Source organism: Pipistrellus hanaki (assembly GCF_964339955.1).
Source record: "Pipistrellus hanaki genome assembly, chromosome: 4".
Taxonomy (NCBI): Eukaryota; Metazoa; Chordata; class Mammalia; order Chiroptera; family Vespertilionidae; genus Pipistrellus; species Pipistrellus hanaki.
The window spans coordinates 25,449,853-25,516,002 of NC_140506.1; the positions used below are offsets into that span (position 1 = coordinate 25,449,853).

Below are 66,150 nucleotides of genomic sequence, written 5' to 3' on the forward strand. Positions count from 1 at the left end.
CTATTAAATCAGTAAAGGATTTATAAATAGAGGTAAAGCAGATAGAACTGTTGTATTACAATCCCAAACACTGCGTGAGAACATCGAGGGTGTGTGACCACTGGCTCAGCTCAGGTAACACTCAGAGGTTTCTTCACAGAAGTGAGTGGGGAGCCACCGCTAGGAGTGACGGGAGGAGGACACTCAGGGACCACATTCACACAGCAGCCACTGTTACTTTGTGCTTGTGAGCTCTTTTAACATAACAAATGACTCTTCTTTGAAATTGGTTTAATTAATTTATTTTAAGTAAAGGAAAGGGATAAAGTAAGGACAGGATCTGGACATTTTACATCCAGAGATGGATACAGCTTTTCATCTAAACGAAAGCACCACAGCCGTGGGCTTTGGGTGGCTGAAGGTGGATGGGAATGCCTACCGGGAGCTTGCCTGTCTTGGGACCCACCTGCACATGGGCTGGTCCAGTACTGACAACAGGGCCCATCTCTGCTATTTTAATATTGTCAAGAGCTGGTCAGGTTCTGATTAATTCCCTTCCATGTAATAAAAGCGTAAGAATCCAAAATTTTTCTTCCAATCAAAATGAAGGAACAGATTGGATCCACCCTCCTTCCCGGTGGAAAACTGACGGGCTTTTTTCTCAGTAATGAGGAAATCAGCAAAACACTGCCCTGGTCCCACTGAACACAGCTGCAAAGCAACACCTAAAAGAACGGCCAGGCTGTATATCAGTAACTCACCTGCAGCCTCAAAGTCCCAGGATATTCACAGGAATGCAAAATTATTCAGCACCCTGCAAAGTAGAAGTCGCGATCCCTGGCATTCAATCCTTGGATGCTTCAACAACAAAGGCAGGAAACGATGAACTATAATCAGTAGAAAAAGACTCAGAAATGACTCAGATGATGGAGTTAGGTGAGGTTCGTTTGTTATACAATGTTACTGTATTACCTTGTTTATTAGAAAGCCAGCGAGAGACAAATATTGAATATCTTCAGTAGAGACACGCTAGGTCTTTTATGGTATCAATATGAATTTTAGAATGAAAACTACAATGTTTGGAATTCCAGCATGAAAACGACAATGTTTAGAATTCCAACATGAAAACTACAATGTTTGAAATTCCAGCATGGAAACTACAATGCTTGAAATGCCAATTATGCAGGCTAAGAGTAGGGGTGGGTTTGACATCACAAGAGACTGTGAGTGGACTTAAAGCTACAGCAGTACAAACCATTTAGAACAAAATAAAGAAAAGACAAAAGTGTGAATCAAGCATCAGTTAGCTGTGGAACTTTCTCCAAGGAAAGGGGCAAACAGGAAAAAATATTTAGAGAAGTACTTTTCCAAACTTGGTGCAAACTGTGAATCCCCAGATCCAAAGAGCTCAGTGAACTCCAAGCACAGGAACCATGATGGAAACCACAGCAGGCAAATCAATAAACAAAGGTTAAGAGAAAATAAACCACAAGGAGACCAGTCCACACTCTTTTACCAGCACCTCTCTCCCAATAACAGAACAAGTATGAAAGGTTTGTAAGGACACAGAAGACTGAAAACAATATGAGCTAAACTGACCTATTTGATGTCATACAATTGTTCACCCAAGAATAGCAGAACACGCGTTCTTTTTGATTGCATGTGATGTGATAAATGTCCTTTCTTGGGAGAGATCATCAGATACAGCAACTTGCCTTCCATGTGGACGGGTATCTCTACTGGCCACAAACCAGTGCACCCACCGAAGCCTCACCAATGGCAAGCCTTGGCCTTTTATCTTTCCTTTTCTCAGTCTTTAGCAAGCACGTGTCTTACCAATTATCTTCTTTTATTAATATATTTTATTGATTTTTTACAGAGAAGAAGGGAGAAGGAGAGAGAGACAGTTAGAAACATAAATGAGAAACAACAATCCGCTGCCTCCTGCACACCCCCTACTGGGGATGGGCCCGCAATCAAGGTACATGGCCCTTGACCGGAATTGAACCTGGGACCCTTGAGTCTATAGGACGATGCTCTATCTGCTGAGCCAAACCGGCTAGGGCTTACCAATTATCTTGATGTTTTGTACTTCTTTCCCACCAGCTTGGTGCAGCAGCATGTCCACACAGTGGGCAGATGGGATCCGAGGTGGGTGGCAGGATGACAGAGGTTTCTGGGACAAGAAATGGCAGCAGGGTGGTTGATGCAGTGCTGAGATAAGACCGCAAATGTGTGCTGCTGTCCCTGTCCGTTGAAGGGAAAGCGTCTCTTCTTGTCTTTCGAAACACCTGGGTGTGGGCAAGGGTGGTGGGAAAGTGGGTGTTGACTGCATCAGCCATGGCATAGATTAGGGTTCATGCTGATTTTCTCCAGTCAGAAAACCAGCAATTGAACCAGGAGCTGAGGGCTGCCCAGCCATGCCTCAGGCCGAGTGAGTGGTTCTGAAGAGCTCACCAGGAGGTTGTTAGGACTGGCAGTCACCAACACACAGGACTTGGAACCTCCGGAGACTAAAGGCTCCCCTCCTCCTTCACCTTCCTAACCCCATGTGACTGTCGTAGGCAAACTCTAACAGAGGAACACAGGGAAGGGGCTCTAGGAGACAGAACCCTCGGCCTCTCCCTCAGGGTGCAGGGATCTGAGAAGTGGTGTTGGTGCTGCCAAGACAAAATATAACGCAACCCACATTGGTCCCAGAAAAGAGGAAGGAAAGCATTTGAGCGAGTCCCAGAGGTGCGGGGATGGGAGACACAAGGACACCATCTGGGCAGCAAGACCAGAGGGCGAGCTGTTCACATTGGAGTGGGGAGGCAGAGGCTCAAATAATAACAGTAAAAGCGAGCAGAGTGCCGCCTATGCTGCAGTACATCCAGAGGAGATAAACACTTCTGTTCAGAGTTTGGAGATGAATGGATGATTAGAACATGGAAAATTAACCAATGGAAAAAACAGGCAATTATTAACTCAAAACAAAAAAATGTCCAAGTAAGAGAATGAAATCCTAGGGCACTATAGCTCATTTTGAATAACAGAAACATTATGGTCTGGGACTGCTGTGCATTGAGTGTTTGTGCTCCCCCCAGGGTCCCACCGAGGGAGGATGTATTAGGAGGTGGAGCTTAGGGAGGTGACTCCATTTAGAGGTCAAGAGAGTGCCCCTCCCCCATGGGATCAGTGTCCTTATAAGGAGAGATCAGAAGTGTGCTGACTCCCTCTCCTCCCCTACCCCCCATTTTTCTCACCTTCCCCCCACCCTCACCCTCACCCCAGGGTCTTCACTGGAACCCCAGCACGGCAGCACTCTCTTGGACTTCCAGCCTCCAGAGTGAGAAAAATAAACGTCTATGGTTCGAGCTGCCCAGCCTGGGGCATTCTGTTACAGCAGCCCAAGCTGACTAAGGAACACCAGCCACTGTACAAATTATAAACAGAAAGGGATTTCATGCAGAGAATTAGGTTAACAATTGTTAGATGGTTTGGAGGGACAAAGGTGGGAGGCGTGTGGGTCTCAGCGTTGAGGAGCTTTAGTGAACCCAATCCGCCGCCTGGGCCGCTTCCCCCTCAGATGCAGCAGGTGCGCCCACTAGTGGCAGACCCTGACCTGAGCACTGCTGGCCAGGGCATTTGGGAAATGCAGCTTCGGGCCTCCAGCTGCCCTCTGGTCAGGGATGCAGTGCTGTAGAACCCAGCCACCGACGGGAAGGCCCTAAGATGCACTGGACGTGGCAGTGAGGGTTGCACTGGACTCCAAGAGCAAGACAGCAGCTGGCCTCTTGCTCACTGAGGAGCACCAGAGATGTGCCTGGTCTGCTGGTGGCTTTCCTTCACAGAGGCCCTCCTGCTGAGGGCCCGCTGCGCACCGCACCACCTCACTTCCTCCCTCATGAGGAGGGGCTGCCAAGCAGCAGAGCATGGGTTGGGGCATGTCATGTTCTGAGCTGCGCTGCTCCCTCCAGAACAGGCCTGCTAAGGTTCCTCTTTAGAGTGGCATGTATTGTGCACCCCCTCCCTCCATTCATAGGTTGAAATCCTAGCCCAGGACCTCAGAATGTGGCCTCATTTGGAGATACTTACAGAAGTGACCAAGTTAAAATGAGGGCATCAGCATGGGCCCTGATCCAATAGGACTAGGGACACTTGGAGACACACAGTTGCACCCCTGCCTGGCTTGCATTCCTGCCTGATGTTTTCTGTTCTCTCTTCGTGTTTGTGTGTTTAATACATATCTGAACTCATGAGTTCTACTCTGTGTCCCCTATTTAAAGGACAATGGTTTCCTCGATGGCCGTTTGTTTCCTGGACACTGGATGAAGGCCCTAACACTGATTACTCCTGTCCCAGGAAGCCTGTGCTGTTGAGCACGTGTGGGGGAGAAACAGCCTGTGTGAGGGTCACGGATGTGTACAGACAAGGTGACACATCACTATCTCCTGAAACCCCTAGTGCCATGAACTGCACTGGGTACACCACCCCCCAGTCCATATGTTGAATTTTAACACCCAATGCAATGGTGCTAAGAGGTGGGCCTGTGGGAGGTGACTGGATCATGAAGATTGAGTCCTCACGATGGAACTTATAAACGAGGCCCCAAAGAGCCCCCTGGCCCCTGGCCCTCTGAGGTTACAGCAAGGAGATGCCTGTGAGCCAGGTGGTGGGTCCTCTCCAGAGATTGAGTATGCCCCTACCTTGATCTTGGACTTCCAACCCCCAGGACTGTGACAAAGAAATGTCCGTTGTTTATAAGTCACACTATCTGGGAATCCAATCCAGCTGCCTGGGCCTCCTCCCCCTCAGATGCAGCTGGTGTACCCACTAATGGCAGAGGGCATTTGGGAAATGCAGCGTTTTTGTTACAGCAGCTGGAGAAGACTGATACAAGTTACCAGTTCTAATGGCTTGATTCTAATCAGCCTGGAAGAGCAGTTCCTGGCACTGCAGCTGGATACCAGCCCTGTTTTTATCACCAGCTTGAGGCTGTGGGTAAGGCAGTGATGCTGGTTTTCAGATGAAAACCGAGAGCGAGTGGAGGAAATGGTACTGAGGATGTGACAGGGTGTGGCAAAGGGACACTGCTTCCATGACAATTCTGAGCAGCAACTTGCAGTCCAGACAGAATGTAGACATACACCTACAGTGGGGTCAATCAAAGGACACACGCCAGGGCTGGTAATGCCTGGAACTTGGGTCACCAGCCAGCTGCCATACCAGAAGCCACCGCTCAACTTGGAGCCATTCCACACCTGGGGCATCTAAACCTGGCTTGGTGGCCTGGGGTCTCCATTCCTCTGCATCATGATGTGAAATCTTGCAGAGGGCATCTGGGCTAGGAAGAGACCGACTCTGTTCGGTTCTGGAACTAGTACTGACCACCCGGCCTTTGGGGGAAATCAGTTTTCAAGGAAAGCAGGAGTCGAGCCCCTTGGTGCTAATGGATGGCTGCAGGCACAAACAACCAAGACCTCCTGCTGCTCGCCCCATGCTGCCTGCCCAGATAGTGCGGCCACAGAGAGACCAGGTCTCCACAACTTGGTACCTCATACCTCCAGACTGGGAGACCAGGGCGCTCAGCTGCAGGTCAGGGCGAGGGAGAGGTCGCTGGGGCCGTGCTGGGGTGCAGACGGGGCATCACCCACGTGGCCTCAAAGGGAGAGGTCCCCTTGGCGCTGGATCTTGGAAGGGACCCGCCACAGGAGAGGAGTCTGTGGAGCTGGGTGTTGGGGAGAAGTGTAGCATCAGGTGGGGTTTGGGCCACGGAGAGCTGGGGGGAGGGAGAGCACAGTCTCCCTCCCCCACCCCCACCCCCACCCCGTTGGCCTGGACCCACAGGTGTCCCCGCTCCCAAGCATCTGAGGCTCAGGGACACGCAGGATCTGGAGCAGAGTTTTCTGCGTGTCTAGGGGCGGGTTGAAGGTGCGGCCGCGCTCGTCCCCCGCCCACACGGGGCGGTGGAAAAGGGAGCCCGGCCGGCGTGCGCCCCCGACAGCGGGCGGGGCGGGGCGGCGACTAGATAAAAGCCTGGAGCCTGAGACCGCCCAGCGCAGCGGGACCCGAACCAGAGCTTCCGCGGGCGCCAGGCGGCTGGACCCCAGAGCAGAGCCGAGGCCGGGAGGGCAGGTAAGGCCTGGGCACCCCGAGGTGACTTCCCACACAGGCGCCCCCACGCATCCTCCGGCTCGTCGTTCGCTCCCTGGAACCCGAAGGTACAGCCGAGGGGAACTGGGCTGGGACGGGCACCGTCCGGAGGCGCCGCGTTCCTCCGACGACACACGCCAGGGCTGGTAATGTGTCTCCAAAAGTGGCTCAGAGCCCGGGTGCAGAGCGCGCCTAGCGCCTCTGGAGACCTTAAGGCGGCCGGTGGCTGAGAGGTGTGTGCACGAGGGAGCATGCGGGCTGGTGCGCGTCCCGTGGCCCCGGGCCCTGGACCCGCAGGTGGAGCGCCCAGAACCACTGCCGCGCCGGCTCCGGGGATAGCGGGAAGGGGCGGCTTCCCCAGGCGCCGGCTCCGGGCGTCGGCTGTTTGGCTGTTTGTAACTGACTCCTGCCTGTTGACCGGACGCAGGGCAGGACCAATCGGACTGGGCGGAGCGCCCTGGATCCCATCAGGGTGATATCGCAGCCGATGCTCCATCGCGCAGGGTTTTGTCTTTGATTGTAAAGCTGAGAGGAGGGGCTCGGAGCTGTGCTTCCAAGCTAATGACAGGCACTGACAGGGACGGACCAGCGAACCACAGCTTATGAGCCAGCTGTGATCCTCTAAGACAGTGGTGAGCAAACTCATTAGTCAACAGAGCCCATATCAACAGTACAACGGTTGAAATTTCTTTTGAGAGTCCAATTTTTTTAAACTTAAGCTTCTTCTAACGCCACTTCTTCAAAATAGACTCACCGAGGCTGTGGTATTTTGTGGAAGAGCCATACTCAAGGGGCCAAAGAGCCGCAGTTTGCCGACCATGGCTCTAAGAGACCAGGTTTTGCTTCCCTTACCCAGACCTGACCTCTGAGGCCACGGCTCCAGGAGTGGGTCAGCTCACCCCAAATGCTGGGTGCCGGCAGGTGGCCAGATGGAGTGCAAGGGCCTTTGTCATACCAAAAGGCGGGAATTTGCCACCTCTACAGTTCCAAACGTGTGTCCCCCCCCCCCCCCCCCCCCCCCCCCCGCCACCCGCCCGTACCACCACCACCACCGCCGCCGCCGCCGCCGCCTGGCAGGCCAATCTCACCTGCCTTCCAGCAGATGCAGCCCCTTGGCCCATGTTTGAGTCTCAGGAATGCGCTATTGGGTTTGTCACCAGAGGGGAAGGGGCCAAAGAGGAGTAATGCATAAAGAACTTAAGTTGTGAGTTTTTGTTCAAACTTGGGTACAGTGGAAAATACTCCTATTAAGCTCCATCCTGTTATGCATCTGCTTCAACCACGGTGTGTGCTTGTGTGTGTGTGTGTGCACACGCGCGCGCGCGTGCAAGCGCACCTGAGCGTGAACAGTTGCAGCAATGCTACTGTTCAAATGCCAGAAGCCAAAGTTGAAGCTGCTCTTGGCACTGATGGCCCAGCTTCCTCCTGGCTGTCACTGTGGAATTTCTTCTGTTCCCTCGATGGCATTGTCCAGGGCTTGGAAATAAGCTTCTGGTAAAGTTGCTAAGTGTAGGGGCTCGTGGTACCTCAGGTGAATGCTGACATGACGCTGTCTCTTCCAGGTGGGGCTGGTGAGCCACTGTGCCCCAGGTGTACATGGGTTCATGTAGGCATTCCTCACAGAAGCTGTTATAACCATTATTTCAACTTGTCGTTGTTTGGGGTGATTTTGCTATGGTGGAAAGAATGAGTGTGCACTCTTGTAAAGTCTTACTGTTGAGTGCTATTTAAAGAGTGTAAATTACTCCCTGCAATGAGGGGTACGGCCGAGGTATTATTGTTAAGGGCAAAATCAGAGATTGCACAAGCCCTGCACTTTCACTGGACTAGAGAGGAGAGCCAGGGGGAAGGCAACGCAGATGTCTGTCCTGAGGTGTCCACAGCTTGTCTCCCCCAGCCCTCAGGAGAAATAACTCACCTCCCGTCGTCCTCACCCCTGGCTGCTTGGAATGTATTTGTTCTGCCCCAAAGAAATGATTACAAATGCCTTGGGTCTCTGCTCTTGCCACTGGATACATCTGTAGTTCTGGCTACTAACTCATTGCATTCCTGTGTGTGTTTGTTTTTCTTGCTGGCTGAAGACCAGAGGGAAGAAGAATCCTAGATTCCATCCAATCTGCCCATGAGTAGAAGCAAATGCCCAGTGGGACTGATGCCTTCCGTGGTGGCCCCCGCTAAGGAGCCCAACGCCCTGTGCCCGAAGGCGGTGGAACTTGTCCTGGTCAAGGAACAGAATGGGGTGCAGCTCACCAACTCCACCCTCGTCAACTCCCCACAGACCCCCGTGGAACCCCAGGAGCGGGAGACCTGGAGCAAGAAGATAGACTTCCTCCTCTCGGTGATTGGCTTCGCTGTGGACCTGGCCAACGTCTGGCGGTTTCCTTACCTGTGTTACAAAAACGGCGGGGGTGAGTCCCGCCATCCTTTCTGTGCGCCCTGCTGGGCTGGGGTCCTAGGCAACAGAAGCAGGGCTTTCGAGAAATCCGAGCACTCTGGCAACATGGCACTGGGTTGTAACAGCATTAGCCGGGCACAGACTCCCTAGGTGTACTTTCTCAGAAGCAGAGAAACAGAGTCCAGAGCAATCTCCCTCCATGTCAGGACTTCACAGTCGAGGATACTAAGGTCAGAGGGCAGGATGTAGGAGCTAGCCATTGGAGGCACTGTCAAACTGCCTTCTGTTTCCAAAGGTGGTTTTCACTTTGGAAATAAAAGGCCACAGAAGGGTGTCTTAACACAGTATGACGGAGTGAGGCCCTTGAGTTTGGCGTGGTGGAAGATGCCCTGCCCTTCCCCCACCCCCTGCTCCCACTTCTCCCTGAACTCAACCAGTCCTAGAACCATGATTGTCTGTGGACTCCAGGCAGAACACGAAGGTACAGGGCAGGATCACCCCAAAAATTCAAGTTGAGAAAGCCAGTTAAGTTGGTCATGCCCCCCCTCCTGGTGTTCCATTTCCCTAATGGCCTCTCTGAGTCCCTGGCCAACCCACACCGCACAGAGGGAGGGCCTGGGAAGACGGTGCCAGGAGGGCCCTCCAGCATGCCCGTGGGTAGGTTGACATTACTCTTCTCAGGTCGAGGGGAGAAGAACGAGGCCTCAGCAGTGCATTCACTTGCCCAAGGACAGACAGAGCTGCGGGGTCTCGCTGCCTCCCTCCCCATCCCAGGAAGAGGGCCGTGGCAAAATCCTTCTCGGTTGAGGCAGGCCTTTAGGAAGCAGAGCCTGGAGCCCTGCACTTTGTGCTTGGGGCAGGATGTAGCTCTAAGAGGAACAAAGTGCCTCCCTGGAGGGGCTGCAGCCTCCGGTCAAGGCAGATTTCAAATGCTGGAGGCTGGGATAATGACGGAACCTACACAAGAGGTGGCTCACAGATCCCAGAAGAGTCACAACTCAAGGGGGTCAGACATTCCACAGAGGAGCAAGGGGGGCCAAAGGCAGGGAAGAAGCACAGTGTGGGCAGGGCCTCATCTCTGTGCTCTCGGAGGTTGACTCCATAACCTGGGACACTGGGGGTTCAGTAAGGGTGGGATTACTTTGAGGGCTTTAGAGGGGTTCGGAGCTCTGATGACAGTGGGCCTAGGCATGGATGGAGGAGACTCGCCCACCCAGTCTGTGGCTTCCCTTGGAGGGTGGCCAGACAGGGAGCTTCGGGAGAAATAGGGACGGGGACTGTGGTGTAGTTGGTGGAGATGGCTGAGCCCTGCGGCCCTCAGTGACCATGCTGTCCTGTCCCACAGGAGCCTTCCTGGTCCCCTACCTGCTCTTCATGGTCATTGCGGGGATGCCGCTCTTCTACATGGAGCTGGCCCTCGGGCAGTTCAACAGGGAGGGGGCTGCCGGCGTCTGGAAGATCTGCCCTGTGCTCAAAGGTAAGGGTAGGGACCCGTCCTCACACCTGGCATGGCACGGATCAGGCTGCGGCTCTAGAGCTTTCAAAGCAAACCCGTGCAAGGCGTGTGCAGTCCGTAGTGCTTTGCTAAATGTCTACGCACATGAACATATCATTTAAATTTTGATCCTAAGATCAAAACTCTATCTGTCCATATGTCAGCTACCTATCTATCATCTATGTATCCATTCATCAATCTATCTGTCTATCTAGCTATCATCTAGTTATCCGTCCGTTTATCTACGTATCATTTATATATCATCCATCTATCTCTCAACCATCTATCATCTATCAACCATCTATCATCTACCTACCTACCTATTTATCATCTATGTATAACACCTATCTATCTATCTATTAAATGTCGTCTGAACATAAAATCAGGAGGCTCTGGTTAGAAATAAATGATAAAGCTGTATTCAAGGGTTTACAAATTGGAAACACAACTAGGCAATAGCTAGAGTGTTCTGAAGAAGAAAGAAAAACAGGTTCTTATATTAAAAAGTACAATTGAGATGAATCAGCCCTGCATTCTCAGTCCCCAGGTTGGTCTGAGCTGGGAATCCTCTAGATAACCAGTCTGGATAGTAGGATGTCAGACGGCCTGGACACCTGTCCCTAGTCTTTCGGGGGTAATCAGGGTTTTTGTGAGGTTTGATGTATATCCAGGCATTGATGCAGGACTGGATGTTCAAAGGTTTAAGTTCCCAGGCTACTTAAAACAAGAACAGAATTATTTTCTCATGCCTCAACTAACCTGACTTTAGTAATTTAGCAGCTCAACTATCTACCTACCTATCAGAGCTACCTATCATCTATCATTTATCCATAATCTATCTAACTGTCTATGAGCCTTCCAGGCTGCTACTGAGATGCCATGACACCATGAAGCAAACACACCTCATGCTGAGTCCCGGCTGTTAACCCTCCACGGCTCCCTCGCTCCATCCTCATGAGAGCCCTGGGGAGGGGACAGGCTGTGTTGTGTGTCTTGGAGATGTAGGCACTGAGATTAGGGGGCTTGAGTAACTGGCCCCCATCACCTAGTCAGGGGCAGGGTGGGATGGAATCCTATCTGACTTCCCATGGGGCCAACAGGAGCTGAGGGCGCAGGATTCAGGGGTATTTCCTCAAAGAGACCGGAGAAGGCGCTTGGTGCAGACAGCTGGGTTCGTTAGAAAAATGGCTATTAAAAGACCAGGCGTTAGATTTTCTTGGAGTTTCTTGAAAAGTTGATGTTTTGAAGAGAATCAAAGGCCCATTGTCCCTCCCAGGATGCCGTGTGGGTGGGTCAGGGAGTGTGTGCTCAGATGGAGACAGATCAGCCTCTGGAGTGAGGACCTGGCACAGCTGCTGCAGTCGGTCTCCATGGGGGGATCGGATCGCCCTCCCATAGCGGAAATACTGAGACCAACCGGGCGTGGCAGCTCCTCCAGATACCGTGTGTTATTCCTGCTGAATGGGCTTCTGGGTGAATCTTAAAACGTTAGCAGTATTTTCCGAGGCCAAATGATTCATGCCCACCCTAAAGTGGAACTTCAGAGCGAGATTCGGACACCTGTGGGTTCAGGTGCCAGGTGCTGGGTGTTCCCTTGTGCCGTTTGCACACAGAAGTCAAATCTCAAGTGAGTTGCCTGAGACTCGCCTCCGGCACCATCACTGATTCCCCAGGGAGAAATGTGCAGGTACCTGAAGGCACTGGACCCCTATGACTGACAGTGACAGGTGTCAGCCTGGACATTTCCACGCCTGTGCACTGGCCCAATGTCGGTGCCACCGAGGGCATTGAACCCGGGCTAACAGACAAGACACAAATGAGTTAATTGTGTTCTCTGCTGGGCAGTGCTGACAGGTCACGCGGCCGAGCACGGCAATGAGCTTTCGCTGTGGTCATTATTTATAGAGCATTCAGGCACCCAGTTGGAAATTAAGCGTGTCTATTCTCAAGTGACCATCTGCGGAAGCACTGAGGAAGGATGCCTCCCACTGTGACACAGACTGTGGTGGGACCAGCTCGTATTTCTGGGTTTTCCAAGAAGCATGTCCTCCTGGTCCAAAGTCTGTCTGTCATAGTTACTGGACACAACTCTGTGCCCCCACCTCCCTCCCGGGAGTCCAGCACTGAGTCAAAGTAAATCTGCCTCTTTCTGGAGCGCCCATGGGTGAGGCCCTGCAGAAGAGGAAAGGGATGGTGGCTCCACGGGGAGGGGAGCCAGCAGGCCAGCAGGTGGAAGCTGGTGCCCAGCTTTTTCCTGATGCAAAAAGAGTTTTCTCTAAGAAAGCTGCTGGAGTGATTTGTTATATTGCAGCTTATAAAATGTCAATAAATAGTTTCCAAGGATTTCAAAGTGCTACTAAACCCTAATGAATCGGGGTCGATACAGGAAGTATGACTGCCAGCACCCCATTCTAGAGAAGCTGAGACCACAGATGGGGGCATTTGGCCACATCCCAGCAGTATCAGAACCCAGGGGAGAAGTCAGCAGACATGGTGCACTTCGGTAACTCACTCAGAGTCCCATACTCACTGTCACACCCTAGCAGCTCATGTTGGCTTTTGTCCAGTTTCAGAAACTCATACATGTGGAGGGCTGAGCTGAGGCCACCGGCAGATGTGCCATGCGGCCCCTGTGGGTAGAATCTCGGTCTGGTCCTGGTCACCTGTCTCCTAACCTGGGATTGAGAGAATTGCAAACCACAGAAAATCAGCAATTGACTGGGAATCTGTGCAGCCAGCACAGGGAGGAGATAAACAAGTCAGCTCAAGAACACTAGACTTTCATGTTTAGAGAAGAGGTACCTAGAATGGTCATGCATGGCCCTGGGTGACCTTGGGTGGCCTAGGTAGCTATGAGTAAACCCATATGACCTTGTTTGCCCTGGGTAGTCTTAAGTAGCTATGGGTGGCCATGAATGGCCCCTGGATGGCTCTGAAAATCACTGTGTATTCCTGTGTGCCCCTGGATGGCCTTTGATAGCCCTATTATCATGTGTGGCCCAGAAGGTTTCCGGTGATCCTGAATGGTTTGGGGTGGCCTTTGTTGACATTTGGTGGTGTTTTGTATCTCTGGGTGCCCCTAGATGACCCTGAGGGGCCATGGATGGCCATGCGTGGCAGTGGACGATTCAGATGGTTTTGCACGGCCTAGAGGTGCTGGATAACTCTGGTTTGGATTGCTCAGGGTGACCCAGACCCACCCTAGATGACCTTAAGTGAGCCTGGATGATCCTGTTTGATCTTGAGTGGCTGTGAGTGGCAGTGGATAATTGTGGGTGGCACTTAGTTGCCTGCTATATCTGTGTGTGACCTGTTCTACCAGGGTGGCCTTAGATGATCCTACATGTTCCTGGATGACTCTTCCTGTTCCTAGGCATACTACATGGTTCTGGGTACCCTTCCATGAGCCTGGATGACCTTTCACACCTTGAATGTCCCTCGGAGACACTCTGAATGTCTCTGAGTGGACAGAGATGGTCATAGATGGTCTTGGAAAAGGGAAGCCCCTCTCCGTGGTCACAGCATAAAGTCCAGTATCTGCCCTTTCACTTATCTTCCCTTGTGTATTTAAAGATGTTGCCTGATATTAGGATGGTGGCAAACAGGGTGGCAGTGTCTCCTGTAAGGGAAGGTGGGAAGGGGCATTCTGTTGATGGTGGCTCTGTGCTCTCACCACCCTAGGTGTGGGCTTCACGGTCATCCTGATCTCGCTCTACGTTGGCTTCTTCTATAACGTCATCATCGCCTGGGCGCTGCATTACTTCTTCTCCTCTTTCACCATGGAGCTGCCCTGGACCCACTGCAACAACACCTGGAACAGCCCCAACTGCACAGACGCCTACTTCGGCAACACCAGTGACGGCTCGGGCCTCAACGACAGCTTCAGGACCACACCTGCCGCCGAGTACTTTGAGTAAGTGGGAGGTCCGCTCCATGGGGTGGGATGACTCCTCACGTGCTGTGGCTGCCTCAGGAAGGGAAGGATGCAGAGCAAAGCTCTCTATGGCAGCCCAGGGGTCAGCCACCCACCCCTGCTGCCTCACAGGGGTGTGAGAGGACCCTTTTTCTGTCATGTGCCCGTGTTCTGTTCCCTTGGGGTCTTTGTGGGACAAAGGTAGCATGAGTCCTCGGCACAGATGGAAGATCTTCACCTAATTTCTTTTTTCTTGTTTTTTTTAAAATATATTTTATTGATTTTATACAGAGAGGAAGGGAGAGAGATAGAGAGTTAGAAACATCGATGAGAGAGAGTCATCGATCAGCTGCCTCTTGCACACCCCCTCCTGGGGATATGCCCGCAACCAAGGCACATGCCCTTGACAGGAATCGAACCCGGGACCCTTCAGTCCCCAAGCCGACACTCTATCCATTGAGCCAAACCTGTTTTGGCTTCACCTAATTTTTAATATAAATTACAAAACTACAAATCTAAAGCTACGAATTTGCCTCTAAGAGACTGCTTTAGCAACATTTCATGTGTTGTGTTTTCATTTTCATTCCGTTCAAAGTGTTCCCTGATCTGCCTTGTGATTTATCTTTGATTCACAAGATATTTTTGGAGGTTGATAGTGTCCTTTGATGCACTAAAGTTTTTTAATCTTGATAAATTCAGTAATTTATTTTTTCCTTTTATTGTTTGTTCTTTTGGTGTCCTATCAAAAACTTCATTGCCAAAACTCAACAAAAACCAGCTAAGCTCATAGGTATGGAGAGCTGATTGGTGCTAGAGGTAGGGGGTGGGGTGGGGTAGAAAAAAATGAGTGAACTGGCGGTTTTCTGATTGTTTAAATAAATAGATTTTTTAATATAAAAAGTCCATTGTCAAACCTAAGGTCTTGAAGATTTATGCCTGCGTTTTCTTCCAAGAGTTCCATAATTTCAGCTCTCACTTTTAGTTTTTTACCCATTTGAGTGGCTTTTTGTATTTGGTATGAGGAAGCTATGGATTGATTTTCTCCTCGTTATAGGTCATATTTTCTTGATTCTTGTTGTCTAGCAATTTTGTAATCTTCCTGTAATGAGTGTTGGATTTGCTCTGGAAATTAATTTGCTTGTGGTACAGATTTCTTTTTTTGAAACTTGTTGTTGAAATGCTTCTGGGGCAGCCTTTGCTTCAGGAATGGTTTATCACCTCTACTGACCCGTCCAGGGTCTACTGAGCTCTCCATGTGATGGGCAAGTCCCCTGCCGTGGCTGGTGGGAGATCAGTGGTCCTCAGCCCTGCCTGGGCTTGGAGACCTGCAGCCTCTCACCCTGTGGCTGAGTCAGTGGGTTCCTGACACTCCCTATGCTCTACCCAGCAAGACCCCATGCAGGTTGGAAGTGGGGTGTTGTCATCTCCAGTCCCACATCTGCAGTACTCGTTTGGTGTACTTTGTCCATCTTTCTAGTTGGTATGATGACAATCCCTCATGGCCAGAGTGGAGGCCTCCTTTCCATGGCAGCCATTCCCCCCTCCCCTCCCAAGACAGAGCATGGGTTCAGAGTAGGCTCTGCTGCTCGCTGTCTCTGGGTTGGATAATGTTCTTACCCTCTCCATTCCTGGGTTCCTTGCTGTAAATGGGGCAACACAGCTTCAGTGGGCATCCAATGAGACAGTGTAGGTGCAGCCCAGTGCATATCTGGCATGCCTCAAAGGCTCCCTTATCCGGATCCAAGAACCATGACACACCTGGAGAAGGAAAGCCACAGGAAGTGGAAGTGTTAGATCTTTGCCGAGGCTGGTGACATCCCAGGCCATCCTGTTTGGTCCTCCAGGCCACTTACGCTCTGGAAATGTCTGCATTTCAGTCCTAAACCATCTTATTCAGATGTCCTGTCCTCATCCTACCGTGTGCCTGCTCTTGGGACTGGCATGACTGGCATGGCTGTCCCACGCATTGTAGTGCCTGCGGCTCCTCTCTGGCTGACAGCATCTGCAGGGCCTGACCTCTGAGTGGCTGTGGGATTTTACACAACTTCAAACAAGAGGACTTTTTAGTCTTGGGGAAGGGACTTGGCCAGCACAGACAAAGGGCTAATTCTCAAAGCAACCTGGAGTATGTGAGGCAAAACCAGGGTGTACAGCATCCTAGAAGCAGTTCATGATCAGGAGAGCCACGTGCCTTCTCCTCAGCCACACCCTCTCAGGCCCCAGAGGCTGTGACCCCGTGGGCCACCGTGTTCCTTTCCCAGGCAAAAGGATAAATGGCCATTTGCCACCAGGTTAGGGGCATAACCCATGCCCCTGTGTGCAAGGTGTAGCTGGATTGTGGTTGGTCTGGGCCCCACACTATGTGTGGCCTCCCTGGGCAGATGGTTTTGTGCTAAGGAGACTTCTCTCATTGGTGAAAAGAGGTTCCAGGTGATAAGACCTGGCAGGGGCTCCAGGGCAAGGTGAGGAGGGAGCAAGGGCAACAGACTCAGAGCCAGAGCTGAGGTGAGGGAAAGAGAAGAGAGACTCTGGGAATTCTACTGACCCAGGTTAAGCAGGCCCTGGAAGCGCAGGTCCCAGGAGGGCAGGTCCCAGGTGAGGCAGGTCCCAGGAGGGAAGGTTCCAGGAGGGCATTGCAGGCTGAGGGTGTCCCAGTGGCCCCCTCCTCTGCCTGACCAAGCAGCTCCCTGTCCCAGATCCCACACTGCTGTCGGACAGCGTGAGGAGATTCCTTTCACTTCAGCGTGCGTCTTGTGCCGTAAAGAAAAGATGGTGATGACAGTCCGGACACTGCAGGCCAACCTGGGCCATGCCGGGTTTGGGGTGGAACAGGAGTGCTGCTCTGGGCTCTCCTTGCCTGTCACAGCCTCCCTGTCCCAATCCCTGTGAAAACCCGAACTTCTCCAATGTACCCCAAGGTGCCCGCAGCTGGTAAAAGGCCTGGGATGCTGCGGTCTGCGGCATTCTCCCACAGGTGCCAGGAAGATGTCCTAGGACCTCGCAAATCCGGTGGTGATGGCCCTTTTCACAGTGTGGCTCCTCCACTGTCTGGGCAGCAGCACAGCCTTTGGCTGAGCTTTGACTCCCAGTCCCGCCTGGGAGGGGAGGCGGCAGGTGCACAGTGGACACAATGGCATCTTTCCCACAGGTTGTCACAGGATGTAATGAGATTCTGTATGGAAAGTGCCTCAGACTTGTGGCTGACCCACAGGGAGGGCTCTCCTGGCCATTCTGTCCCCTTCCCATGTGGCCTTATGCTCTGTCTTTATGGTGGCAGATCCCTCTCCCAGAAAGTTCTTGAGCTAACCTGGCGCAGACTCATCCTGAGCCTGTTCCCACAGAATCCTCCTCGACAGCTGGACAGCTCTCGTCACCTGTCACCCTCAGAGGGCAGCAAAGATACCTGTTACTTTGGGTCCACTCAGCCTCGGCCCTGAGAAGGGCCTGGACCTTTGTGTGCAGCAGTGGCCACCGCCTCCTGACACCTTCCCTCTGGTTTCTGTGCTCTTTCTTCAAAGACCCAAGGCACCCATCCCCTCCCCAGTTCCAAACGCAGGGTGCTGAGCGGCAGGGCTGGGCTTCTGTGGGCTCCCAGCAGGCCTCGCCCACCCTCTCCCTCAGCCTGCATCTCAGCTAGACTGCCGGGCCTGGCCCTTCTCTGAGGACGGGGAGAAGTCTCTGGCCCAGACAGTCGGGATCCTGTCTGCCATGTGGAGCTGGGGAGGACAGACTCTGGGCGAGCTCAGCTGTCTGGTTACAGGTCTGGGTGGGGAGGCAGTGCTCTTCCAGGACCCCCACCTTTCTCCCTTTCCAGGCGCGGCGTGCTGCACCTCCATGAGAGCCGCGGCATCAGCGACCTGGGCCCTCCCCGCTGGCAGCTCACATTGTGCCTGGTGCTGGTCATCGTCCTGCTCTACTTCAGCCTGTGGAAGGGAGTGAAGACTTCGGGGAAGGTGAGGCTGAGCCTAGCCAGCTGGGAAGTGGACACATGACCATGGGGGGAGTGGACAGGGGGCTGTCATGAGGTTTACGGCTGGAGGGCAGGCCATGGCAGGTTGGGCTGTGGCCGGATGGTTGTGAAGTGGAGGGGTGGCTGTGGTGGATTGGAGTATAGACAGGGAGCCTATGTTTGAGTTGAGGAGTCAGCACAAGACTGTGGTTGAGAAATGGTGTCAAGGGAAAAGCACAGCAGAGTGTTTTCAGCTTTAAGACAAGCACAGCATAAATCAGTTTTTGCTGATGACAATATTTTGGCTGTTATCCGGGCACCCAAAGCAATTTTGACCAGAATGTGTTCATCAGCTGTGATGATACATGTAGTGAAGGGCCAACACATGGGACTCTTTTGATCCTGAGGGTGCCTTTCCTCCCTCTGGAGCCCAGAACCCATCCTTTACACGTAATCCAGGTACACATTTGCACACTCACGTGAAATTTGCTCACATCTCACTCAACAGAATTCCAGCCGCGCCTGCTGGGACAGACCAAATACAGAGCAGGAATGCTCCTTCCTTGCCAAATGGTTTGTCCTCTTTTAATCCCCGGGAAAGATGCACAGAGTACAAGGCATGATGGCCTCACCCAGTGGGCATTTGCTGAGCTGGCGTCCTGTGAATGTTTGGGATGTTGAGCTTCCCAATCAGAGGCCACCTCTCTACCAGCTCCAACCGTCAGGGTGACATTGTTTGCCCACTCCCTGCCAGCAGGTGGCCTGTGCAGCCTGGTGACGCTGTCCTCTCCCCAGGTCGTGTGGATCACGGCCACCATGCCATACGTGGTCCTTTTCGCCTTGCTCCTGCGAGGAATCACTCTCCCCGGAGCCATGGACGGCATCAGAGCATACCTGAGCGTTGACTTCCATCGGCTCTGTGAGGCGTCCGTGAGTATGCCCACCGCTCGCGACCCTGCAGTCCATGTGGACCGGCAGGCACGGTGTCAGGGGGTCCCCATGCTTTGAGGCAGGAGATCCCAAAGGCATGATCTGGGCGGGAATTTCTCATTCGCCCTATAAATGCAGCAGGTGCTGGCCGCCCTGCTGTGTGAGAGGTTCTGCAGGCCAATGTGCAAACCTGGTCCCACCCATAGAGTTCACCGTCTTGTTAAGGGGGTGTGGGGGGACAGACAGAAGGGAGTGTGTGCAAATTCAGGTGGACTAGAGGGGCAATTCAGGAGAGCTCAGTGGACCAGTAGAAGGCAGTTAGGGGGATGAAGATTCCTGCCCATTGACCTTTCCCCCATGTCCCATCCCATGTCCTGGAGGAACGCTCTTGGGTTCCCGGATAAGGCACTGCCCAGTCTGTGCCAGAGAGCTCTGCCACTCACCTGGAATTCAGCCTGAGCTCCAGCTCCCTGTCCAAGGGCCCAGCAAGGCTGAGATATCACAGGAGCCAGGGCTTCTCCACGGGAAGCCAGACCTCAATGGCGAAACACTCAGGGTGCCCCAGCACAAGAGCATGATCCTAAAACACTAACTCTGGAGTCAGGCTGCATGTTTCTTCAGCAAAGGAAAAGTACGGGAGACAGCCTCCTGAAGAGTAGAGGCTTGGCCGGCCATGGAAGAGGGTCTCTGGAGAAAGAGAGAGAAGGGGGGGCGAGGCATTGCAGGGAAACAGCTCAGAAATGACAGTGACCACTGGCTGGTGGGTGTAGGGGTAATGGGAACGGCAGCTTTCCAAAGTGAATGGGTGCAAATTCAGGTGGACTAGATGGGCAGATAGTGGGACTCCAGCAGCCACGGGGGGAGTAACTAGGTGTGGAGGGGCATGTGGGCAGGAGGGGAAGGTCCAGGCTGGGGATAGGGGCCCCTTGGGAAGGGGCTACCTTATGCTGCTAGGTTGCAATGAGAGGCAGGTGTGGAGCTCACTAGGGACTCAGGAAGGAGCAGCCCTGAGGCAGAAATGGAAAGAATGGAGGGGGGGTGGTCGAGGCTCAGCTCCCAGAAAGCCACAGGAGGGGAAGTGGCTGCAGGAGCAATGGGAGGATGATGAGGTGATGTGAAGGGAGAGGGAGCTGGAAGCCTGGAGAGAGAGGAAATGCAGCAGAGGCCCGGACACAGCTCCAGGCAACGTGCATGAGGAAGCAAAACAGATGCCAGCATTGAATCATAATGAATTAACTGAGGTCCTGTGGGCAAATGCAAAGAATGCACAAAGACGCTGTCCCTTTTCATCATCACGCTCCTTCAGGCCAGTGACATGGGAAAGTTTATTCCCTGAGCCACCTACGCTCTGATCATGTTGTTGATGCCAGGTGATTTTGATCAAGACCTGGCGTTTAAATTCCACCCTGTTCCGTGGAACTGGAGGCATCTCCACAGGAGACGCCTGCAGGGAGGACAGGGAGCTGAGGCCTCGTCTTTGCACAATTGCCTCCTGACAGCTGGCCCTCATTTCCACAATTATCTCTAACAGTCACTCCTTCCCCTCTGGCTGCAGGTTTGGATCGATGCTGCCACCCAGATATGCTTCTCACTGGGCATTGGGTTTGGGGTGCTAATCGCCTTCTCCAGTTACAATAAATTCACCAACAACTGCTACAGGTAGGTTCTGAGCTCCCCGTCCCATTCCCTCCCATAAGATGGTCTGCAAAAATCAATGTGCATCACGGATATGGGGGTGGGGGTATCACACCGAGTAGAAAGGAGGGGGAAATAAGCTCTGTGGGCAAAACCTCTGAGCCAAATGGCTTTTTAAGTGAAAACTAAAATGGGAAAGCTACAGGCAAAATGTTGGTCGTTGCTTTAAGGAAGATATTGAAACACATGAAAATGTGCATCACCTTCCTGCAAGGAAGCCTCCTAAATCCCAGGAGCAGCAGTTCCCCCCGAGGCCCCACCCCTGCCTCCTCCTCTCCCCTGCCTCCTTCCTCCTCCCAAAGCCCAGATCAGGCTCCTCCTCCAGACACCCCCACCGTGAAGCACCTGAACGAGTCCCCTGGCCTGCACCTGGGAGCCTGGGTCCCCCAGACTCTATGCAGAGGCACCCAGATGACCCAGCATCAGGACAGGAAGGAAAGTGGCCGCATTCTGTGCCCATAGCCTGGTGGCATCTTGGCCGTGCCACCTGGCCCAGAATGACCTGACTCAGCTGCCTCCACATGTTGGACCCAAAATCCTTCTAAAAACAGAAACAGAAATTACCTTGGACCTGCTTTCTTTGACCTTTACCGACTCATGTTTAAATATATTTTTATTGATTTCAGAGAAGGAAGGAGAGGGAGAGAGAGAAAGAAACATCAATGATGAGAGAGAATCATTGATTGGCTGCCTCCTGCACTACCCCCACTGGGGACTGAGCACGCAATCCAGGCATGTGCCCTTGACCAGAATCGGACCTGGGACCCTTCAGTCCACAGGCCAACGCTCTATCCTATTCACTGAGCCAAACTGGCTAGGACTACAGGCTTGTGTTTATATTCTTTCATATCCCGAGGATAAAAGTGGTAAAAATACAGAGACAGCAAGTGTGCACAGCAAAATGGCCAGACAGACTGCTGCCAGGCTCCCACAGAGGTGAGCCCAGGACGGCTGTTTCCAACACAGCCCTGCCTGAGCCCACAGGCCGGGCACTCCGAGATGTCCTTCCGTTTGGCTCCCAGGAGGGCTGATCCCACCCCCGCCCTCCTCTCTAGCCCTCAGAGTGGAGTCTCCAGGCCAGCAGCACCAGCACCCCCAGAAGCAGCAGGAAAATATGAAACCTAGTTCCCACCAAACCCACCCTGTTCAAATCTGCATTTGAACAAGGTCCCTGATGCCTGACAGCCCCCTCACAATGGGTGAGGAACCCCATGGCCATCTATTTGTTCACCCAGAGCCTCCAGGTTGCTAGTGCAGACCATTTCACCTTCAGCACTGAGTCATGTGTTCCAGGAGCCTTGCCATCCCAGCCAAACATGACTGCTGCTCACCATAAGGACATGCCCAGAGTCCAGAACCTGCAGCTGGGAGGTCCCGTCCCAACGGGCAGCACAGCCAGAGAGCAGGCTCTGCAGCTGCAGGAGGGACTGGCCGTGCTTGGCAGGAAACAGATGTAGTAAACTGAGAATAATAACTGGAAATTGCAGCTGCTCCAGCGCTGGCCTGGGTGTCTTGTTCTCACAGAGACGCCATCATCACCACCTCGGTCAACTCCCTGACGAGCTTCTCCTCGGGGTTCGTGGTCTTCTCCTTCCTGGGGTACATGGCCCAGAAGCACAGTGTGCCCATCGGGGACGTGGCCAAGGATGGTGAGTCCCCCGAGGGCAGGCTGGGGCCCCCACACTTCCGTCTGCTCTAGGCCAGTTCTCAAAAGGTGTTTTCTTGCAAAATGAGGGAGAGACACAGGCCTTGGTGCCAGAGAGTTGCTGATCTGAAGAATTGTACATGTTCATGTGCTAGACCAATTGCAAGACAAGTAACTGGAAGCAGGACAACCTCTGCTCCCGCATCCTCCACTCCTACCCTTTGTGGGACAGTGTGACAGTGGTCCCTCAGCCACATGCTCCTCACAGAGGCCACCTGGGCTGCAGGATGAGGGTCTGGTTCCCTTGTCAGTCTGGATCCCCTGACTTAGTTTACTCCCTGAGGGGAGATGAGCGGGTTGGGAGCACTGAGCTGTCCCAAGCAACAAGGCTTTTGGACTTCCATGCATGATCAGCCGGAAAAAAAAAGTTGGGTTGTTTTTGATATGAGCAGCTAATCTGTTCCAAAACTTTTCCCTCCAAACACTGGTGGCCATGACGTGTTCACGTGGAATGTGGACAGTATTCAAGGGAAACCTGGACTTTCCAGCACACAGCGTCTGTGCCCTGGGAGTTGGCAGGTGGAGGGTGCGGGTGCGGGCACAGACCACACAAGAGCGGGCTTGGCCCCAGCAGGGAGTGGGCCAGGCAGGGGAAGCTGGGAGGCTGGGCACGGATATGGGTCCTGAGAGGGGACTCTAATTACTGCAGCTCCCTGACTCATCTTCCTGGGTCAGGAATCATTCAGGGAGGGACCCACCCCACCTGGTGCCCTCAGCTCTCAGACCACAACTTCATCATCCCATCTATTTCTGGAGAGTTGAGCATTAAGAATCCACTTTGAAAGTAGAAAACAGCTGAAACCGGTTTGGCTCAATGGATAGAGCGTCGGCTTGGGGACTGAAGGGACCCGGGTTCAATTCCGGTCAAGGGCATGTACCTTGGTTATGGGCATATCCCCGGTGGGGGGTGTGCAAGAGGCAGCCGATCGATGACTCTCTCTCATCGATGTTTCTAACTCTCTATCTCTCTCCCTTCCTCTCTATATAAAATCAATAAAATATATATTAAAAAAAAGAAAGAAAGAAAGTAGAAAACAGACCCAAAAGGACCCCTCTGGAATGGCAGGGAAAGCAGGGGGCTGGGATGAATCCTTCGCATGGTCTCAAGTCCATCTTCTTCCCTCTAGGGGAAAAAAAAATTAATAAAGGTGGGAGAATGGGAACATAACGCAAATAAGTATAGAGCCGTGAAATTTACTCACCTGCATGTATGCATTTTCACCAGTCTTTTTTGCCCTTTATTATGATAAATAGGAATAACTTGCAAAGACCTCTATTAACCCTTGAAGGTAAAGCTGGATGTTTTCTATGCATTTGCATGACAAGCAAAGTAAATGTCATTTATGGCTCTAATTCTCAGGAAAACGGGGTGAAATGTTAACTCGGATGCAGAAATGAAAGGTGATGGTGTTGACATTAATTCAACAGAGCTGATGAATATCTCTCTGGGTTCCTGGCTTTATGGCATTTAGCCTTTACAGCATCTCAAAGAATTAACCCCTGGCCTTGCATTTCAGTCATCAGAGAGTCCAGCCTGACCCCAGGGGCATAGAGCCTCTGGGAGGTTGGCCGGGGTCTCTGGTCTCTGACCCATCCTCTAGAAAGACCATAAGCGCCCATATAAGCACCCCTGTTTCTGACTGGTGCCAGTAGGTCTGCTGAGGACTGGGAGAAACAGAAGAGCTATAAGGCACCTCCAAACAGACTCTCAGTGGACAGTGCTCATCAGCTATGTATGCGCGCCTTCTAATTGACCATGAAAATTTCTGTGGAAATATTTACCACTTTCCCGTAGGAATATATTTTACCTTAAGGTCCCTGATAGCCAAACTGCAGCTCATCTTAGGTGAGTCCCGCTGCCCCCATCCCCTCTCCGGCCAGGCTCACGGCCTTCACCTCCACCCAGATCTCACTTGTTTGGGATGAGGAGCAGGTGTGGCTGCCCACAGTGCCTGTCCTGACCCAACAATACCAGTTCCAAAAAGCTGTCAAAGGGGCTGATCTGAGGAGCACTGGCGTGTGCCCAGGAGCACTCCCGTTCCCAGCAACACTCCAGACAGCACTCATGAATGTGGTCTGCGCATCCAGCCTGTGGTTTTACAGATCACCCTTAGAGTACTTCAGGGCACAGAAATATTTACAGCATATTGTTCACGAGCCATAGTGAGTGCAAGTGTGTGAGCGACCTGCTCAGGAAGAACAAACCAGAGTGTCCCTTCCCTTCTCACCTCCACTCCTACCCCCACCCCCGAGCCCTCACAGCCATGAACAGGAGAGATCTGGAGCAGAGCTGTGGCCCCTGGGGATGGGACAGGTGAATCGCTCTAGTTCTGCTTCTGGGTTTTCATTATCTCGAGTCAGAGCAAGGCGTCTGTGGAATGCACAGGAGGGAGGACAGGAGAGGCTGTGATGGGAAAGATTTTGTGCTACTGAATCTGGAGGCACTTGTGCAGACTGAGTTGGCCTCTTGGGGGTGGGGAAGAGGGTGTGAAAGTGAAGTTGATACTCGGTGGCAACCTGAGGTTCTGCTTTCAGGACCAGGGCTGATTTTCATCATCTACCCCGAGGCGCTGGCCACGCTTCCGCTGTCCTCTGCCTGGGCTGTGGTTTTCTTCATCATGCTGCTCACCCTGGGGATCGACAGCGCCGTGAGTGACGCCAGCATTTCCCATGCCTGGTCCCACCCACGACAGCCAGGCTCGTCTGCAGCCACAGACGCTCCCCAGGGTCCCCTGAAGCTTGTGCTCACACAGAGCGCCACATGGGGGTGACAGGCAGGGAGCCCACGATGACTTGAAACCCTTCCTGGGATGGAGTGTTCGGACCAGCTCACCCCTTCTTTTTTCATTCTGGGTGCCAGCTGCGCCCTCTGCTTGAGCCATCATGGGCCCTAAATGCACACAAAGCAAGAGGGCTGTGCAGGAAAACAGGTGATGTGGCCACACAGAGTTCCTCATGACGCATCACTTTCCCAACCCCTCAGCCCTAGGAGGGGTGGCTGCACCTGCAGGAGGCGTGGCTGTACCTGCAGGATAGGACAACAGAAGTCTCTAGCTGCAGCCTGGGCCTTGCCCATTGAGGATCTCATGTGAGGCCCTTCGTGTGTGTGTACGGGGGCATACTAGCCTTTTGGACTTCCTCAGCCTCCCTCCCCATTGCCTGCTCCTGACCAACAGCTGAGACCTCAAGGTCTTTGTGACTGGCCTTGTTCCCCTGAGCTTCATGGGAAGTGCAGAGTCCCTCCCCATGAGAACGCTGGTCACACTCCGTAACCCTCCACCTCCTCTCCTGCCAGCCCGGTCACCAGCCCTCAGGGTGAACCCTGCCCTTGGATGGCAGGTCTAGTGGGGATGCAGTCCTGACAGCACTTCCTGGGGGAGGTGGTCTCAATAGAATGGGGCTAGAGGGACCCCAAGCAGTCAGGGCCCCCTGGGCACCACTGAGCCAGGACACACACTGAGTCAGGAAGGCTTCACACGTTAGTAACGTAGCACCTCTCCCCACCCATCCCCAGGACTTCACAGTGGCTGGGAAAGTCACCAGGAGTAGAGGAGCATCCACAACCAGTTCTCTCTCTCCAACAACCATGTCACAAGAGAAGCCCTCATGAGGGCTGTCTTGTCTTTGGGGCATTCTGCACCCTGGACACCATGCAGTTCCCACTCCATGTCCATTTTCTGGGTGAACATCCACTGAATCGCATGTAAACCGCACCTGGGTGTGGTCCCCTCTCTGTGTTGGCTGCAGATGGGCGGGATGGAGTCAGTGATCACCGGGCTCATTGATGAGTTCCAGCTGCTGCACAGGCACCGGGAGCTCTTCACCCTCTTCATCGTCCTGGTCACCTTCCTCCTCTCCCTCTTCTGCGTCACCAATGTACGTACAGGCTCAGCTCACCTGACCATGTCTCATTAGCACTCAGCTCTGGGCAGCAAAAGGCTGATATTACCAGGCCAGACAGAGCCACAGCTCTTGTAAGGCTGCATCCCCCTCCCAAAACATCCCTTGATTTATAATCACACTCAGGTAGCTGTGGTCACACTCGGGTAGCCATGGTCACATGGAGTAGCCGTGGTCACTCTCCAGTAGCTGTGGTCACTCACAGGTAGCCACGAGCACCTTCAGGCTAGCAGTGGTCACACTTGGAGTACATGGCACCTGTTACTTCAGTACCTGGACAGCTCCCTGGGAGGTGCCCTTGGTTCAGCCACGCCGCCTGTGGATTTATCCGGCTGGAGGGAGGCAGGCCATGGGGCACCCAGGTCACCTCCTCTCCCAGTAGGAGCTCTGCCAAGCTTGGCATTTGATTGCTTTCATTTCTAATGCCACCAGGAGCCCACAGAAAGGAAAGGAGAGTTTGCCTTTTTCTCTCTCTCTCTTTTTTTTTTTTTTAATAATGGATGTGTCCCTTAACAAGTTGCATGTGGATTGAATTTTAGTGGCTCAAATCAGACTTTATAGGAAGTAGTAAAACAGAATATGTCTATAAATTAAACTCACAGGCCAGGTTTATGTATTAAGAATAGCACTTTCACCCTAGCCCATTTGGCCCAGTGGATAGAGTGTCATCCTACAGACTAAACGGTCCCAGGTTCCATTCTAGTCAAGGACACATACCTAGGCTTGATCCCCAATAGTGCGTGTATAGGAGGCAGGCAATCAGTGATTCTCTCTCATCACTGATGTTTCTCTCATATCTCTCTTCCGCTCTGGGATCAATAAAAATACGTTTAAAAAAGAAAGAAAGAAAAGCACTTTTGTGGTCAAGGCCTGCCACACCGGGACACCGGAGTTCAGTGGGCACTCCCTTCTCTTTCAGGGTGGCATCTATGTCTTCACACTGCTGGACCACTTTGCAGCCGGCACATCCATCCTCTTTGGGGTGCTTATCGAGGCCATTGGGGTGGCCTGGTTCTACGGTAAGGACAAAATCTTTCCTGGTGCTTTGGCAGGCGGGAGACCTGGCCACGGTGCTGCTGCTTTGTGGCTGTGCCGCTGCCTGCCTGGTGACGCTGGCTTGAAAGGGAAGAACATTAGCTCTAGGACGCTTATTGTGGTGACCACAGCATCACAGAGATGAGAGGCTTGGCAGCATCATTCCCTTGGATCAATGAAGAAAGCCTGGGTGGCACCCCAGCACCCTCAGCAAACCTGCCTCGGCCGTGCCAGAGCCTGGGGCAATTTCAGGGCAGCGAAATCCTTTTAAGATCTGGAGAAAATACTGGTCATCTAGAAATACTTTCCTTAAAAAAAATGGTGATTATATACATACAATGGAATGTATGTAAATGTATGTAATGATTTCCTTTAAAAGAAGGAAATCCTGACATATGCTACAACACGGATGGGCCTTGAGGACACTATGCTAAGATAAACAGTCCCAAAAGGAAAAATCCTCTGCGAGTTCACTTCTAGGAGGTTCCTAGTGTTGTTGAAGCTCATAGAGATGGGTGTGTGTGTGTGTGTGGAGGGGAGCGGGGGTAATTCTTTAATGAGTTCAGAGTCTCAGTTTGGGAAAATAGAGAAATCCTAGAGATCAGTGGAGATGCTGGCTGCATGAACGTACTTAATGCCACAGAACTTAAAAATGGTTAAGATGGTAAAATTTTTGTTATGTATATTTTGCCACAATTCTTTTTTTAAATATATTTTTATTGATTTCTGAGAAGAAGGAAGAGGGAGAGAGAGATGGAAACATCAATGATGAGAGAGAATCATTGATTGGTTGCCTCCTGCATGCCCCCTACTGGGGATCAAGCCCACAACCCAGGCATGTGCCCTTGAATGGAATTGAACTTGGGACCCTTCAGTCTGCAGGCCAACGCTCTGTCCATTGAGCCAAACTAACCAGTTTTTTTCACTTTTCTTGAAGTGAAAAAAACAAATAATGATTGCAGAAGGGAGGCAAAGACAGCTGGGAGAACGGGGGGAGGGAAGGAAGGGGGGGAGGGGCGGTGGCAGGACAGCTATAGGACATCGGGAGGACCCCTGAGGTGAGCAGAGGGTAGAGAGGGTCAGGCAGAGTTCCCCACCAGTCTTCCTCATCAGGACTGAGGAGCAAACATCACCCAGTGTCACCATGGGGAACATGTGTGGGGAACATGGACCACTGGGGCAGCAAGACCACCGAGCAGTCTGGAGTGGGGCTGGTCCCTACAGGAGGCAGTCTGGCCTTGAGTTTCCCTGGCGAGACCCAGAGGTCAGCAAGGACCAAGGTCTTCGCCTGGGTCTCAGGGAAAGTGCTGTCCTGACCTCCCTGCTTGGCTCCCCAGGTGTGCGGCAGTTTAGCGATGACATCAAGCAGATGACCGGACAGCGGCCCAGCCTCTACTGGCGGCTGTGCTGGAAGTTCGTCAGCCCCTGCTTCCTCCTGGTAAGGGGCTGAAGGCCATGCGTGTCCTGCTCTGCCCCAGCTCTCACGTCTACCCCAGGGTCAGCGTGTCCACAGGCAGCTTTCACTTGGGCAAGTGAATGTGCTTGAAGCTGGGGGAGGAGGTCCCATGCTGCTGGGAGACCAGGGTCTCTGAGGTGGAGCTGGTGGTCACGCAGAACTCCAGGAGGGCTGGCTGGTCCCTGAAATCCTCTCTAGCCTCCTAAAGACGTGACCCATCCCCCACTGAACCCACTGAGAAACCTCACGTAGTATCCAGGGTGATCTCCTCCATAGAGGCCCTTGTGTGTCCTGCATTAGGCCATACCTCTGTGTTGGAGGGGAGGCCTGAGATAAGTGAGGTTATTGACGTTTTGCCTTGAGGACCAAAGTAGAATGTAAACCTTCTGGGGCAACAAGTACTCAGTCCAGAGGACAGAGTGTTGTGGCTTCTATCACTGCTCTGCCCTCGGGGGCCTCCCCAGGCACAGGCACCACTCACCATCCAGCAGCTGCCTGGCTTTTATTGTCTGGGCCAAAACTGCAGTGCTTGTTTTACAGCAGGGGTGGAGAACATCCAGCCTTCAGGCCATATAAGTCCTGCAAAATCATTTGGTCTGGCCCTGCCAAGGCATTAGGGGTCAGTTTATTAAACATACTAGGCTAATGTTTAAATGGATAATTTTGTGTGGACCGTGAATGATGTTCTAAATATCCACATGGCCCTTGGCAGAAAAGAGGTTCTGCCCTCTTCACAGGCTGCCCATGGCTGGTTCCTCGCTGCAGCAGTGCTAAGTGGTTGTGACTGAGACCCAATGGCTCTCGACACCTAAACTGCCCCGTCAGATCTGGACAGATGACTCCAGATGGCCATTCAAGACCAAGTCCAGAAGGATGGAGAGTCAGGGAACTGTGCACAGAGACCAGCACCCCTGATCTCTGGCTCTCCCCTCACTCCAGCCAGTCCAGTGGGCACCTCAGACAGGCCTGGGATGGACAGACAGATTAGGTTGACCCCATCATGTCCCAGCCCAGAGGCGAGTGAGAGAAAGAGGGAGGAGTCAGGGTGTGGCATCAGATATGACAGTGCCTCTCACAGAGCCTCACCCTAACCTTTGGAAGCTGCTTGCCACCCCACCTGGCAGCCAGAGGCCTGACTCCAATATGCCCATCTCCCCGCACTCCAGAGGGCAGAGGCTGTGGGTGTGTGAACTCTAGACAGACAGGGTGTTATTGTGCTGCTCTACACACTCAGGTCCCCTGATGGGACAAGGTGTGAGGTTGTCAAAGGACAGCAGAGGGAATGACCACTGTCAAACGCAGAACTGAGAGGACATGCATCTCAGGAACACCATCCTGTGGCAGCAGCTAGGGACTCATAGCAGAAGGAGAAGCAGGCTACACCTGGGTTCCCTAGTCTGCGGGGCCAGGGCCCCTAGAGCTGTGGTGGCTGGAAGACCCCTGACATGCTGGCTCCATTCCACCTCTGCACTACCCGCCCCCCCTAGTCTCCCCTTCTTGCTGGCCGAGTACAGCCTCATGACCTCTGCCCTTGGTTTCAGTTTGTGGTCGTGGTCAGCATCGTGACCTTCAGGCCCCCGCACTACGGAGACTACGTCTTCCCAGAGTGGGCCAACGCACTGGGCTGGGCCATCGCAGCGTCCTCCATGTCCATGGTGCCCATCTACGCAGCCTACAAGTTCTGCAGCTTGCCTGGGTCCCTGCGGGAGGTGCGTATGTGAGCAGGCCCCCTTACCCGTCCCAGTCACCTGATCATGAGGCCACCAACGACATCAAGTGGGCTTTTACCTCCCGGCAGCCAAACTCTGAACATAGACCACATAAAATCTCAGCACCTGAGACAGGTGAGGCTGTGGGAGGGTCCTCTGAGGCTGACTGGAGAGGAAACCTGGCCACAGAGAGTCAGAGGTGGCAGCTGCTGAGAGATGGGCCCTGGAGGACCAGCAAGGAGCACAGCCACTTTGTCCAGCCCTGGGGCATGGGACACTGGGGCAGGACGTGGAAGGAAGACCAGCTTCCTGGAGCTGAATGCGACAGGAAGCAGGCTCCTCACGCGTGGCATGTGAGCTTCAGGTGCCCTGGGGCCGGACTTGGGGTGCATGTTGCTCACCTCCCCTCAGAGCCCACCTGAGCACACCTTCCTCCAGCATCTGCCTCTTTAACTTGTGCTGGACTCTGCCCCAGGGCCTAAGGGGACCTGGATATCAGCTCCCGTACCTGACCATCACATGCCAGCCAGGGAGTCTAGTGCCTTACTGAGTGTGTGCCGGCACCCACGGCCTCTCCATTTCTCCTAGAAAGTGGCCCACGCCATCACCCCGGAGAAAGAGCGCGAGCTGGTGGACAGCGGGGAGGTGCGCCAGTTCACGGTGAGTGAGTGCTGCTGTCCCCGCTGTCTCCTCGGCTGGGTGCAGACAGATCTGGGGAGCAAGCCCATCCTTGAGCCACAGCCCTCAGAGAGCTGGGAGGCTCGTTTCCTCATTGAGTGAAGGCTCCCTGCCTCTACCTTCTGAGAGCCCCTGACCTGAGGAGGGCGGGCAGCAGACAGAGTATCAGAGAGCCCCCATGCTTGTTTCTCTCAGTATCGTTGTCCCTTGTCATCTGGGTCCCGTGTCTTGACAACCATTATTATGTATATTTTATTCGTTTTGGACAACATCAGATGGTAGAGTGAATTCAGCCCCTATTATTCCATCTTGACCAGAACTACCCTTATGTGTAGCTGTGGCCCACTCACTCCCTCCACCTGCTACACGACATTCACTGTGTAAACCTGGCACCCCGGGTGTCCCCCCCGCCAAGCCCCCTCCGCATCGGGGCTCTCTGACTATATCCCACTTCACTGACAGCTACACTTCACTTCATTCCTGGAAGTTGCATTTGGTCCGCCCATTTCTTGTGAAATACGCCATCGTTGTAAGTGGCAGATGTCACTTTTAAAATGTCTTATGCCCCGTGATCTGACAGTGGCAACCTCTCTGGTCTGTGGGGTCTGAAGTTTCTGACCCCACTCAGGGTGGGCTGCAGCCATGTTCCTGGTCTCCTTGTTCACGAGCTCATGGCTTGATCTTAATCTGTTGGAGTTCTGAGATGCCCCCTGAGCACACCTTCCTCCAGAGAAGGTTGCCTTCTGATGCTGCCGTGGCCAGGACAGAGGGCTGCGGCTCAGCCCTATGTCCCAGGCATGGCCTCACCTGCCCACCAGTTCTCTTCTCAGAGCATCCAGGCTCTGCCAGCATTGGCCTCACCTGTCGGTCGCTGCCGGCTCCCTAGCATTCCCACCCCATGTGGGTGATGAAAGAGCCCTACAGGGGGACCAGTGGCAGATTGTCCCCGCTATGGCTGCCTCAGAAAGAAGTCCTGCACGCTCTTGTTTTGGAAATGTCTAAAAAGCATAGTTCTTGCCATTTAGTGTGATCGAATGGCTTGTGCTCAAAAAACAGGCTGTACTCCCAGCTGCATAATAGGCGATGACATTTGCAGGAAGACTAAATAGCCGTCCTGTCGATCTCATCCGGCCCGAGTGGTAATGAGACCTGCTCCTGCATGTGTTGGGGTCATAGACCTGCAGGGCAAGCCCTTCAGGATTGGACCAGAGGCCGCAGGATAGTGGCTGTAGGGGTCCTGGGGCACCCCAGGTGACACACATGATGGCAGGGATGCCATCTGAGACCAGCCCCAGGCTTGCTGGTGTGCAGTGTTTGTCTGGCCAGCATCTGGCCCAGCCCCCATGAGGTCCCGGCTGTATCCTTACCATCCTCTCTGCTGAGACCCCTCACAGCTACCAGTCGGTCATATGCTCCTCAATTCCCTTCTAAATAAGCCCGTTTTCTTTGCAGCTGCGCCACTGGCTCATGGTGTAGAGGGGAGTGGAGAAGGGAGGCCCCTTTGCTGTCCCTGTGGGAGAGACGCAAACCTAGACGGAAAAGCTGAGCCTGGACCGAAAGGAGGGCTGCTCCACTATTTAACTCCTGCTTCCCTGGAAACACGGGAGCTTTCTCTTCTGACTGTTTACACCCCTATGCCATGAGGAGAGGGCCTGCCATCCACCCTGTGTCGCTGTGTAACTCCGTAGATCTGTGCCCATCCCCTCAGGTAGAAAACATTGTGTTCTATTCATGTAACATGTTCCTCACCCTCAGGCGCCACCCAGAGCACAGGTCTCACTCATCTGTGTGCCAGGAAGAAATACAGTAATTATAGGTGCACTCTGTGAGAGCCCAGCACTCACATCACCTCCCTCTGTCATTTATTTTGTTCCTATTAAAAAAACAAAGACCATATTTTGCCTAATTGTGAAGAAGGTGAAATGGAAGAAGTGCAAAAGTTGATCAAGTGGGGAGGCGGGGTGATCATGTCTCCACGTTACACACTCTGTCTGTTCAGAGCCACTGAGGGCGAGGGTCCCGTGTACGCTGGGAAGGCTGTTTATGTCCTTGTAACTGAAAAAAGCAAATCCTGTGGAATCTGCATGGCCACCACCGCGCCCGTCCGACGTGGACCCTGGTCAGCTCATGCTCCTCTTGCTGTGGATCCCCAGCTCTGGGCCCCGACCCTGCAGAGTGCCGGAGGCAGGCCACGTGGGACCCGGCCAGGATTTTATTTCTCTCTGGCACACATCACATCAATAACACTACTTCTTAAGTTAGGGGAATGGCTTTTCAAAATCATATTTACCTGTGAATCAAAGCTAATTCTCCGACGTAGGATGGGTCTCTGAAAATCTGTTTGCTGATGTCCAGTTGTTGTTTACGAGAGTATTAACAAAACCAAGTGAGGGCTGTTGGCCAAGGACTGCTCTCCGGGCACCTGGCGTCTGTCTGGAGGAAAAGCAGCCGTCGGCCATCAGGATGCACGGGCTGCTGATCATAAGCTCTGGCACAGCTCTGTGCCCCGTGGAGAAGTCCCACTTGAGTACTGGCCTTGCAGGGCCTTCTCAGCACCCCCTACCGTGGACGCTGGCCCCAAGGGGTATGGAACGTGCCTCTAGGGCGGGGAGGCAGGGCGGTGGGAGGAGGGACTATCAGCTGGAGGCTGTCTGCAGTGCGGCCCGGAGGAACGGGTCTGCCCTCTCCTTTTGGGGAGCATCCAGAGCTCCATGTAGAACACCGTGCTGTCAGTGTCTGTCTGTGTCCATACTCAGCATCACCAACAATAAAAAATGTATGCGGGAAAGACAACCCGGCTGTGTGGCCATATTTTTTGTTCCACCCCATTGTTTTAAGGGCTGGCTGCCTCCCGCTCACAGCTTCACTCCCTCCTGAGTTTTTCACCTGGTACCTCCCAGACCAGAGGGAGCACAGCTTGGGCCCTAAAGATCTGCTGGGCTTAACCTGGACCCCACCCAAGGCCCAGGCCTGAAGGTTCCCTGGTGCCCGCTGGCTCAGGCCAACATCGCACTGTCCTCCTGCCTCTAGAGTCCTCATTCAGCTCATCAGCTCCCCTGCAGGCTCCTGCGTGGCCAGACTTCAGTCCTGTGGTCTGACCACTGCCCCTGCTGGGCCAAGTGCCCCTTCCAGGGACATGTACCAGGGTCTCAAGTGGCTCCCTGTCTTTGGCGTCTGAGGGCTTTTCATCCACTCTATGGCCAAAGGAGTCCATGACCCTGATCTGAGGTGGGCCTGTGCCCCAGAGTGCCCCAGGGAAGGTTTGCTTGAATGCTCCTGAGACCAGGCCCACGCTTAGCCTTTGGCTTCTTAATCCCATTTGCTTCCCATTTTCTCCTGAGCACCTCCTCTGCTGAATCAGGGAATCCTCTGCTTCTCAGAAGTTCCAGCCTACGGAGAAGTCACATCCCCAAACATAACAATTCCACCTCCAACCACATGCTCAGCAGAACACATACACACCTGTCTGTCACAACACACTGGGGGATCATACATGGAACATTTCACCCAGTAAGGGAGTTGCTGTTAGCAGATGGCATTGACTTATGGGGGCACTAGAGGTCAACTTCTGTGTCCCAGCAAGAGACAGTGAAATGTATCATTAGAAATGTAACATTACTACTATGTTAGCACAGTATCAGAGGGCAAATGAGGGCATTCGGGGTAGCATTAGCGGAAGTATGAGAGTATCAGAGGTTAGATAGTATTAGAGTTCCTGTTGCTCCACAAATTCACTAACACAGGGGTTGTCATCCTTTAAACATTAGCTGTGTGGCTGGGCAATGGTATTCCCACACAAGACGTATATTTAATGGAATATAATTAGGTAAGAGGAGGTCATACTCAAGTGGAGAAGGCTGAATCCAATATGACTGGCGACTTTATAAGATGAGGGGAGAGACAGAGATGCAGCGGGGAGAAGACCATGGGACGACGGAGGGAGAGATGAGAGTGAGGCAGCCACAGCCCACAATGCCCAGGATCACAAGTCACCCCTAGAAGCTTGGAGAGAGGCGTGGAAACAGTCAGTCTCGGGGCCCTGTGGAAGGAGCCAGCCCTTCCTGTGCTTGATTTCAGACTCAGACCCCAAAACTGTATTAAAATAGTACACTTTAAAGGTAAATAAAATTAATTTCCATTGTTTGAAGCCTTCCCCCTCCCCCCCATCTCAACCAGGTTATGGTGCTTTGTTACAGCAGCCCCATAAAACTAATTCAGGTGGGCCTGCCGGGGATGTCAGAGCGGGATACCCTGAGTGGAGTTCAGGTCCCTGAGGCCACCCTCCAGGCTCCAGCCTAATGGGCCTCATCTCCAAGTTCCTGAGCTTCCCACGTGCTCCCTGTCTAGAACAATCTTCTTTCCACCCTCACCCCCCACTTTCCAACCACCATTCCCGACACCATTCTGGCTTCTCTTGGACAGCACCCCTGGAAGCCTGCTCCAACCCCCACTTCTGGGCTCTAGCCCCTGGTCAGTGCCCCCTGAGTGGCCGCTCTCCCCAGGTGTCACAGGAAAGGGCGGCGCTCCTCCCAGTTGGCTGGGAGCTCCCTGGGAGCAGGCATGAGCTGGTCCTGGTCACATCCTGGATAGTCCTGGAACACAGTGGAAGATGTCACTCATATACAGGGTGTCCAAAAAAATGTATACACATTTCAACAGCTGATAGCTCAATTTTGAAGATGAAATGTATTTTAATAAGCACTGCATTTATAATTATTCCAAGTGTGTGTGTATATATTTTGGGGGACACTCTATATTTGCAGATGGACGAGTTGATGGGTGGGTATTTAGATGAACGAGTGAGTAAGTGGATGTTTGGTGGATGGGTGGATAGATGAAAAAAAGGTAGGTGGGTGGATAGAAGGAGGATGGAGAGAAAGGAGGGAGGGAGAGAAGAAGGTAGAATGGATGGGTAGGTGGATGATGGATTATGAAAGGACAAATGATGGAGGGATGGATGAATGGATAGGTGGGTATGTGGATGGATGGTTGGCAGGCAGATGATTGGGTTGATGGAAGGGTGGTGCAAGGAAGGATAATAGATGGATAGGTAGGTGGGTCGATAGAGGGGTAGTTGGATAGATGAACAAGTAGGTGGATGGGTAGAAAGTCCTGCATTACACCTAAAAGTCTGTCATTCTGGCCCAATATAAGATTCCCAATAAAAGTATTGATTCAGACTCACTAAATTGAAGTACTCTGACATTGGGGCTAGGCATAGGAATGCTGTATGTGCCACTTGTTGTCCCAGGAGACATCAGGCTCTTTAATACTGTCCATTTCAAAACACATGGAGAATTGCACTCTTCTCACACCAACTTGTGCAGAGGCCCAGCTCCCTGGGAAGGAGAGCCTGCCTGTGCCCCCAATTCTGTCAAATGGGAGGTCTCAGCCCTCTGTCCTCCCTGCACTTTACCATCGCATTTATGCTGTTTGCCAAGTGACCTTTAGACACAAAGTCTGCAAGTTAAACTCCAGAAAAGCCATGTGATTTTCCTTTGAGAGAAGCATTTTAATTTAAGGTTCAGCAATAGTGAACTCGGTGATTTAAAGGGTAAACAGATTCCTCTGTGTTCGGCTTTTTTGCTTTTTCTTCCCAATCCTTTAATCTTAAGATGCATCTGACCAGCCCAAACCTTTACTTGAATCCTGATTCCTGGCAGCAGAGAAAAAGGTCACCTGTTTTGAGACAATTACCGTAATTGGCAAGTCCCATGTTCAGCTGTCCCCATGGATGCTGCTGCCACACCCAGATCTACCTGTTCCCCTCCTCCTTCCCAGGAGCCCCAAGGGCACAAAATCCACCTTCAAGGCCATGATTCCAGCGGGGAAGGCTGAGGCACCACACCCTCCCCACACATCCCTTCAAACCAACCCCCAGCACCCGTGCTAACTGCCTGCACAGAAGGCTCACATGGGAGCTGGGAAAACAAAACAGGAGCAAATAGCCACACAGGGGCTTCCAGCCCTCCAACCCCCACCCCTCTTGCCAGGTAACTGGGAGGGGAGGGGCACCTAACTGCTCCCCAGGTAATCCAAGCAAAGGAACCTCTGCACTGGGCCAGGACCCACAGTTCTGGGTAACATCACATAGAATGGGAAATGTCGGAGCATTTCAATTTAGTGATTCTGGTTTGATACTTTTAAAAATTCTAACCCAAAATATCAAAGTTAGTGCACCTGAGAAGGGCAAGTTCTGTTTTGTGAAACCTGTTTCAGGTGTGTGGGGGGCGGGGGAAGGGGAAACAGGCCTTTGCAGGTCAAGGTCAAAGAATGGGGCCCCAGACTGGGAAGGGTGAGTGACCACCCCAGTCCACCCAGCACTTCCCAGGATGGTTAGTCACTGGAGTCTGCAGCACCTGTCGCCCCCATGCTGTCCCTCTGTGAAGAACAGGGGTGGAGCCCTGAGTTTGGGAGGAGTGAGGCCCAGAACAGTTACATCTGAGAAGGGCCTCGGTGTCCGAGGGGGAAGGTAGCAGAGGGGTATTTGAGGAGAGCAGACCTGTTTGTCCTACTGTGTTCCAGGGCAGCTATAGGAGAAGATGGCCGCTGAGGAATGACTCAATAGAAGAGAACAGTGTCCAGTGAACTGGGGGTGCTAAGTGGCCCTCATTTCCCTGTTCAGGACACATCACCGCCCGTAGTGTGTGAGTGTGCACTGCTGTCTGCAGTGGAAACCAAGGGTTCCAGTGGGGGTGGGGCTCTGGGTGACCGACACCAGTGCAGATTGGCCAGGTGTGGACAGGTAACAGAGATAAGTGCAGACACTAGGAAATGCTGCCCTGAGGAGCAGCCCTCCCCTTTCTCAGGACGGGGGGCGGCGGGGGGGGGGGGGGGGGGGGGGGAGGGGGGCGGTGTTCGCTGGAAAGGAAGGCTCCCCTTGGGAACACCAGCCTTGGAGGTCCTTGAGTATACCTAGCAAATAGAAAATATCACAAACCCTGTTTGCCTGGAATACTCACTCTACCAAACTGAATGCAAAAAACTTCAGTTTATATAACTGAACTTTAAAAGTCAAGCCACTTATGCGCTGAACGTATTTATCTAGAATTTAAATAATTTTACTTATTTCAGTAGCTAAGTTCCTCTTGCCTTAAAGTTATTTGTTGTGTAGATGAAGAGTTGCCTCCAACAGAATACTTATTGGGTTAAAGTTTGAATGGTAAATGTATTCACTTGAAAGGGTGGGCCCAGCCTCGCTGCCTGGCCCAGGGGCAATGCCCTGGGGGTCCTTGTGGGGAGCTAGCCTAGTCTGGATCAAAGGTTAATATTTGAGTAGCTTTTCCATAAATGTATTCAAAGATGGTATTATCAACCAGTAGCTATTAAACATTCTGATTTATCCTTTAAGCCTTTTTCACACAGAGACACTAAATCTAAAATTTAAAATATTCCTCTATACCACAAAATGATTATTTTTAAAGCTTAGGAAGAAGAAGGGGAAAAGTCAGTCACCCATACTTCCATTCCCCATGGCAGCAAAGTCCATGTTGGCCCTATGCCACTGGGGTGCAGAGTTTTGTCTGTGTGTCAGTGTTGGACCCCCTGTCCTGACCACCCTGTGCTCTGTCCGTCCCAGAGGTGATGGAGGAGGACGTGGGAAGAGGTGGGAGGGAAGGGCAGGGTGAAGTTCCCGCCTGCCTGTTTACTCATCAGTTTACTCATTGTGAACAGGTGATCGCCAGGCCCAGCTGAAGGTGTTGAAACTATTAGATGAGTTAAGTGTGGAAGGTCGCAGAGCACTCAGCGCTGGGAAGCCAGGGTGATGAGGTTGATGTAGACTAGAGCCATTTTCATGGGCTCTTCCAGTGATTAGCTAACGAGATCACATTCTCAATGGCACTCACCGATGGTAGCTAGCACAGAGGAAAGTTGTTTTTAACCCAGGCCATAGATTTTTATGGTTTCTCTCTGATTTCTAACCAGAAATGCAAGTTTATCTGAGCCAGTCAGTTGATTTGTTTCTGTTTCTGACCCCAGCACCGTCGTGGCTTTGTGGGCAGTGTCCTGGGATGATGGTCACTCCTACATGCTTCCTGCAGGCTTGTTGGAGGTGCCTGTGCCCCACAGGCATGTCTGGGCACTGAGAGGTGGGACACATGGGCCGGGACTTTGCCCAGGGAGAGCTTCTGCCCCGTCATGAAATCGTCCACAGCAGCAATCAGGTGTCCTATGGGAATGGACACGCCTTCCACAGCATCAGCTTCCTCAGCCGCCTGTGGAAGGGGAAGCTCTCGGTCCGGGCTGGACCTGCTGCAACTGTGAGCATCTTATCAGGGTGCCTGGCTGAGCCCATGGGCACACACATTAGTGTCAATTCTCCCCATCAAGAGGGTAATTTGCTCTGAGCCTCAGACCTAACTTCCAATTCCAGGGCAGATGGGTTTCCTTCTGGCTGCTTCCAACTGGAGTCAAAATGCTGCCTAGCCCTCCCTGGCCTGGGGGCCGACTGACCAGCCACTCCTCAGACTCCAGGCAGCACCCAGGCCTCTCCCGCTTATCCCCCCAGCCTTCCCGGAGAGTTGCAGTGCACTGTGGGTTCTACTGACTATCGTAGCAGCAGTGGATAGACTGAGAGACCATGGCTGAGCAGGTTGGGGCATGAGGTGAGCGTGGCGCTTAAAGCCCCACAGGTCAACACAGGCCAGAGGGATCCTTGTCCCCCAGAGGAGTGGCCCGATCTAAGGTGACCAGATCGTCCCACTTTTGGCGGGACAGTCCCAATTTTCAACAATTTTTCCCGCGTCCCATGGTGTTTTCAAAAAGTCCTGATTTTTTGAAAGATTGGAAAGATTCTTTCCAAAAATCAGGACTTTCTTAAAATGCCTCAGGACATGGGAAAAATTGTTAAAAATTGGGACTGTCCTGCCAAAAGCGGGATGATCTGGTCACCTTACGATGACCTTTCAAGGGTCCCTGAGGTGACCACTGCCCTCCTGTGTTCCAGCTGAGTCCTGGGTGCACGTGAGCCAGGATTGAGAACCAGGACGATCTGGTCACCTTAGCCATTGGGCCACTCCTCTGAGACCAGGGAGGACTCAGTGTTGTTGTGTTAAGTTAGGACTGAAGAAGACAGAGCATGTCCAAGAGGCATAGGGAGGGGAGGGCTGGTAGCCTGAGCAGCACCCTGTGATTTCCGTGATCCCACCACCTAACAGGGCTGCATCTGTGGCTAGGAGAGCGCACTTTCCACGGAAGAATAGAGACTGGATTTTTCCCAGCTACAGCTGAAACAACCATGGAAGAGCAGAGCTATCTAGTCAGAGAGGGGCCTGGTCCCAGGGCCACGTGGCCCTAGACCTGTTCCATAGCTGTGCTGTAGCAACACTGAGCTTTTTCCACAGCTGTGCTGTAGTACCACTAAGCTCTTCCACAGCAGTGCTGTTTTCACAGTCATGCTGTAGTATTGTTTGCACTGAATAAAGTTTCCTTCACTGCACCCCAATTGGGGATTCTTGTTGGCGTTGTCAACAAATTATTGGTTGACAGGTGCAACACACATATCTGCCCAGAGCCTGGCTCCTGCTCCTGTCTAGGTAGATCTCTACTGAGTACCAGACTGCCATCTCCTGGAACCTGGGCTCCCAATCCCTGGCCCAAGCCCTGGGTACACACCTCTTCCTTCTGGTCCTGAACTTACCGCCCTATCCCTCCACCCGCCACCACTGTCCGTCCCTACCAGGCTGGCCAAATGTCCAATGGTGCAGGGGTGTGTCAGTTCAGCCAGGATGAGACAGAGGGACACCTGACCCCACCCCAGGTCTCAGGATGACAGTATTTTGACTATATGCGGGAAGACAAGTAGAACTGTACACAGATAATGTGCCCCAGTTAGGAAATTTGTTTTGCACAGAGCTATGAGATAGCAATCCTGGAGTTATTTTGTTTTCTAGAATTGAGCAAATGAGCAAACATGTTTTGGATAATCAGAATTGGATAATTTTGCATAATTTTCGGTCCCTGTACAAAATGAGAACATGGGGCCCTTGTTCAGAATTCGTTAACAATTTCAGGACAGCAACAGTAGAGCATTAAACCAAGCCCTTCTGCGAGGAAGGCTCTGTGGATAATGAGTCTCAAGGTTGGATAAGGTGAATGTTGGTCATAAACACAGAAGGAATGACAGAGAAAAACAAACACGATGTGATTTCACTTATATGTATAATCTTCTTAAAAATCCCAAACTCATAGAAAAAGTGAGATTTGCATTTACCAGAGGTGTGGGGTGGGACAGAAGGAATTGGAGGAAGGGGGTCAAAGGTATGACCTTTCAGGCATAAGATCAATTAAGTCCTGGCCGTGTCGAGTACAGCACGGGGACTACTGTTCAGTGTCATGGCACATATAGGAAAGCTGCTCAGACAGCAGATCCTAAAAGTAAAAAATACAAGAATATGTATGTTCAAGCTTATCCATTACTAGAGGCCCAATTCATGAAATTCACACAGGAGTAGGCCTTCCTTCCCCTGGCTGCCAGCACCAGCTTCCCTCCGGCACCTGGGACCCGGGCTTCCCTCGCGGCCCCAGCTTCGTCCAGAAGGACAGAAGGACATTCAGTCTAAATAGCATATGATGCTTTTATTATTACAGACAGCCCAGTTTTAAAGCTGAAGGCTGGAAACAACTCATATGTCTGTTAAGATGGAGATAGTTGAATAAACTGTGGTACAGCCACAAAATGAAGAAATGTGCAGCTGTAAAAGATATAAGAAATGTCTCTACTGCACAGCATTTTCTCCAGGATAAAAAAAAATAAGAATAAAAAACTCAAATGGCCCTAATCAGTTTGCTCAGTGGATAGAGTGTCGACCTGCAGACTCAAGGGTCCCAGGTTTGATTCCAGTCACCTTGGTTGCAGGCACATCCCCAGTAGGGGGTGTGCAGGAGGCAGCTGATCAATGTTTCTCTCTCATCTATTTTTCTAACTCTCTATCCCTCTCCCTTCCTCTCTGTAAAAAAATCAATATATATATATATATATATATATATATATATATATATATACACACATACCTCAAACGTCTGGAGATAAAAAAAAAATAATAATAATAACACCTGAAATTAAAAACAAACAAACAAACAAAAAAAACATAGTGAGCTTAATAGTTTGAAAACTGTAGGAAAATATTGGTGAATTTAAACACACAGCATTAGAAAGTATTCAAACCCGATCATGGGAGAAGAGGAAGTTGGAAAAATAAACCAGCCTAAAGCTGTATAACATACATTTAGCTGGAGCCCCAAAAAAGGGGGGCAGAAAGAATTTATTTGAAGAAATCTCAGCTGCAGCATTTTCAAAATTGATGAAACTCTCATTGAATAAGTTCAATAAGCCTAAAACAGGACAAACAAGGGAAACCACACAATAGCATGTCATCTATAAATAGCTGAAAACCCACCACTTTTGTGAGAATAAACAAGTCATCCTTTCTGTTAAAGAACAGTTTAGACAGCCGCCATTTTGGACTGCGTGACTTGCAACTCCCTGGAGGCCGCCATCTTGAAACAGCAAAGGCCAACCCCTCCCTTCAAATTAGCCAATCTCAAAGACTGTAGGCCTGAGCTCCAATCAACAGTGAGAGGCAGGTCACATGGGTCAGGATTAAAAAGCCAAGCAGAACATCTGCTCAGTGTGTGTGTGCTCCCAAGCCATGTTTGTGCGCACCCTTCTGAGCAGGAGTAAAGATATTTGCCTTGCTGCCTACCTCCCGAGTGTTTTGTGTTCTATCAGGACCCCTGAGTTTGGGGTTTCGCCTTATTTCTTACACTTCTTCAAAATATTTTAAAAGCAGCCAGAGAAAACTAGCACACTATAGAAAGAGAAACAAAGACAGGGATAACTGCTAACTTTTCAGCAGAAACAATGCAAGCCATAAGACAATAAAACATGTGCTTCAACGTGCTGGGGAAAAGAAATGCTGATCAAACTAGAATCCTGTAATTAGTGAAAATATCTCTCAAGCCGAAACCGGTTTGGCTCAGTGGTAGAGCATCGGTCTGCGGACTGAAAGGTCCCAGGTTCGATTCCGGTAGGGGGCATGTACATTGGTTGCGGGCATATCCCCGGTGGGGGTGTGCGGGGGGCAGCTGGTCGATGTTTCTCTCTCATCAACATTTCTAGCTCTCTATCCCTCTCCCTTCCTCTCTGTAAAAAATCAATAAAATATACTTAAAAGAAAATATCTCTCAAAAATGACAGCAAATTAAAAACTTCTCCATATAAGCAATGGTTGACAGAACTCACCACTATTAGATCTGCATAAAAGGAAATGCTGCCGTAATTGAAGCTAAAGGAATAAAAACTAGCTGAAAGCCAGGATACATACAAAAGAGCCAAGAGCAGGTAAATATATATATTGGCAACTGGTGATTGTTGGTGCCAATTCAACGCCAACAGAAGTCCCCAGTTTGGAAAAAGTAAGCTTTATTCAGTGCAAAACAGCTCAATTGTGATACAGCACAGCTGTGGAACAGCTCTGGTGCCAGCCAGGCCCTTCTCCAGCTACACAACTCTGCTCCTCTATGGTCTACTTCGTCCCGGGTCAGCTCTACTCTGCTCTGGCAAGACATCTTCAGTGTTTCATCTCAGCCAGGGAAATGGCTTCCATCTCTCCTAGCCAGAGGAGAACTGGTTTAAGTGGTCCCTGATTGGCCCACAGTCATGCAAATGAGGATTCCAAATCCCCACAGCCTGATTGGTCAGAACAGAGCCACTCTGATTGGCTGAAGCTACACAGGTTCAATTGGATGGAGAAAACCTCAGTCCTATCAACTAAACCCCAGTTGAAATAGGATTCCAGAATTCCTTTATAAGGGCTGGCTCAGATGGCAGAAACACAGTGCAGGCAGGCAGTTCAGTGTAGGCTTCTCTGTGAAGTGCAGTTTCTGTGAGAGGCCCCTGTGTGGAAATGGCTATGTTTTTTTTGTTTTGTTTTTTTAATTCGAGTGCAGTTAGTCACTAGTAGCCCTTCATACTAGGTTTGTATCCCCTTCCCTCTTCCAGGGTTTACATTTTAAACACTTTGTTCATTTCTAACTTATTTAAATGACAATTGACTGTCATTTGAAGCAAAAAATAGCAATATATCATGGAGCTGATGGCATAATAGAAGTGAAATGTTATACTAATAAAAAAGGAACAGGACAGTAGAAATGAAACTTGACTGATACAGGTTGTTGCAACCTATGTGACAAATAATGATTTGAAGATAGATTGTCCTAATAATGTAAAGCTACATATTGACAACTGGAAATTTTTTTTTTTCAAAAAGACCCCACTCAGAGGCCTATAGCAAAAAATACATTTAAATCATCCTACATAATAAAAACCTAATATGCTAAGTGTCCCACTGTTTGTCTGACCATTTGACCAGTCGCTAAGATGCAAACTGACCACCAGGGAACAGACACTCCAACTGATAGGTTAGATTGCTGCTGGGGTCCAGCTGATCAGGACTGGGTAAGATGGGTTGGAGACACCCTGGAGCCCTCCCTCAGTTCCTCCATGGCCAGCAGGCCCTGATCAAGACTGGGCAAAACAGGCCGGACACCCATCTGGACAGATCTGTGCACCAGGGCAGTTTCAGCCAGATCCCCGAAGGCCAGGCTGAGGGATCCCACCAGTACATGAATCTGTGCACCAGGCCTCTAGTTTAATTATAATATAATAATAGAGAGCAAAAAATAAAAAATGATAATTACATTAAATTTAAATGATGTAACACCAGATTAAATGGCACAGATTGTCAACCAGAAATTTTTATTTTTTATTTTATTTTATTTATTTTTTTATGTTGAATTTATTGCCTTTTATACTTTGAAAATGCACATCAATGCAAATCTTTGGGACTATGGGGTTTGGTTAAAAACAAATCACATCCCAGCTTACAGCCCCTTTACCCACAGAGCCTACTTCTTCCTGACTTGTGAATTTCAACCAGAAATTTTTAAAAAGCAAAAACTCTAAACTGCCTATAAGAAACACATTTCAAATGCAAAGACACAAAGATTAAAAAGTAAAAGATCATGAAAGAATATGCTAGGGAAATACATCAAAAGAAAGCTGAAGTAGTTCTGTTATTGAAAGTAGAATTGAAAATAATATCACCAGGATAAAGGACAGTTCAGCATCCCAAAATAGCTAATTTATCAAGAGGGCATAATCCTAAATGGGTATGCTCCTTTATTCCACTTAATTTTGTATTTTCTTCAACAGCACCCACCCCATGGAGTTATATTGAAAAAGACAACAAAAACTGTTACCAAACTCAAGGGTTCACGTTGTGGGTTGTTCTGTTTAAGAGACTTGGTTGTCTCCAGACAGTTTTATTTACTTGCAGCAAGTAAAAGAAAAGAGATTCACATCTAAAGCTCTGTCTCCCCAAGGGAAGCCTAGCCATTGCTTGTATCAGCTATTTTTCAACCTTTTTCATCTCATGGTGCACAAAAACTAATTAGTAAAATTCTGTGGCACACACACACACAAAAAAACACAAAACATTTTTTGCTGATCTGACAAAAACATAGGTATAATTTTGATACATTCACACTGACTGCTATTATTGTGCTGGCTGTTGTCACTTTTTCATTTGACAGTCTAAGGAAAAAGAAGTCAGTGCCCCTGACTAAACAGTCAGGTACTGCTTGATTTTAAAATTCTCGCAGCACACCGGTTGAAAAATCAACTGGCTTATATATACTATTTGGTCAATTACCCGTAGTAGGCTACATACACCTGATTGGGTCCCTTTCAAGCTTATCCTGTTTACAGCAGGTCTGCAAAATACTGTGCTACCTTTTAACATTTAGTAATGTGCACGGGAAAAGGAGCCACACACTAAACCTGACTAAAGCTGAGGGCAGGTTGGGGGAGCGGTATGCATGGTGGGACAGAAAGTAACCACACAAGATGGTCTGAACTTAAAAATGTCCTTAATGAAAGCAAGTCATAGCAGGTAGTCACTTCTGGGGCTGGTAGCTTCCTTAACAAAGGTCATCCTTACCTTAAGTGAGCTTGTCTTTTTGCAACTGAGATAACATATCTTTGAAATGTCAGTCATCTTTTTCAAGACCCCTGAGGGCACAACTCCCACCAGAACAAGAGACTACAGAACCCGACATTGTTATCTAATTGTCCACATACTAATGTAAAACAAGTATTTGTCTCTCTATTTTGCTTTTTATCCAACCTTAGAGACTTCCCCTGCTTTCCTTTCTCTCACCTCTTTCATCTACCACCCCTTGATTTCATGTAACCACCACCCCCCTTTATGTCTCCTCCTTTGATCTTAATGTATAAAACAAGCTGTGAGACTGCCATTCTCCAGAGCATTTTCTCAATCCGTAAGCTTTTGATTCCTGGCAATTGTAACCAATGTGGCTCAAATAAATTCATAAAAACTCTAGAGGTTTAGACGTTTCTTACTTCCACATTTAGAACCGCCCAGACCTTGCGACCCTTGTCCTATCTAACAACAAAACCAATATGAAATCAAATATTTCATATTTGTTAAATCTATTTACTACTTCTTTAACTTTTATTTTGACGTTTCCAGATTTAGGACTGAAACAGCACAGAATCCATCCAGCTTCCTCAAAAGTTAACATTTCACCCATGTGTGGATCTGGCCAAGCCTGAGGCATGGCGTGGTTCCAGGGCGAGGGTCCGCTGGCGATCTCGGATGGCACCCTCCCACCTCTGGGCACCCCTGGTCCACCGGCTCCGGTTCCCAGACCCGCCCCCGACCTGAGAAAAGCCTGAGCACCCTGAATCCCCGAGCGCCGAGGAAGGACGGCGCGGGGAAATGACGTAACCGCCTCGCCTCGAACGCGAGTTTGCGCGTGCCTACGCGCGCCTGGGGACTAGACTACGCTTCCCAGGTGGCCGTGCGGCGCGCCCACTTCCGTCGGGAGGCAAAGGACCCGGAAGCTGCCGGCGCGCCGGCGAATCCCGCGGTGACAGGTAGACGGCCGCGGCAAGAATATGCAGGGTGACCGGTGGTCCGTGGCGCCCGGCGCGTTAGTTCCCCGACGGCGGCGGCGGCGCGCGGCGGCTCTCGCGTGAGCGGCGACGGCCAGAGCGTCCAGCGGGCGCTGCGGGGGGAGGCTCGCGGGGCCCGCGGCAGCGACACGGACCGGGGCGGGTGGGCGCCACGCTCCGCCCGGAGGCGACGGCACCATGTGGAGCGGCCGCAGCTCCTTCACCAGCCTGGTGGTGGGCGTGTTCGTGGTGTACGTGGTGCACACCTGCTGGGTTATGTACGGCATCGTCTACACCCGCCCGTGCCCCGGCAACGGTAACTGCATTCAGCCCTACCTGGCTCAGAGGCCCAAGCTGCAGGTGAGTTCCCAGGTTGGGGAGAGGGGTCTCCGCGACGGACGAGGGCCAGGAGCTAGTCTCACCTGAGCTGGGCAGAGTCCGGTGGGCTAGGAGTCGCTTCTCATCTGAGCCAAGCCGGAGCTGGGCTGAGGGTCTCCTGGCCTGATCCCTGACCTCCCCACCCCTAATATCCTAGAGACTCTGCGTGCATAGTGGCCGCAGGCAGGCCCCAGTCGCTGCCCCTTATCACCCCATTACAAGGTACCCAGAGTCAGTGTACCGCTGCTCTGTTGATACAGTCCGTTACACACTTTAGCAAGTTGTTCTTTTGCAGCAGACACATCAGATACAACCATTCTTGCACAGGTCAAAGTTTTGTCCCCTTGGGGGTTAAAAATGAAACCTTTCACCTTTCAGATTGCTCTCCTTTGTGTAGCTGTTTGATGTGTGTATTTTGTGGCCAGGGCCTTGCCAAGCTAATTTTCTTGACGTCGCTTCCAGCTGAGTGTGTACACCACCACACGGTCCAAACTTGGTGCTGAGAACAACGTGGATCTTGTCTTGAACGTGGAAGACTTTGATGTGGAGTCCAAATTTGAAAGGTGTGGTTATGTGACAAAGTGCCAGTGATAAGATTAACATAATAAAACGTATAGATTGTTTAAAAGTTAGCGTCCTGTATGTAACAAGGTTGCCTTAGAAAAGCAATATTACCTATCATCTTGTGAGAAAGTTTTAATGGAAGACCTATGTGTGAAATGTGAAACTTTAGTTTTACTTGAAAATAGCAGATATGTTTGTCATTTAGGAAGCAGCTGACACCTGCATCATATGGCTGTGGGACATGCAGCAGCTAGAGGGAGTATTTATTTATTTATTTATTTTTAAAATATATTTTATTGATTTTACACAGAGAGGAATTGAAAGGGATAGAGAGTTAGAAACGTCGATGCGAGAGAAACATCAACCAGCTGCCTCTTTCACACTCCCCACTGGGGATGTGCCCGCAACCAAATCGAACGTGCCCTTGACCGGAATCGAACCCGGGACCTTTCAGTCCGCAGGCCGATGCTCTATCCATTGAGCCAAACCGGATTCGGCAGCGAGGGGGAGTTTTTAAAGGAGTGGATGTTGCAGTGGGAATGACATGCGGTTCCCCACAGCAAACTACTTGTCTCTTTGTAACCAAAGGTGTTTCATATCTAACTATGGCTCTAGGGTCTTAAGATTTTAACAAGCGCAACTTAAAAATGATGTGTTTGTCAAGAGTCTACCTTTTCCCTCTACATCATCTGGGAGGTATCAGATAGAGTGATGGGAGCATGTGCTGGAATGAACGTCCTCTAGCCAGCCTCATCAGAGAGCTGCAGAGGCACTGCAGTGGGCAGGGGCCTTGCATACTTGGGATTGGCCACTGCCTGTAAGTGAACTGACTTCTCTGAGTGCCAGGAAATGGAGGCAGAAAACGCAGGCTTTTTATACCTGCTCAAGCTTTTAGGAAACATCATAAACTTCTGTACGTAGTACTCTCAAAAGCAGGTGGGTTTCATTTTTAGTACTCTAAACTAAAATTAGTTGTTATAAAGATATTTGAGTCATCTTTGCTGTGTGTGTATATACAGAGTGTACGAGTACACGTTTGAAATTGTAATTTGTCTTATTTTAGGACAGTTAATGTTTCTGTACCAAAGAAAACAAGGAATAACGGGACGCTGTATGCCTATATCTTTCTCCATCATGCTGGCATTCTGCCTTGGAACGACGGGAAGCAGGTGCACCTAGTTAGTCCTCTGACCACCTACATGGTCCCCAAACCAGAAGAAGTCAATCTGCTCACTGGAGAATCTGCTGCACAGGTGGGCATCTTCATCAGATTAATAGCCAAAGGAGCTTGCACTCTGCTTCCTGGAATTCACACCTGCATGTCCCTATACATGCAGCTTAGATCTAGGACTAGGTCATTGACGAACATGTCTGTGTTTCAGCAAAATAATTTCCCATGATTTACACATAATTTTTTGTCAAATTAGTGATGTGCACTTTAAGTAGTCCACTGACATTTTTAATGGGTGTTTTTTCACAGGGAGCCCCTTCTATGGAGCTCAGCTGCATTCATTTCTTAAGACTTGGGAAACTTACTAAACTTAATATATTTATTCTAAGAATATAATTTAAAATTATTCAAAAGGCAGATGTACAGACCATATTTTATACATCCGTAGAAAGCTATATGTACCAAGAAACACTGGGAGTTATGTAAGTGACCATTGACAAAGCCTAGGAATTCTGGTGTTTGGGTCTGTGTTGAACGAAGGTGAGATCATTTACAAACAAGAAAGATGACAGCTTTTCAGGAAGTTTCTGTGATGCTCCCTGCACAGGGACAGGGCTGTCAATGGTTCAGGTACGTTTTGAAAAACCTGACAGCCTGCTCTGGCCTCTCCCAGTTTGCATTTCCTGCTGTGTGTCCTTGAGAAGACCCCTCACCTCCTTTTCCATAGGCAAAGTATGTCCCTGCCTCATGTGGCCTTCCTGGGAAATGAAGGAGGCAGTAGGTGTAAAAGGAATGAGAGGTCTTTGGAACATATAAATGCCAAATGTTAGCTATTACTATTATTTGGGAGATAAATTATTACATAAAAAATATATCTTTTTTTAAAATATATTTTTACTAGAGGCCTGGTGCACGAAATTTGTGTGTGTGGGGGGGGGGTGGGTGTCCCTCAGCCTGGCCTGCACCCTCTCGCAATCCGGGACCCCTCAGGTAGGGTCCCTAGGTCTGGCTGGTGATCAGGGCCTATTGGGGTTTTCCTTCCCCAGGCTGTTGGGAGCTGCCCCCACCACTGCCACTGCTTGCCACCTGTGTGGTACTGCTCCCCCCCACACCCCACCCCCACTCACCTGCCACCGGTTGCCTCCCTCTGTAGGCGACAGGCATGGGGTACGATTGCTTGGCTGGCCTGGGCCTCCCTCTGCAGCACGATTGCTGGCCAGCTCTACATACCCGCCACAGCATCGCTGGCCAGTGGCCTGGGCCTCCCTCTGTGGGGTGATCGATCATAGGGCTCCCAGATCGACCCCCACTCACACACATACACACACACACACAGACACACAGAGGGAACCATCAATCACAGAGCCCTGTGATCGATCAATCATCCTGTAGAGGGAGGCCCACCCACCTGGCCAGGGCTCTGTGATAGATCCTGCACAGATGGTGGCCTGGTGGCCAGGGCCTCCCTCTTTGGGGTAATTGTGGAGCCTCCCCCTCTCCCCTCGGCATAAATAGCCCCACCAGCTGGTGGCCTGGGCCTCCCTCTACAGGGCGATCGTGGGATGATGGCAGGGCCCCCTGACCAATCGCATTGCACCCTCTTTAGCTGGCCTGGCACCATTTATGTCATACTGTGGTCATCTGAAAGGTCGCTGTTTAGTCATTTGGTCATTTTGCATATTACGCTTTTATTATTATAGATTGATTTCAGAGAGGGAGGGAGGGAGAGAGAGATAGAAACATCAGTGATGAGAGAATCTTTGATTAGCTGCCTCCTGCATGCCCCACACTGGGGATCGAGACCACAACCTGGGCATGTGCCCTTGACCAGAATAGAACCAAGGATCTTTCAGTCCGCAGGCCAACACTCTATTCACTGAGCCAAACCAGCTAAGGCAAAAATATATCTTTTAAGTAGGAGATAAAGGACACTGTTTCTTAGAATATATCAGTTAGAGCTCAAATAAAGATTTTCCTGCCAATCAGTTTCTTGGTGGATGCCTAGACATTGACTCAACTCCTTCCAGACAACCTGACGTTCCTGATTGGGAAGCAGTCTCCTTTTCAGTCTCATTGCACATGCAGGACAGTTAGCTCTAGCTCGCCTACACCTCCTGCAATTGTCTCAAGGACTCAGGTTCCCTGAGAAGTGGGCCTTGCTTAGGTGGAGGACCAAGGACAGGAGTCAGTGAGATCCAGGGCCACATGGTGCTTCTGTGGAGAGAGGGAAGTGAGGGGTATAAGAATTTTGGGACTGGAAGTTGTGGTGCCCCATGTTCTACCAGGCTATGCTTCCCAATTGGTCTTGGTATGTGGGCTATTCCTAGATGAAGGTGTCAATCACCCTGTTACCTCAACCTGTTTCAGGCCCTGTTTTCCAACCAGCATCGGCCTCTTTCCATGCTGAGTTGCTCCTTTTCATTTAGCAGAATGTCGAAGCTGAGAAGAAGCCGATGAGTGCCCTGGATGAGCCTGTTTCTCACTGGAGACCAAGATTGACCCTGAATGTGATGGTGGATGACTTTGTATTTGACGGGTCCTCCCTGCCTGCCGATGTGCATCGATACATGAAGATGTAAGTGCATTAGTTTAACCGGCGACTGAGGCTTACTTGCCTGGCTTTAGCATCAATTTGCCCTGAGCTGACAGCAGAGAGGGTGACCACAATGGTGTAGGGCTGGAGGAAGCCCCTCAGGATGGTGGCCCACCAAAATCCAAAAATGGATTTGTTACACCTGCATTTTTAAAAAAAATATGTATTTATTTCAGAAAGGGGAAGGGAGAGGGATAGAAACATCAATGATAGAGAGTTACTGATCGGCTGCCTCTGAATGCCCCACACTGAGGATCAAGCCCACAACCTGGGCATGTGACCTGACTGGGAATTGAACCACTAACCCACACCGGCTGGACACACCTGCATCTTTGAGTTGTCCCTGGGATGGGAGGCCCAGAAGAGCCTAAGGTCCTGCCTGGGCACCCTCAAGCTTTGTCTCTTCTCCGGGCAGTCTTGCTGACCAAGCTTGCCATCAGAGCATTGGAATGAATGAAATTGGGAGTCATCCTGCCCTTTGTTTTTGTTTTTGTTTTTGTTTTTTTCTAAATCCTCACCCAAGGATATTTTTTCTGTTGATCTATAGATAGGGAGTGGAAGGCGTTTGCGGGGAGAGGGGGTAGGAAGAGAGAGACCGAGAAACAACAATGTGAGAGAAACACATCAACTGGTTGCCTCCAGCAAAACTCCACCGGGGCCAGGGTTCAAACCTGCAACCAAGGTATGTGCTCTTGACTGGGAATTTGGCTCAAGACCCTTCAGTCCTAGGGCTGAGATGTTCTAACCACTGAGAAAACTGGCCAGGGCCTGCACTTTGTTCTTGGCAAAGGCTTCTCTTGGAGAGAAAATGAGAGCACCGAATGAGACCATGTCACTTGAGTTTTGTCCTGCCTACATTCTGACTACCTTTGTTAGGGGCGCCATGGTCAGTTTTAATGTGACTCATTTACTATTTAAAATTAACTTTTGGCCCTGATGGATAGCTCAGTTGGTTAGAGCATCATCCAGATATGCCAAGGTTGCTGGTTCAATCCCTGGTCAGGGCTCATACAAGAATCAACCAATGAGTGCATAAATAAGTAGAACAACAAATCCATGTTTCTCCCTCTTTCCCCTCTCTCTTTCCCCTTCTTCCCCTCCCTCCCCCTTCCTCTCTCTCTTTAAAAAAATAATAATAATAATAATAATTTTTTTAAAAAAAGTAATAAAACCATTAGATCTTGTCACTGTCATTTGCCATTATTAGTTAAGCATGACCATTTAGGCTAGTCTGAGTCTCCAGGCTTTGGTGAGGCTGTTGTTAGGTTAAGACCTATTATAAAGTCATCACATGGCATCTATGAATGGCCAGTATGATAAGTGTTCTTATTCATTTATCAGTCGATCCTCTGGTATTATCAGGAGGAGTTTTCCTTTTGTAAATTTAAACCTTATTTTTTAATACATGATACACTCGCAGTTCAAAATGTGAAAGGTGTAGAAAGTATTCAGTAAAAAGCCCCCCCACTCCTACCCTCTGGTTCCTTCCCCTCCCAAGCATGAAAACTAGGTAGATTTTTATTTTTGTTCTTTTTAAAATATATATATATATTATTGATTTTTTTCAAAGAGAGGAAAGGAGAGGGATAGAGAGCTGGAAACATGGATGAGAGAGATACATCGACCAGCTGCCTCTTGCACACCCCCCATCGGGGATGTGCCCGCAACCAATGTACATGCCCTTGACCAGAATCGAACCTGGGACCCCACAGACCAACGCACTATCCACTGAGCCAAACCGGTTTCGGCTTATTTTTGTTCTTAACTGCCTGATTGGACCATTCCTGTCTGTGCACAGAGGGGCCTCTTGCACGTTTTCACGCCCTGGATGATGTTCCACAGTGTGGTCAGGTCCTTGTTTGTTTATATATCTCTTGGTGTCCAGTGTGTCAGCTTTGAGTGTAGCTTATGAGACCCCTACTTCTGTTGGGAAGGTGTGCCTGGGACTGTTGTAACCAGAAGCAACTGAAGGTGCTGGGAGGGATTTCTCAGGTAAATGCAGTGTCTGAGGCTGCGTTCAGGTCATCTAAGGTGACAGAAAACTTCACAGTGACTGAAAACTGCTTCACCCCAGGATCCAGCTTGGGAAGACCGTACACTACCTCCCCATCCTGTTCATCGACCAGCTCAGCAATCGGGTGAAGGACCTCATGGTGAGCACGCTCCCCTCTGCCTCCTCAGCCCTGCCCTGATGGCTCGTGTGTGCTTTCACTTGGCCTGGGTGTGCTCTGGGTTTGCTCCTGGCCAGCGGCGGGGTCCTTCCGAGCCATCCCCTCCTCGAACCCCTGTGCCCTCGTTGGTGTAGGGCTTCAGAAAATCCTCACTAAGGGAACACTTGGGAAGCAGTGAGGAGAGACAAGTCTGTGGCTGGGCCACGGAAGGATCTGGACAGCATCCACAGAGCACCTGTGTTATCCTGGTCACTGCGTGGTTTGGTAAAAGGCCTGCTGTTCAAAGTGCTGTCGTTCACAGAAACAGTCGTGTGTATAGGTAGCTAGCTTTTTCCCAGGCTGCCTTCTGCCACCACTTGGATCCGCTTTCTGAAGGAATGCCATATTTGGAGAACAACCAAGGCCACTGGTGTGTGGGGTGCTGCCTGCTAAGGGAGCCTTCACAGTGGCGCCCCCGTGGGATGGGCCTGGCCTGCTGCCCACCTGGCCAGAGGCTGGTGCACTGCATGGGGTGGCCCGGTGCTGGACCTGCTGTCAGGTTGCCAGGCTCACTGCGAGGGGTCACGGTGAGCAAGGATAGTGACACAGATGTGTATGCTTAGCACCCTCCTGGGACCTGACCGCTGCGGCCAGGTATGCTGCTAGACAGTGGGACTGAGCTTTCCTTCCTGTGGCAGCATCCACCCTCAATTCTGTGCCTCCTCATGAGCCCAGCCTGAATGCTGCCTCTTCCTGGAGCTTTCTGCCAGCCCAGATGGAGTGACTGCCAGTACCAGGCACGTGGCCTGTGGGTATGGGCAGATCAATTCTGTCTCCAGCCCTTCCAGGAGAGGGGCCTGTGTTTGGTTCAGTGGCTCATGTGTCCTTAGTCCCTGACATGTGGTGGTGCCGCTCATGCTGGGAAGGATGAGCAGAGGGGCTGTGGTCCAGAGAGATGTGCAGAGTTTCCTCAGGAAGAGCTCAGGGCAGTGTGTGCAGGAGGAGTCCCACCCGGTGCTGAGAGGAGAGCACATGGGTGCTGGGGCCCAGAGGAGGGAGGGAAGGAGGGAAAGGGGGAAGGTCAGCCTCGGTGTGACCATCATGCCAGGATGTAGGAGTGTCTAAAGCCCACCAGCCACATGGCCTGGGCCTGAAGCTTCAGCCTCCACTGTGCCCGGACTGGTGGGCGCAGAACTTGGGAACAAAGGTACAGTGTCCGTGTGCAGGGTGCAGTCCAGGGTGCGCAGTGGTCTGAACGAGGCAGAAGGGTGCAGTCTGGCAGCTGGGCGTGCCCTGGTGGGCAGGTTCCGACTGTGTCGTCACTTCCTTAGGTCATCAACCGCTCCACCACCGAGCTGCCCCTCACCGTGTCCTACGACAAGATCTCACTGGGGAGGCTCCGCTTCTGGATCCACATGCAGGATGCCGTGTACTCCCTGCAGCAGTTTGGTGAGGCCGTGGGCGCCAACCCAGGCCCGGGGCGGCAGTGTCCTGTAGTTGCAAGTCCATATATGTTCCCAGACTTGGTAGCCTTTGTACCTTGTGGTGCAGGTTCTTCCATGTAATTTTAATCAGAGGGTCACTCGTGTCCTGTCTTTGAAAAATTCTTGATTATACCTGAAAGTTTGCTTTATTCAGAACATAGTATTTGAAATGCCATAGTTTTGCTCAGGTGAATTCTTAGTACCAACAACATTCAGAAACCTTTAAAACATTAAGTAAGGCTGACATTGCCCATTTTGCATTACGTTTTCTTTTTTTCAGGTTTTTCAGAGAAAGATGCTGACGAAGTGAAAGGAATTTTTGTTGATACCAACTTGTATTTCTTAGCATTGACCTTCTTTGTCGCAGCATTTCACGTGAGTGGGTCACTGAGTCCTTGTTGGTGATGACAGTGGTGGGCATGGTGGCTCCAAGGGCGCCAGCCATCCCAGCTGGGGGGTTGGTGTAGCGGTGTCCCACCTGGCAGCCCCTTAGTTCCCTGGGACCTGAGACTCCCCAGGCCACAGTGCTAGGCCTTTATCGTGGAAATGAATTAATGACTACATGAGCCCTACTGTGGCGATCACAATGTTAAACACCAGTCCTCTGAGTGGAATCCCTGTTTGAAGATGGGGTCTCCAGGCTATGGAGAAAAGCCATCACTGGATGGTGGCTGTGCTGGACTCAGGTCAAGGTGGGAAGGTGAGGCAGCACAAGTCTGGGGAGCTGAGCCACAGCTGGTTCTGAGTGCCTGGGATTCAGCTGCCAGTCCAGCCAAAACTTTCCAAAGTTGCTGAAAAATAGCACTTTTTATCAAAAGGTCATGTCTCAAAATGAGCCTGTGCGCTTCTGAGACTGAGAAACTGTGCATTGTTTCCGTGAGAGGGGAGGAGAACATCTGGGCGCCTGTGGTCTCCCTGCCACTGCAGGCGGAGATGCTGGTCGTGATGACCCCACAGTGCATACCACAGCGCGGTACATGATACATGGGGTTCACCTGCATCCAGTGCCCACCGGCCAACCCATGGGAGATAGATGGCACACTGCTGTCCTCTCTCCTTTCAGCTTCTGTTTGATTTCCTGGCGTTTAAAAATGACATCAGTTTCTGGAAGAAAAAGAAGAGCATGATTGGGATGTCCACCAAAGCAGGTAGATGCCCTCGGGATTTTTGATCCATTCCCAAAGCATGGACTGTGACATGCTTTGTCTGTGATGCATGCTGGTTGCAGGCCCCATCCCCTGCTCCTGTTCGGAGGGTCCTCTTAGGTCATTTAATAACTGGGAGGGAGCTGTCTCCACGATCTCGTTGAGTGTCGTGCAAGCCCGTGTCCACAGAGGACCATGGAGGCCACACAGCCAGGGCCCATCTCAGTGACGTTCCTAGTGCCGTCTGTGTCAGCCAGTGGCTGGTCTGGGATGCTGTGGTGCCCCCCTGCCCCTGTCATCCATGTCTCAGATTCTTCTTTCCTGTCCTCTGGTATCCTCAGAGAGGATGCCCCTCCCCAGCCGAGTCCTCCTGCCTGCTCCCAACATTTTCAGGTGAGAGGAGAGGGAGGGTCCCTGAGTCTGTGGCCATGGAAGGCAAGCAGGCGTCTTACCCCCAGCCCCTTGCCAGTGCTCCTGGTGAACAACCTGCAGAGCTGGCTCTGCTGCTACTGCCGAGAGAAGTACTTAAGGCAGTCAGACACTTTCAGTCAGCTACAGTGTTTTCTAAAGCACAACTTATTTTATTTATTGAGTTTAGAGAGAGAGAGTGGAAAGGAAAAGGAGAGAGAGAAACTTCGGCCTGCTACCTCCTGCATGCCTCTTACTGGGGACTGAACCCACAGCCCAGTTATGGGCCCTGACCGGGCATCAGACTAGTGGCCTTTCAGTACAGGGAATGACACTCAGCCAACTGAGCCACACCAATCTGAGCTAAAGCATGACTTCAAAAGAAAAAGGGTATAGCTTTAAAAGACAGGTGTCTTTATCACAGAATTGGTATAAAAACAAGAAAGTGTAATTTGATTACAGGAAAGCAAACAGTCATAATTCCAGTCAAGAATTCATTATACTCAGTGTATTTGCTGTGTGTTTGTGTTTGCCAAGTGTAACTTGATCATGTTTGTGTAGTTGAGGTTGCCTTATGCTGGGTTCTAATCATTTTCCTTAGTGCGTGTGGCCTACTGTTCACTGTTAATGGACAAGTGGGGAGAAATATTGTAGGTCCACATGTGTGTGCATGTATGTGTGTGTTTGGAGCTGGGGCAGGGATGTGCATGTGTGAGCTGTATATGTACAAGTGTGTTTTTTAGTCAAGTGGAGGTGTGCGTGTGCGCTCTGTATATACAGGTGTGTGTATGTGCAGGTGTATGTGGGGCTGTACAAATACAGGTATATGTGAGTGGGATGGGTATATGGGAGAGGGGCTGTGGATGTACTGGTGTGTGTAAGCTGGGTGTGGGTGCTTGTGGTCTGTACACGTGTAGGTGTGTGTGTGTGAGGGTGGTGGTGGCCCCCTCAGCAACCCCCTCTTCTGTCCCCAGTGCTCTGGCGCTGCTTCAGCACTGTGGTCATCTTCCTGTTTCTGCTGGATGAGCAGACAAGCCTGCTGGTCCTGATCCCAGCGGGTGTCGGAGCCGCCATTGAGGTGAGCTATCGTCTGAGTTGCCATGGTCCTTGGGCACAGGTGCTCAGTGCAGTCAGAACCTGTGTAACTGCCCGAGTGATATGGGGTCACCTCCATGGGCAGGCAGGGACGTAACTGCTGCGAGTGTCTACCAAAGTGAGAATTCAGAAGGTTCTTTATGTGGCCTTTATTATTATTAAAAGGTCCCAGCTCATCACATCTATTGCAGAATGTATCCTGACATGTTTAAAGTTCCACGTGGTTTGTGCTGTGCTGGATGCCACTGAAAGCACAAGTATGCAGTGTGGGCTCCAAAGGGTGGCCCTGCTGTGTGGGGCTCAGGAGAGGGAGCCCTGTGGGGGAATAATGGAAGGAGAGGGCAGCCTGCACATCCTGCTCTTCGAGTTGCAGTCCTCCTTGCACATGGCTGTCAAGTCAAGGACTGTGCTCTCCGTGCCTGTGGAAGAAGGCCGCCAGCTGGGGACCCTCCCGGAGCCACAGCTGCAGTATAGAAACTGGCCACAGCTGCACTACAGAAACTTCTCTCTAAGGCCGTGACGCCTCTCCTATGAGCAAGGCAGCAAGTGGGGCATGGCTCCCAGAGAGACCCAAAAACACAAGGCTTGAGCGGAGGCTGGGGCCTTCCAGTGCCAGAAGAAGGTGCCAGGGTGAATTTAAAGATGCAGGCAGGGTGTGGTGAGCCAACCAAGGACACATAGCTGGGAAGGAGACAGCCCAGAGGAGGGCAGCAGGCTGAGGACTGGTTTGTTAGTGCCGATAGGTGGTGATGGCATCCACATGGGAGACAGGCTGCTGGATGGCATGTGGGCCAGAGATCAGGTCCCAGGGCCTGTGCCTGTGAGCTAACCCAGTTGGGCTTGAGCAGGCAGGTGCCTGGTCCATGAGGGTTCAAATGGCGAGTTCTGGCATCTCCTTGATCTTAGAATCATAAATGTTCGTTTCTTGTTTCTCCTCAGCTGTGGAAAGTGAAAAAGGCTCTGAAAATGACTGTTGTTTGGAGAGGCCTCAGGCCCACGTTTCAGGTGCGTGTTTTTGCTGTGTTCCTAGGGGTTCTGTCTTCCTCCCTCTTGTTGACCCATCTGCTTCCCTCTATACCTCCCATTGTTCGTGTGCAGCAACTTGTCTGCTGGTGCATTTCATAGCTGACCCAGTGAGGTGCAGGACCCTGTGAGCATGTGACTGTCCTGTGATGACTGGACTGCCCTCCGGCACATGGAGCACCTTCCTCGGCAGAGCCAGCGTTGGCTCCTTGATCACAGCTAATTCACACGGGGCGCCCCAGTCACAGACTGAGCAGTGCCTACACTAAAGGCAAGCTGCCTCCACCAGACGGGACGCTGGTCTGTCAGCTCCCATGCTCCTGTGGGCAGTTCAGGCCAGCTTCCCAAATAGCCAGCCACAGCCCAGACTTGTCCCAGCTTTGGGCGGCAGGAGCTTCCCTCCCAGATCAGGGCTGGGAGGTGAGTGGCGTTTGAGGTTTACAGACATGAAGTTCACTGCTCTCTGACACCTCAGTTGAGGGGTTTTTGTCCCTCCCATGTCCAGGTCCAAACTGACCAGGGGCAGGAAAATCAACAGATAGTGCAGTTCACTGTTTTCTAAGTTAGACTGGTAAACACTCCTTTACTGGTCTCCTTGACTGATCTAAGTGTACTGCTCGTGTATCTGCACAGAACAAGTGTTTTCACTGAAAACACCACCAGGGGGAAAAACGGAGCAGCCTGGTGAGTGGGACACATGTGGACAGGGCTGCTCTGCCACATGGACACACGATGTGGTGCAGGGTCCAGACCAGAAGGGCAGAAGTGCTGCCCGCTGGTCCTCCCGGTGGAGGGAGGTGTGTGGTCATGCCATCCTTGGTGGAGGTGGACCAGCCTTGGTGGAGGGGTCGTACCTCACACAGTGTGGCCAGGCCAGGCATCTCTGCCGATCAGCACACAGCCCTGTCACCCCTTCAGTCCTAGCAAAGTCATACTCAGACACCTGCCTTAAGTCACTTAGTTGACATGATTGTATTGATTTTTACAACAGTTTGGCGCCTACAGTGAGTCTGAGAGGAAAACTGAGGAGTATGACACTCAGGTGAGCAGCAGGTGGGCAGGGGGGAAAGGAGGAGCATGCATGTGCAGCAGACAAGTCATGAGCACCTGACTGTGATGTTCAGCACAGGAAGACCATCTCCTCAGCGGGTGGTCATGATCCCAGGTGGTTTTCTGTCTTGGAAAAGGGGCCAGCAGGTGTCTTCTCCCTGTTTCCGGGTCCCTGCACATGACCTCATGCCTCTCTCCCAGGACATTTTTCATAAGCAGATTTTTCCCCTGGGGGTTTGCTGGGGTTGCTGTGAGCTCGTTCTGTCACTTGGACCTGAGCGACCCCATAGGGAGGCCCATGTGCTGAGGCTACTGTAACGGAGCAGCAGTTTGCAGTGTGACCATACACCGTGTCCCATATAGAAATGGGTGTGTTTATTGGCTAATAAGCATTAGCCTGCATCCCAACTTTTATTGGGGCTACGATAAAATCCAAATCAGAATAAACTCAAGGATACAGCCGTGTTGGCTTAGATACCAGTCTTGACACAAACCTAGGAGCATTTCTTCAGATTTTTATCCACCACATTTATTCACTAATCTATCATAAGCTAGTTTGTTTTGAGTGAGCCAGTATGTTATTGACATCACTGTCTACATCAGTGAGCTGTGGGTACTGTGAGTTCTGTAGGTTTGATAAACGCACACTGATGTGTCCTCCATTACAACATCACACAAGTCAGACAGCTGCCCACACGTGCCAGTTTCCTGTCCTGTTTGTTTATTTTCCATCCTTGTGAGTTAGTTGCATGAAGTGCACATTAAGAGGTTTGAATATTGGGTTCTAACGGGAAGTACTCTGCTTCCTGCAGGCCATGAAGTACCTGTCCTACCTGCTCTACCCTCTGTGCATCGGGGGCGCCGTCTACTCACTGCTGAACATAAAATATAAGAGGTACAGGCACCACTAGGAGTTCCCCTGCCACACTATCACCAGTTATTCTGGCAGCCATGCAGACCATGCCCCTCTTTCCGTGTCTGCCTGCCATTGTGGGGACTACAGACTGGCCAATTCTGTGGCTCTGTCTCATCTACAGTGTGGAAAGCAGGAGGTCAGGGGTTGGGAGCGCTCATGAGAGTAACCTTAGACTTGAGACACAGCTGAAATGGGGGTGTCCTCATTCCCCTTTTTCCAGATCAGCGAGCACATAGAGACCGGCACCCATAGCACTGGTGTCTAGGGTGAAGTTGGATGCTTTTGATAAGGGAAAACCTAGTAGCAGTGTGTGGCTGCTGCGTTCGGGCCTCAGGGGCTTGGGAGAGGCCTGGGATTTCTCCATGTGCCTGGCAGTTCTGAAGGACAAATTCTGTCAGTGTAAAGAAAGCATGTCAAACTCGCAGCCCTCCAGCCACGAGTCTGACATACTTCGTGTAGAGTCTCCCACCCCTGTAGCATCAGGGATCTGACCAGGGTCCAGGGCCTCCAGTGTGCAGAGTATCTCCAGGAACCTGTAACCACACCTTGTTACAGGTCCCTGGGAGAGCTTGGTGTTTCAGAGGGTTCCCCACAAAAGAATTGGTTTAGAAAGGGAAGTCGAGCCTTTCACAATGACAGCTCTCTTCCTTTTCAGTTGGTACTCCTGGTTAATCAACAGCTTCGTCAATGGTGAGTCATGTGGTTTTCTGTTCTGGTAACGGCTGGTAACAGCATACATAGTAGGTACCTTTTCATTGTTCCTGTGACATGAGATTACCCTACCAGGCCCTGTGCACTCGGCTGGGCCTCAGGAAGCCCATTTGCCTACGAGAGTCCCACACAGGCTTCCCAGGATTTGAACCTTGAGAGGTCTGTTTCCTCTGCATGAAAACCTGCAGAGGAAACAGCACTGTTCTTAACATCTGATTCCTTAGGGCAGCTACAGCCGCAGCTCTACAGCATGGAGCTCTGCGTGGGGCCTGCCAGCCCAGAGGCTGGTCCTGACCACAGCACTGGGTCTCTGCAGACGGTTGAGGGCACAGAGCACAGGGGATGGGCTCCCAAGTATGCCATGTTCACCGAGTGTGGGTCTCAAACCTGGCCATAATCCTGGAGGGGACCATGTGGGATGGGTACCCTGTCTTCACAGCCCCCAGCACTACTTGGCCCCAGTGGGGGAGACTTATGGTGATTGAAGAAAAGGATGTTGCTCTCTGAAGTCACTCTGCTGGGGCTGTCAGGATGGCATAGTCCATGCATGCTCTCAGCCATGTCTTGTCTCCCCAGGGGTGTATGCCTTTGGCTTCCTCTTCATGCTGCCCCAGCTCTTTGTGAACTACAAGGTAAGACACATCCCCAGCTGGACAGTCTCCCATGTGCTCTGTGCAGCCTGTCCCTGACCTGCTCATGTCTCCTTGTCCCCAGATGAAGTCGGTGGCCCACCTGCCCTGGAAGGCCTTCACATACAAGGTCAGTGCTCTGCCTGCAGGAGGCGCTGTGTGTACAGAGCCACATTCCTGGCACAGTTGGGCATCTCCTTTAAACACGAGAACCCCAGCAATGGCTTTAAAAGAGAGCAGCTCTCTCAGAGCAATAGAATACATTTGCTTGAATTAAATGCCATGCTACTTGACAACATGGATCAAAACGAGCACCCAGGCCCTGGCTGGGTAGCTCAGTTGGTTAGAGCATTGTCCTGATATGCCAAGGTTGCAGATTTGATCCCTAGTCAGGGCACATACATGAATCAATTAATGAATGCATAAAATAAGTGGAGCAATAAAATTAATGTTTCCCTCTCCTCCCTCTCATAAAATCAATAAATAAATTGAAATTTTCATTAAAAAAATATTAGACACCCCTGACCCAGTGGCTGCTTCCCAGAGGGTAGCCCATCATTCCATAGGTCAGGCTGCCCTGAAGGCTATCTGGGTATGTTGTGGCCAATCCAGAGCCTCCACTGCTCATTTTGTTTTTACTGTCACTACAAGAGTCTCTGTTGCCCATGGTGTGTCTGCTATGATTTGCTGACTCGTGAGTATGAACAGGGTTCAGGTAGTTGGGCATCTCCAGATGAGTCCCCACAGTCCGTTCCTTACCTATCCACTCTCCCACCTGGCACAGGCTTTCAACACCTTCATTGATGATGTCTTCGCCTTCATCATCACCATGCCCACCTCCCATCGCCTGGCCTGTTTCAGGGACGACGTGGTGTTCCTCATCTACCTGTACCAGCGATGGTGAGTGTGGTGTCTCTGAAGCACACTGCCAGGGGGAATCTCACCTTTCCTGCTGATGTGCACCTTGGAAGCACATGCCCTTGAGCCCAATAATAAAAAATCAAATGTCGTATCGTTGCAGGCTCTACCCTGTCGATAGGAGCAGAGTCAACGAATATGGGGAATCCTACGAGGAGCAGAAACCCCACTCACAGTGAGCCCTGCCCTGGGCCACCCTCGAGCCACTATGCAGCACATCTTGGATGGTCAGCTGACTGAGTATTTTTGAATGCTTCTGGTGAATTCCTGGACGGTACATCTTCTACATTGCCAAAACCTCTGAGCATTTCTCATACGTCTCCTGAGTCCAGTCACGAGGTGTTTGAGAGGCGCTGGCTTCACTTACAGTGTCCCCAGCGTGAAGACATTTGTCTCGGTCACTGAGATGTTGGACGCTCGTGGTCATCCTTGGCCGTTGTGGCTCTCAGCACAGGAGCGTCCAGTGTCGGCAGTGGCTATGCCATCACCATCACCGGTGTCCCCCGACCTGGCGGGCTCCAGAGGCAGGGAGGTGCAGGTTTCCACCTCCAGTTGTGTGTAAGTGCTCCTTACGTGAAATTCAAATGCCTCTAATTCCATGCTGTACAGACTCTGGGATCAAATGGCTTTTTTCCTTTTTGTTTAAAACTTGACTATTTTAAAGCTTAATGTATGTATGTTTCTATATATTAAAATAAATTTCTCTGGCTGTAACAGTTTCTTGACCTACTACAGATACTTTTAGATACTTTCATTTATCTGGTTCCCAGAGATGAACTTATGATGTGGGTTCATTTGTGTTTGCTAAAAGAACAACTGTAAAGACCTAACGTTAGAGTTGTGAATGTTCTTAAGTATTTATATTTGGTATTGAAGACTAAATTACCAAATTATTATATGGTCATGACTGGTCAGACTGATGGTGTTTTGGTTACAGGAATGCCCTAGGTTAATGCAGAGAAATAGCTCAGTGAAGCAGAGAGCAGCCACAGATTTGGGGGTAATCTGGTTATTTTTTCAGTGAAATTGCATTATTGAGGATCTGTTTTCAAAGTGTATGTGTCCAGGTGTGTGAGCACAGCAGATAGCTGTCCATGCTTGCAACAAGGACATCAGTATCTCAGCCCCAGTGGCACTTGAGTCAAGCTTGGACTTCAGTCTTCTTGCTTCTGTGTGTGAGGGCCCTGCTTGGAGAGCCTGTGTTCTTCCCACTCATTCCACTTTGTCAAGCTTGTCAGGGATTAGCATGTTTTAGTTAAGGTGTGTGTGCCTCCCTCGATGATTTGAAAGAACACTGGTTTCAAGTTACCCGTTTTTAGTTTTATCATCAGAACACTGAGGTGGATCCAGGGTCCCATCATCAGTCTCTGAGACTGGTCACCTGCACGGAAAGTACTTATGAAGGTTGGGCCTCCTAGCGGGCTGGCCCTCTCACACCCACAAGTTTTACATAATGTGTTTTCTTTGGGGGAGTGAGGCTTCTCTGAGGGTTCATCGCATCCTCCCGTGTGGAACACGAATACGGCTCTGAGTAAAGGATCTCCATGACCACCTGGCTGGGCCTGAGGGCTCTGCTGACCTGGTGCCAATTCAAGACAGGCCTCAGGCTCTCAGCGCCTGGGCCCGGCCCCCACAGCAGTGATGTCCTAGAACTTACTCCTTGCACTTGGAGCCTAACACTTGGCAGACAGGAAGTTTTCTAGAGATTGTTGCTCTTTCGTTTTCAGTTTCCTTATGAAATAGATGTTAGGAAGACTATTGCTTTGCCAACAGGTTGTGGAAAGTTCTTACAGTGCAGGAACCTAATGAGCCTGGCAGCAATGTATGTATTTTATTGATCTCAAAGATGGATTGAGATCAATGAAATATGAGAAAGAATCGTTGATTGGCTGCTTCCTGCACACCCCACACAGGATGGAGCCCACAACTCAGGACATGAGCCCCAACCCGGAATTGAACCTTGACTTTCTGGTTCATAGGTCAACACTCAATCACTGAGCTACACCAGCCAGGCAAACACAGGTTTCTAGGTGGTCGTTGGGAAGTCCCTGAGGGCTGGCATTCAGGCCAGAGACACTGTGTTCTGTTTCTGAAGAGTCTCAAAGCTTCCAGTGGCCTTTCAGTCACTTTTTCCAGGTTGAAAATCCCATTATACATTGACCAGTCTTGTCATGTATCTGTTGAAGTCACATTCTTTTAAAATAAATGTTTAATCAATAGCTCCTTTTAAAAAGCTGTAGTCATATGTGTTAATAAGTTACTTGCAGGGGTCACTTCAGAGCCTGCCTCCATTTTTTAAGATAAACAAGTTTAAATTAAACAAGTTTGACATGAGACCTTAAAGTCCCTTCCAGTTTCAGGATGGAGCATTCTTCCAACACTCAGTAGAATGTCTCAGAACCCTTATAAGTTGTTAAGTTGAATATTGAGTAAAAGTGATCCCTTGAAAGGGACCAGGACCCAGAGCCACACAAAAGCTCCTGATTTGGACCAGGGGGCTCCATACCTGGGCAGGTGGGCCTCTCAACACACGCACCTGTGTCTAAAAAGACATTCTTCAAAGTGAACACAGTTTCTGCTATGGCCCTGCCTGTATTGCATCCATGTAGAATCTCGCACTAGTACTGGCTTAAAGCAGCCCAAGAGAAAATATGACATACAAAGGACAAAGGAAATGATGAGATTTCTTGTAGGAATCAAGCAAGCCAGAAGATACCTTTCAAATACTGAAGGAGGGAAATCTGACATAGAATCTTTACTCCGTGATATATATTTCAAAATGTATTTTAAAATTGAGACTTCTACAGACATATAAAAACTAGAAGAATTCATCACATGCAACCTGCTATATAGGAACTGTGCCAGGGATCCTCCCAGCAGCAGCTGGTGGAAGTCTGACCCACAGGAAGGACTGAGGCAGCCAGAAAAAGTAACTATGTGGGTAAAAGTAGAGATTGTTCTC

At 50.9% G+C, this 66,150-nt stretch overlaps 2 protein-coding genes across 3 annotated transcripts; both read left to right on the top strand.

The window, feature by feature from the left end:
- The first annotated feature begins 5,982 nt into the window (after window positions 1-5,982).
- Window positions 5,983-32,589, top strand: SLC6A3 (solute carrier family 6 member 3). Its single transcript, XM_084880439.1, has 15 exons — window positions 5,983-6,096; window positions 8,196-8,522; window positions 9,855-9,986; window positions 13,686-13,917; window positions 17,732-17,870; window positions 18,662-18,796; window positions 20,352-20,455; window positions 22,016-22,140; window positions 24,732-24,844; window positions 25,944-26,072; window positions 27,016-27,115; window positions 28,469-28,569; window positions 30,129-30,296; window positions 30,885-30,956; window positions 32,427-32,589. Exons 2-15 carry the CDS (start codon window positions 8,237-8,239, stop codon window positions 32,448-32,450), a joined length of 1,860 nt encoding a protein of 619 aa, XP_084736565.1. The 5' UTR covers window positions 5,983-6,096; window positions 8,196-8,236; the 3' UTR covers window positions 32,451-32,589.
- A 14,289-nt stretch (window positions 32,590-46,878) lies between these two features.
- On the top strand, window positions 46,879-63,907 carry CLPTM1L (CLPTM1 like). Of its 2 annotated transcripts, none has more exons than XM_084882007.1 (17): window positions 46,879-47,313; window positions 47,794-47,894; window positions 48,959-49,148; window positions 51,493-51,641; window positions 53,734-53,812; window positions 55,141-55,258; window positions 55,574-55,668; window positions 56,357-56,441; window positions 57,821-57,924; window positions 58,881-58,946; window positions 59,956-60,006; window positions 60,827-60,909; window positions 61,586-61,620; window positions 62,218-62,273; window positions 62,356-62,400; window positions 63,055-63,170; window positions 63,292-63,907. In XM_084882007.1, exons 1-17 carry the CDS (start codon window positions 47,152-47,154, stop codon window positions 63,365-63,367), a joined length of 1,611 nt encoding a protein of 536 aa, XP_084738133.1. In that variant the 5' UTR covers window positions 46,879-47,151; the 3' UTR covers window positions 63,368-63,907. The 2 variants fall into 2 exon arrangements, with proteins under 2 accessions (XP_084738133.1, XP_084738134.1); XM_084882008.1 differs by having other exon boundaries at window positions 46,919-47,313; window positions 51,496-51,641.
- Window positions 63,908-66,150: the final 2,243 nt, after the last annotated feature.

What these genes read in the sequence shown, in the direction of transcription:
- SLC6A3 (XM_084880439.1), top strand. Translation starts at nt 8,237, where the DNA reads ATGAGTAGAAGCAAATGCCCAGTGGGACTGATGCCTTCCGTGGTGGCC. An exon ending in GTGTTACAAAAACGGCGGGG is followed by an intron (nt 8,523 to 9,854) that starts GTGAGTCCCGCC and finishes CCTGTCCCACAG; the next exon opens with GAGCCTTCCTGGTCCCCTAC. An exon ending in CCTGCCGCCGAGTACTTTGA is followed by an intron (nt 13,918 to 17,731) that starts GTAAGTGGGAGG and finishes CTCCCTTTCCAG; the next exon opens with GCGCGGCGTGCTGCACCTCC.
- CLPTM1L (XM_084882007.1), top strand. Translation starts at nt 47,152, where the DNA reads ATGTGGAGCGGCCGCAGCTCCTTCACCAGCCTGGTGGTGGGCGTGTTC. An exon ending in GTGTCGGAGCCGCCATTGAG is followed by an intron (nt 57,925 to 58,880) that starts GTGAGCTATCGT and finishes GTTTCTCCTCAG; the next exon opens with CTGTGGAAAGTGAAAAAGGC. An exon ending in GCCTCAGGCCCACGTTTCAG is followed by an intron (nt 58,947 to 59,955) that starts GTGCGTGTTTTT and finishes TTTTTACAACAG; the next exon opens with TTTGGCGCCTACAGTGAGTC.